The 72089-nt window shown below is 36.4% G+C and overlaps 2 protein-coding genes across 4 annotated transcripts; one reads left to right on the top strand and one right to left on the bottom strand.

Moving 5' to 3' along the window:
• Positions 1 to 34300: 34300 nt before the first annotated feature.
• LOC107785976 (rRNA-processing protein fcf2) lies at positions 34301 to 47449 on the top strand. 2 transcript variants are annotated; one of them, XM_075225737.1, is made up of 6 exons: positions 34301 to 34438; positions 34531 to 34752; positions 34852 to 34912; positions 45769 to 45846; positions 45956 to 46071; positions 47029 to 47449. In XM_075225737.1, the coding sequence occupies exons 2-6, from the start codon at positions 34532 to 34534 to the stop codon at positions 47135 to 47137; spliced, it is 585 nt and encodes a 194-aa protein (XP_075081838.1). In that variant the 5' UTR covers positions 34301 to 34438; position 34531; the 3' UTR covers positions 47138 to 47449. The 2 variants fall into 2 exon arrangements, with proteins under 2 accessions (XP_075081838.1, XP_075081837.1); XM_075225736.1 differs by having other exon boundaries at positions 34305 to 34438; positions 34523 to 34752.
• Positions 47450 to 49852: 2403 nt separating this feature from the next.
• Positions 49853 to 56387, bottom strand: LOC107785975 (pto-interacting protein 1). Of its 2 annotated transcripts, none has more exons than XM_016607412.2 (8): positions 56110 to 56387; positions 54118 to 54241; positions 53340 to 53590; positions 53124 to 53250; positions 50841 to 51114; positions 50561 to 50693; positions 50375 to 50461; positions 49853 to 50187 (listed from the first exon to the last, which is right to left on the bottom strand). In XM_016607412.2, the coding sequence occupies exons 2-8, from the start codon at positions 54197 to 54199 to the stop codon at positions 50059 to 50061; spliced, it is 1083 nt and encodes a 360-aa protein (XP_016462898.1). In that variant the 5' UTR covers positions 54200 to 54241; positions 56110 to 56387; the 3' UTR covers positions 49853 to 50058. The 2 variants fall into 2 exon arrangements, with proteins under 2 accessions (XP_016462898.1, XP_016462897.1); XM_016607411.2 differs by having other exon boundaries at positions 54118 to 54231; positions 56110 to 56379.
• Between the last annotated feature and the right edge of the window lie 15702 nt (positions 56388 to 72089).

The raw sequence follows: 72089 nt of genomic DNA on the forward strand, positions 1-72089 counted from the left end.
TTTTTTAACATAAGATGACTGTAAGAAAAGTACTTCTCTTTATTCTTGTGCTAAACAGTTATACATGCGTACATGTCTTATGCTAGGGGTCGAGAAATCTACGTAGGCACGGTTCATTTGATCGTTTGTCCCTTATAACAAGTCCTACCTATCGAGACCCTTCCATTACGAAGTAATTTCTTACTAAAGTAATTCGATATCTGAGGGTAATGCCCCCCAGTATTCAAGGTTGATTTTAGAGAAACCTCGGATACTGCAAACACAATCTTTGACAGCGATTCGTAATCGTCCTTTGATTCTAAGTTAGCACAATCCATTGTTGCCTCGTTAAAAACCTTGCCCATTTGGGACAAAACCGGTCTAAGGAAAAAAGAGTGCAATACGTGCTTTCAGACCTAAAACTTTGTGCTGCTCTTGTTGATCACCTGCAAGTGTTAGTAAAAAAAAGAAATGAACAGGGTCGTACCTTAGCAATAATATCATTTTAGGTGAGTTACACTCCAATTGCTCGGTAGTCGTTCCCCGTTCATCGTCCCGAGTTTATAGGATCCTTTCCCGATGACCTCGAGAGTCTGGTACGGTCCTTCCCATTTGGACCCAACTTCCCATAGTTCGGATTTCGGGTGTTCAGCGTGACTTTCCTTAGTACTAAGTCCCTGACATTAAAGTATTGAAGCTTGGCCCTTCGATTATAATACTTTTTGATCCGCTGCTTTTGGACGGCCATTCGGACGAGGGCGGCTTCCTGACTTTCATCCAATAGTTCCAGGCTCGTATTTATGGCCTCATCATTTGATTCCTTTGTTGCATATCAAAACCTAATACTCGGCTCCCCGACTTCAACCGGTATTAGATTTCGAGGTTGTGCGGTATGCCCAAAAAACTTCGGGCAGAATTTCCTTCCATTTTCCCTTAGCGTCTGTCAACCTTTTCTTCAGGTTTTGGATTATGGTATTGTTGGTCGATTCAGGTTGTCCGTTTCCACTGGGGTGGTAAGGTGTGGACAAGATCCTTTTGATCTTATGATCCTCGAGAAAGTTGGTCACTTTTCTACCGATAAATTGTTTCCCATTGTCGCATACGATTGCGGATGGCATCCCGAACCGACATATGATGTGGTCCCAAATGAAGTCGATGACTTCATTCTCCCTGACTTTCTCGTATGTTTGGGCTTCAACCCACTTAGAAAAATAGTCAGTCATAAATAAGCGAAATTGAGCTTTACCCGGTGCCCATGGAAGAGGGCCAACGATGTTCATTCCCCACTTTATAAATGACCATGGCGACAAGACCGAATGTAGTAGTTCTCCGGGTTGATGAATCATCGGAGCATGTCTTTGGCATTTATCACATTTTTGTACGAACTCCTTCATATCTTTTTCCATATCGAGGCTCTGATTACCTTTCGAACCAATGATTCGGCGCCTGAGTGGTTCCCGCAGGTGCCTTCGTGGACTTTCCTCAGAACGTACTCGGTATCTCCCAATCCTAGACATATAGCTAGTGGACCATCGAACATTCTTCTAAATAAGGTTCCGTCCATGGACAAACTGAATCAAGCTGCCTTCGTGCGCAGGACCCTCGACTCTTTAGGATCTGCGGGTACTTTGTCAATCCTCAAATATTTTATGTATTTATTCCTCCAATCCCAAGTTAGGCTTCTATTATTTATTTCGGCATGACCTTCCTCTACTACCGATCTCATGAGTTGTGTTATATACCATTTTAACCTGTTCAAATTAGAGTATAACATATTGATGATTATTAATTATTAACTAAAGAGTCGCCACCTAACTATATTAAAGGGCGAGTTAGGGAACCTAAATTATCAACTATTAACTCTGTAAGGTCTACTGAACATTAGAGATTCTAAGGTAAGGGTTCAATTAATCTTAAAGAGAAGGTGAAAGGCACTCTTTAAAATCCATATTAAAATGGTTTACCAACCGGACTTAAGTTAATTAAAATAAAAAATGTGTTAAAGTGCAAGTAAAATTTAAGTTCTAGAAGTTGGAATGGTGATAGTTGAAATAAAAATATTTGATGCTTCAAATTATATTTAACCGTAAACAATCTTAATCTAACAGTTCCAAAATCCATCTTAACGGGTTCTTACACAAAAAGGAAAAGGAATTCGTGTCTTCTAAAGGTAGATATCATATTAAAGGATAAAAGTATGCCCATTACTAACTAAAGTGGAAGTCTTCAAATAATAAGACTAAGTCATTAATCCTATGTAAGTCATTTTGTTAACTAGAAACCAAGCAGTTAATCAAAAAACAACAATCAGTAAAGGAAACGAGTAGCTAAAATAGAATAATTAATAATAATAATAATAATAATAATAATAATAATAATAATAATAATAATAATAATAATAATAATAATCTATTTGATAATCCAATATCCAACTATGTTCTCCACTGCTCTTGTACAGTGCAAGAGAAATAACGGACTCAAAGGGAATATGCAATGGCTCCATGGTTGACAGGGTCTTGCATTAAGACCACATTTTGCTCCAAAGTATTCATGCAAAACAAAGAGAGAATAGAAACGAAGACATTAGCAATAATAATATAATCTTTAGAAGAAAACGCACAAGAAAAATAAAAAAATACGACTGCACCATCAAAGACTACAAACTGATTCTTGTCTATTTGCCAAGTCTAAATAAATCTATTTAAGTACTCACATTTCATCACAACGGCTTAAATTAATTAGAACTAGTACTATAATTCTTACCATTCTTTAAAAAAAAAAAAAAAAAAAAAAAAAAAACTAGTAATCCCTATGGAAGAATATTAAAGCCTGTTTTCTACAAAGATAATATGGAAGTGAAATAAACCCATATTCACATATCATTACACCATGTAGAAGACATAGCGCAACAGACAATCTGACATAAATTCATGAAATCAATTTCACTAGGTAATACGGAGATCCCGAATTTGTAATTTTACTAGATATGGTATCCAACAAGGCGATATCGAAAGTCAAATATATACTCATGTAATCGAGGAAGGCAAGAACACATGTCATTTTAATCTAACTACAATATATTCTTTCTACTTTATAGGCATGATTTCCTAAATCAAAAGTAGAATAAGCTTGTATTATACTAACATATGAGAGTTTCATATTGTATTTTTACTAAATTATAGCAATAAGCTTTATCCCTAAGGCATGGTACCTAAGCCCTGAAAGCTCTTAGGTCATACACTCTACATTGTCCTTAGAATATGAAGAGAGAATAATACAACTACACAAAATATATTAGCATCTCAAAGTTTCAACATACGAAGTATTTTTGCTAAGCCATGATTTCTATGGAAAAAGAACACCTAGCTATAAATCTTATTTTTACTATCAATAATAATACTTTGAACATATATAATATTATATATTAAAATAAGTGATTAACTCAATAATAGTCATATTAATGGTAACATTAATAATCATGCTAATACTAATAATAATGATAATAGTAATAGTAATAGTAATAATAATAATAATAATAATAATAACAATAACAACAACAACATTGACTATTGTAGCAGTAATCACTTCAATAATTATAACTATTATAATAGTAGTGATAAAGGTAATAAATGATTAGATTATTAATGACTAAAGAGCACTAGAAAATTATTCAGAAGAAAAGTAGGAGAAAATTGGGTATCAACAAGCTTTACGACAGCCCCCGATTTGAGCTCATCGTCCTCAACCGAAGAGCCTAAGTTTGCAAGTACATCGGCCTCACTATTTTGATCTCGAGGTACGTGTTGCAAGGTCCTCTCTTTGAATCGATGTAATGTTACTTGTAGCTTATCCAGGTACCTTTGCATCCATTCTTCTCTAACTTCGAATGTTCCGTTAACTTGATTTACCACAAGGCAGGAGTCGCACTTAGCTTCGATCACCTTCGCCCTTAAGCTCTTCGCCAGTTCGAGACCTGCAATCATGGCCTCATATTCGGCCTTGTTGTTAGTCAATTTCACAGTTCTAGTGGATTGCCTGACTATATTGCATGTGGGTGGCTTCAGTATGATTCCAAGTCTGGACCCCTTTACGTTCGATGCACCGTCCGTAAAGAGGGTCCAGACTCCCGAAGATGTCCCCGAGTTTACCAGTAACTCTTTTTTGACCTCGGATATTAGGGCCGGCATAAAGTCGCCATGAAATCTGCCAGAATTTGAGACGTAATGGTCGTTCGAGGTCGATATCCAATATCGTACCGCTGATTTCTATGGCCCATTTAGCCAGTCGCCCCGAGAGTTTGGGCTTATGCATTATATTTCGCAATGGGTAAGTTGTCACAACATATATAGGATGGCACTAAAAGTATGGTTTTAGTTTTCTAAAGGCGCTTAGCAAAGCGAGCGCCAATTTTTCCAAGTGAGGATACCTAGTTTCGGCCTCACCTAAGGTTCGGCTAATATAATAAATCGGAAATTGCGTACCTTATTCTTCCCGAACTAGAACTCCACTTATCGCTATCTCTGATACTGCCAAATACAAGTATAGTTGTTCGTCCACCTTCGGTGTGTGAAGCAGTGGCGGGCTCGATAGGTATCGCTTGAGTTCTTCCAAGGCCCGTTGGCATTCCGGGGTCCATGTGAAGTTGTTTTTCTTTTTCAACAACGAGAAAATCGATGAGTCTTGTCGGAAGACCTCAAGATGAAATGCCCAGGGCAATTATGCGCCTGGTTAGCCTTTGTACGACCTTCACGTTTTCCACTACCGTGATATCCTCGATGGCTTTGATCTTGTCGAGGTTGATCTCGATTCCCTAGTTGGATACCATGTACCCAAGAAATTTACCCGATCCGACTCCGAACGCGCATTTTTTCGGATTCAACTTCATGTTGTACTTTTTTAGTATACTGAAGGTTTTCTGTAAATGCTTAAATAGTCCTTTGCTCGTAGGGTCTTAACTAACATATCATCAATGTAAACTTCCATGGATTTCCCTATTTGTTCTTCGAACATTCGATTTACTAGGCGTTGGTAAGTGGCACCAGCATTTTTTAACCCAAATGGCATTACGTTATAACAACACTTTTCGTACTTAGTGATGAAAAAGGTCTTTTCTTGATCATCTAGGTTCATTCGCATTTGGTTGTACCCGAAATAGGCATCGAAAAAATTGAGGATCCCGTGGTTGGCCATGGCATCGATCGTGCGATCGATGTTAGGCAAGGGGAAAGAGTCTTTGGGGCATGCCTTGTTTAAATCCTTGTAATCCACACATATTCTCAGTTTGTTCCCTTTTTTTAGAGACTACTACTACGTTTTCTAGACATTCCGGGTATTTGACCTCCCGGATGGATCCTATTTTAAGAAGTTTAGTTATCTCGTCCTTGATGAAAGCATGCTTGATTTCGGACTGTGGTCTCCTTTTTTTCTTGACCGGAGGGAATTTTGGGTCTAGGCTCATTTTTTGAGTGGTGATCTCCGATGGGATCCTTGTCATATAGAGATGGGACCAAACAAAACAATCCATGTTAGCAATAAGAAATTGAATAAGTTTTTTCCTAAGCTCGGGAGTTAATCCCGTGCCCAGGCATACCTGTCGATCGGGTAGATGTTCGATTAGTATGACTTGTTCAAGCTCTTAGACGGTTGATTTGGTAGTATCGGAGTCATCAGGGACTATGAAGGATCGAGGAACCCCGTAATCATCATCTTTGTCGGCCCCCTGTTTGTCCTGTTGGGTCGAGGCCGACATCGGTGATTGCTATTTGGCTTCATGCTTTATTTTCAAAGCTGGATCCTTTATTGATAAGAGTGTTGATACAGGAATTACTTCATCAACGGCGAACATTTCCTTTGCGGCGGGCTGCTCCCCATAGATTGTTTTAATTCCCTCTGGTGTCAGGAATTTTAAAACCTGGTGAAGGGTCGAGGGCACAGCTCTCGTGTTGTGGATCCACGGTCTCCCAAACAGAGCGTTATACCTCCCCTCGATGACATAAAACTTGATCTCATGGATAGTTCCATCTGTGTTTACTGGCAATGTTATTTCTCCCTTAGTGGATTCACAAGCCATGTTGAACCCGTTTAGCACTCGGGCTGCAGGTACGATTTGGTCCTGTAGGTCGAGTTGTTCTACGACCCTCAGTTGAATGATGTTGGTCGAGCTACCTGGATCAATTAACAGACTTTTAACTCGAGTTTTATTCATAAGTACAAATATTACTAGTGCATCATTACGGGGCTACGTGATTCCTTCTGCATCCTCGTCGTTGAAAAATAAACTTCCTTCTGGCATGTAATCGTGAGTCCGTTTTTCCCTCATGATTGATACTTTGGTGAGCTTAAACATCGGGCCTTGAGGAACATCGACCCCTCTGATGATCATATAAATAATGTGTTGAGGTTCCTCTTGCTCGTTTTGTTTATTGGAATCCCTGTTTCTAAAATGATTCTTGGCTCTTTTGCTTAGAAACTCCCGAAGATGTCCGTTATTGAATAACCGGGCTACTTCTTCTCTCAGTTGCCAACAATTTTCCGTTATATGGCCATGGGTGCCATGATATTCGCACATTTGGTTGGGATCTCTTCAGGCTGGATTAGTTTGTAGAGGTCGAGGCTATCTAATATCTTTGATGCATCCGATAGCTGATACGATGGCGGCTGCATCAACATTAAAGTTGTACTCTGATAACTGAGGTGCTTCTTTGGGTCCGATGGGCTTGTCAAAGCCATTCTTGCTCATGAGCCCTCGACAGCTCTGACCTCGATCACTCCTCCTTTCATTACTTACAGGATTCTAACTAGGTTCGCTGCTCCTGCGATCTCCACTATATGGCTGGTATCGATCTTTGTTCGACCTCGATTCTCGTTCGATATCCCTCTTAATTTTATCGACAGGTCTGATAGGATAAACAGACCCGGAAGGAGCCCCAAGTTGGTCGTCTTCGACCCTATCTTTAATTTGTACCGATTATGTATATCGGCCCAAGTGACAGCCATATATTCTATCAAATTCTGCTCCAACTGTTGCAAAGCCATTGAGTTTCGAACATTGAGTCCTTAGGTTAAAACTTGGACTGCCCAATCATCAGCGATTGGTGGCAGGTCCATCTGTTTTATTTAGAATCAAGACACGAACTCTCTGAGCATTTCATTGTCCTTCCGCCTTACCTTGTGATAATAGGCTATACTTACGTATTTTAGTCACTTATTACACTCTAATTTACTGTACTTTAATTGATTTTGAGCTTTAACGGCTAGCGTTTTGCACTAAATATGTGTTTTATGCCACGTAGGAGTGATTTCGATCTATGTAGGCATTATGGAATGAATTCAAGTGATTTAGAGCTTTGAAGTCTAAGTAAAAGCCCAAGGAATTAAGTCGGTATCGTGTTCGGGGATCAACGGATGATAGTTAAGAACGAAACGAAAAATCGAGCGGGCATACGACGTATTGTCTAGTAAAATGCACATAACTTTACGCTCAAAACTCCGTTTGGGCTTTACAATATATCATTGGAAAGATATTTGAAAGGGCTACAATTTTCATGTTTTGTATTTTTGCAAGTTCTCAATACCGGAGCGCATGGAGCGGCGTAGTGTGCGCCGCGTCTTTGGAATTTTCCAACAGTCTGTCAGAATCAGCTCTCTGAACTTCCCTACTAACGCGCCGTAGGGTGCGGTGCACGGTACGGCATAACTGTACAAATTTTACAGAGCCAGAGTCCTATTTCGTGCAGAAAAGGGTGTTTCGTCTGGGCCCGACCCTACTTGGTATAAATACATATAAAAATGCTATTTTTGAGACTTTTGACACATCTTGGACCTAGGGAGAGCACAGAGCTGCCGTGGAGGCCGAGTTTCATCTTTTCTTCTACCAAACTTAGTATTTTTCTTATGTTTCTTTGTATGATTTGTTGTTTCTTTGTACGTTTCTAGTGTTATAGTTCTTTCATGATTATTGTTATTCGGATATTGATTTTGCTTTCTTGATTTATCATATTAGATTATTTATTCAATCATGTGTTTAATTGTTTAATTGCTTGATCACCAATTGAATACTATCTACGAATCTAGAGTTGAACTCGAAAGTGAGAATTCTAGATTGCATATAGGATTGAGTAGAGCTAGTTCTTGAATCTGGGCATCGGGGAACGGATTCGCGACTAGGATAGACATATACCTAATTGCGTTGCTTGGTTGATTTATAGGAATTATAAATGTGTTCTTGTTGATTCTAACTCCATAGACATATAGGCATTAGGTTAGTATGAATAGACGAGTAATAACTCGACAGATTCTTATGAGCAATATTAACCCTGTCAATCAATAAGCTAGATAAATTAGTAAGTCAATTCAATTGAAGAATACAATAGGATTGTTAGACATCCCATAACCCTAGATCGTTTTCATTACATTGATAACACAAAAATTTGTTTCTCCTCTGTTCAAAGTTCATTATTTATATTTCTTTATTTAATTAATTTAGAATTAAATACTTCTAGATTTAATTCTTGTTTAGATAATTAGGATAGTCTAATTTAGTTAATAGTTAATCACAAGTCCTCGTGGGATCGACATCTAACTTTTAGTCACTTTATTACTTGACGACCGCGTATACTTGCGTGTGCGTTTGGCCACAACAAGTTTTTGGCGCCGTTGCCGGGGACTTAGAAAATAGCTATTTTTCTAGATTAGACATTTAATTTTTTATCTATTCAATTTTTCAGTTTAGTTAGTATTTTTTTTATTTATTTTAACATGGCATCTTCTAATGAAAGTTATTTGAATGATGGTTATTCTTATTTTGATGATCCTTGTCCATATTGTGGAGGATCCCACTGGTGGAAAAATTGTCAGAACGTTCCCGTGAACGAGTTGTGTGCACAATCTCAATCCTTTGAGTGAAATATTTGTAATATGTGTGGTGGACAAGATGGCCATTGGGATGGTTGTCCTAATTCTTTTCATCCTTCTTTGAGCCCTTATTATGATCTTTCTAACAGTGTTTGTGAGTTTGATAGGGGCAATAAAGTGCAGGATATGGAACCTGGTGCATATATTAGGGATATTCTGAGGCAAGTAGCAGAACAACAAGATGAACTCAAAAAAGATATGAAAAGAATGAGGGCAGCAATCACAAGAATGAAGGCCAATATGGAAGAATTGAATGAAGAAAGCGAGTACCAGCAAGAGGAAAATTTTGAAAAAAAAGGAGATGATGAATCAAACTTGGCTGGTAGAACAAGCTGAAAAGTTAGCAATATATGAGGCTCAACGTGAGAAAATTACATATGGCATATGGGATTAAAGACTTAATAGAAGGACGAGCTGAGCTGGGACAAGAGATAGAAAATTTTGGCACTGCTATTCACGACTTGGGAGCCCAATTGATTGCAAAGGTTGATGCGTCTAACGCCCAACAAAATAGTTCTGAGTTGTGTGAAACTGAAAAGGAGCTTGTACGCCAAATTGAGGAGCCAAAAGTGGGAAGTCAATCATTCGACCATACTTTTATTGATGATGTCCATGTTGAGGAAAGCACACTAGAGTTATGTGAGGAAGTAGATAATGTTATATTTGAAGACTTTAGTGTGTGTACATGTAAGCACGTGATTTTTGCCCTATATGAGAATTACTCCCAAAAAATTCAAAAATAAAATGATTTTTCTTTGGTGTGCAATTTTGTGATATTTTTGTGATATTTTAAATAATTATTTGTATTTGTCTATGCATGTTTATTTGCTAAATTAATAAAAAATACAAAAATATGTCGCATTTTGCATGTAGGATTTAATTCTACAATTGTTAGTAATTAAATTTGTTTATAAAAAATGAAAATTACAAAAATAGGCATTGTTTGCATTTTTAGCATTTAATGTCCAAATATACAATTTTATGCTTAATTATTACTTAATTGTGCGTTAATTGTTATTGGGAGTTAATTTGCGCTTTTATAACTTAATTTAATTCTTAATAATAGTTTAAGTATTTTTATAATTTAGTTTTAGAAAAAATAAAAGAAGAAAAGAGAGCAAAAATATAAAGAAAGTCGGAATTGGGCCTCTTCTTCGATATCAAGCCACAGGCCCAAAAAATGGCCCAATCTTCCCTACGACCCAGTCCATTTCGAACTGGGTCGACCCAGTCCATAACCCAAAAGACCCAAAACCCTTTGTCTTACATTTTACAAAAAACAAAACAAAACAAAATGAAGAAAACCCTAAAAATTTGCTAAACCATCCCCCCCCTCCTATCTTCTTCTTCTTCCTCAAGCTTCCTCAAGCACCCATCAATGGCTGCCCCTCCATACTCCTCACCCTCACTGCACACACACAGTGCACGTAGCAGCCGTTCATGGCTGCTACGACCCCGTTGCCTCCGTCTCCTTCAAACCAAGCGATGACCCCTTCGCCGAACACCTTCGTTATTTCGTCTTCTTCGTCCAGCATCCATGGACGCCTCCTCCACCTCCCCAGCTGCTCAAGCTTTAACTTCTCCATGGCAGCATCATCACCAACGAGCTTCTGCCTCAGTCAAAAGCTCTGACGTCCAGCAGTAGCTGATGCTACTGCTTCACTGATGCAAGGTTGAGCATCCCCCTCCGTTCTCGTTGCTATTGCCCACGCAGTTGTTGCTGCTTTCTTCTCCAACAACTTCGCGGCGTCTACTGTACGATCGCTGCTGCTGCCCGCCATGGACGTTGCTTTCCGCTGCTGCGTCCGGCTACTATTATCACCGAACAAAACCCCTTTATTCAAGCTTTGTTCAAGTTGTCCGTGTTCGTTCGAGCTTTGGTCGAGGCTCGGACAGATTTACAATCAAAGTTCGTCGTTGATTCATCTCCGGTTAGTTGTTTTTGAGTTTTATTTTTGTCCATATTTTGTTTGATATTTTCCGGATCCAAAATCGTTAAATGATTTAATCCTTGTTCTGTTCGTTGTTCATCTTTGAAATAATTTTCTAGTGTGTTCATGTTGTTTGTTAAATTAATTTTCAGATTTCAAAATAGAAGTTTAATTAGTTGTTTTCATGTTTATTTCATGTTTGTATTATTGTTTAAGTAAGTATTTGTTAGTTTGATGTTTGTTAGATTCAAATTGAAATTTAATTAACTATTTCTTCAATTTGTTTCATGTGTTTATGTATTGTTAGAAGTTGTTAATATTGTTAAGTTTAAGCTTAAGTTCATTATTGTTTATTCATCGATCTTGTTATTTGTCTAAAAGAATTTAGTTGTGTTTAGAGAAATATGTTGGTTTAATCGTTTAAATCCATCATGTTTGTTGTTTAAAATAGATTTAATTCATGTTCATACTTTGTTTGATTGTTCTTGAATCCGAAATTTGTATAGCTTGATTTCTTGTTTACCATTTGTGATTATTTCTTGAATTTGTCTTGTTTAAGTTTAATATAGGAATTGTTTGTTGTAATGTTGTTAGAATTGATTTTAAGTTCAATATGATTGAAGTTAGAAATCTAAATATACTTGTTTGTTGTAGTTGTTGAATCCGAAAATAGGATTGTTTGTTGCTAAAATATTGTTCAATCAAATTTTAGTTGTTCTTTGTTGTTCAATTTGTGTTCATGTGATTTGTTGTTGAAATGTTGTTAAAATCGTGTTCATGTGATATTGTTGTTATGATGTTCATCCGTGTTCATATTGTTGTTTGAACATTGTTAGAAATTGATCATATTGTCTATATTTTGGTTAAGTTTGATTAATTGATGTGTTATAGCTGATGGGTAGTTTGGTAAATTTGTAGTACGTTCAGGGGTAGTTTGGTAATTTCAGTAAGGTCGGAGGGGGTAGTTTAGGAATTGTACATTTTGAAATTGTTTATTTGAAGCATGGGGGACAAAATGAAATGGGGTGGGTTGTGATATAGTTGTTTAATATAAAGGGGGGACAAGATTTAATTTAAAGGGGGAATCTTGTATTATTTTAAATGAAGCATGGGGGACAAAATATAATGGGGTGGTGTGATATGTTTATTTAATGTAATGGGGATGAGTGGAAAGATAATGGGTTGGGTAGAGAAAAAGTATGGATTTTAATTAATTGAAAGGTTTATGGGATGGGTTATAAGAAGAAGTCTTGAACACAAGACAAGATAGACAATACAGAGAGAAAAAAAAGAGAGATAAACGAGAAAAAAATACACACACAGATAGAGAGAAAAAACGGACAGAGAATAGAAGAGAGAAAAATTCCGAAAAACATTTAAGCTTTCAAAATAAAAATAAAAACTAAAAAAATCTACTGCTTTCTTTCTTTGTTTGAAATTAGTATTGATGGTTGTTGTTTCATTTAAAGCTTAAGGCTTTTGTTTTTGGGATTACTACTCCACCGGTCTGTTACTGGGTTGTTACTGTTGCTGGGCAGTTGTTGCTTTTGTACTGTTATTACTGCTGCTGATTCTCATCTTCATTTTCTTTTGCTTCCAATATCAGGTACATATCTGTAAATTCATGTCACGAAAAGCTTCAACATGACAAATTAATGAAGTTCGGGAATTATAATTTTGTTTTCCATTCGTTCAAGTTCATTAGTTAAAAAATTTGGTTTTTGTTTCAGTTGATTAATATAATAGTACGTTTGGCGTAATGAATATAAGATAATTGTTACCTCTTAAAATTCGTTTAAGTGTTGTAATAATATCATCTAGTTCGGAATTTTCATTAAATGAAGTCATAATTGAAATATCAAGGTAGGGAACATGGCATAAAATAGGCCATTAATTACATCCCGTAATATTGTTAGCTAAATGTAAAGTAGAATGGAAGTATCAAGAAATTACATTATTAGTATATCTTGTAAAAAATCTGATTTTGGTTTAGATTGATATAAGTTGTATGTTCATATATGGCATGATGATGAGTATATATATAATCATATGTGGAAGGTGAGTTGATACAATATTAGGAATGGTTTAAACGTACAACTATATTGCATGTGATGAAATTTTATTGAATCAATTTGTATAATAGTTCTCTTTCTTATCAACTTGACTCTTGTCTTCCATTGCAAACATTAACCAAACCATTGCAACTTTGGACTAAAACAAATACATGAGAAGGACATAGGATTTATAAACGAATCGTGGCATTTTATGTAAAAGATATATAGAAGAAGAGTTCGCCTTAAATGAAACAATGAAGATTCTGCGGAAACTATTAATTTGTTTACCATTTTAAGTTCTTTCCCAATTTTACACACGATTCGATTTATGGACATCCAAATGTTGTATCCACGAAAAAATGTTAGTTTTAGATACGTATTGTCTGTTTTCTTTTTCACGTCATTAATTCTTTAAAATTTGAGGTATATGATTCATATGTGTAAAACAAGACTCGCGGTCAACACATAATAACAATTTGTAGAGAACCTTATCAAGAATATTTTTGTGATTAGGGATACGTTCGCGTAACCTGATTATATTTCTAAAAGCAATTCGGATTATGCGTTCGCGCAACTTCGATCGAATATTTAATAAAAGGGATTCCTCGCAGAATATCATTATTAATTTCATAAAAACCCGAGATGTGAGGTTCACTACTTAATTATACAAAAGGGGCGAATGTTCTTGATTTTATTAAAGCATAATTTCGAAAATAATTATAATAATTATTATATTATCAATATCATTGTGTATACGTACGCGTAACACGATTTTTCACGTTAAAATATAATTTATAACACGAATATACGTACGCGTGATTCGATTCAAAGAAGGGTCTTTAAATCTAAATAGAAGCGGTAACAATAAAATCATGTAATAAAAATGTATTTAACAAATCAAAATAATCAAGCCGAATATAACAGTTGAGCGACCGTGCTAGAACCACGGAACTCAGGAATGCCTAACACCTTCTCCCGGGTTAACAGAATTCCTTATCCGGATTTCTGGTGCGCAGACTGTTAAATAGACAGAGTCATATTCTCCTCGATTCAGGGATAAAAATTGGTGACTTGGGACGCCTTAAAATTCCCAAGTGGCGACTCTGAAACAAACAAACAAATCCCGTTTCGACTGTCCTTTAATTGGAGAAAACTCCCCTGTACCCTCGCGGGCGCAGAAAAAGAAGGTGTGACAGCTCTGGCGACTCTGCTGGGGAGTCAAAACCCAGAACCACTGGTTCAGGGTTCAAGAATTCGAGCTTAAAATAATTGTTATAGTTGGCTTTATTTATTATCTGATTTTTTTACATGATATATGCCCAATGTGCTAAATGACACTTTTACCGCTTTAATATTATTTGAATTATGAATATATACAACTGCTACGAAACCCCCTTCTTTCTGAGTATTCTAAATTTATGGTGCACACGTGCGCGTGGCCCACCTTTCTGTTAAAGTCATACCAAATAAGACGAAGTTGGGACAAGTAACTAGGCCGGGTAGACTTTCGTGCTCTCGGTACGTTGCCCCCGCTTCGGCTCAAACTGTCCGTTTGGGTAAGCCAGGGCTAGATCAATATGCCTCAGGTTTTTTCACTTAGAATAACTCAGCTTCATGCCGGATCCCTAGTAGGAGCGATTGTTTGCATCACGTGCATTTGACTTTGGAGACTCAACACAGGGGTTGGGTCTGTCTAGGACAAGTGTACCAAAAAAAATGACCATCCTGATGCATCTTACTTGCTGCTACTTGCGCATTTATTTGATCCGGATTTGTGTGTTGACTGACTTTTGAATATCATGAATAATATTTTAAAATTGAAAAAAAAGAAATAGTGGATAGGGAATTGACTGTTTATTTTTGAGAAAAAAAAAATCAATGCCCAAATACTGTCAAAACTCTGCCGAAATTTTGAGAAAATGAAAAAAATATATTTTATTAGTTTGTTTTATTAAAACCAAAGAAAAAATAGAAAGAAAAAAAATCGTTGTTCTGTCTTATTTTTCAAAAAAATAAAAAATAAATATATATATATATATATATATATATATAAAGGAAAATAGTTTGTCTTCCCCTGAAAATGACAATGAAAAAGAGTCTTACTTTTAAAATAGTTTTTTTTATTCGTTTCTGAAAAATTCAAAATAATAAAATAAAAAGAGTCGGGCGTTGAAAGTGGTTTTATTATTTGTTGCATATATATATATATATAAAAATCTAAAAAGTTTTTCTTTATTTTCAAAAAATGTATATATATCTTTATTTGTTGCAAAAATATTTGTCCTGCCAAAAAAGTCTAGAAAAGTTTTGTTTAGACTCCCAATTTTCAAAACAAAAAATCCAAAAATATTTTCCATTATTGACTTCTTTAGAAAGTCTTTTTAATTATTAAAAAAAATATATATATATAATAAAATAAAAAAAATCCGAAAATATTTTCCTTCTTCTTTAAAAATTGAAAAGAAAATTCAAAAAATAAAATTTAGAAAGCATTTCTTTTATTAGAGGTAAAATTCCAAAAAATATTTTCTTTCTTCTTTAGAATAAGAAAAAACAAAAAAAAAATATATCTTCCTTTTACTTTTGAAATTCTCAAAGTTCAAATCAAAAGAAAAGGAATTCTTAGAAGTCTTTCTTTCAAAAAGAAAATCAATTAAAAATCCAAAAAAAAATATAAAAATACTTCCTTTCTTCTTTTAAAGCAGTTCTTTTACAAAAAAAAATAAAAAAAATAATCATAATTTAAAATCAGTTTATTTACTTTATTCATGACCTGCCCGAACTACGCGGGTTTGATTCTCACCGGATGTGAGATACGTAGGCAACCCTCATCGGGTCCAACCCCCATTTTGCTAAAATAGCCAAAAACCAATAAATAAATAAAAAACGTGTCAAAATTTTAATTTTGTCATAAATAAGTCGGGCAGTGTCCAGCCTCTCCTTTTGCTAAAAAAAATAGCCAAAAAAAATATGTGTAATTTTAATTTTGTCATAAAGAAATCGGATGACGCTGTTTTATCAAGACATAGCCGAATGTTCCCGAAAGGGACGCCGGAAGGCTGACTTTGCATAAACAGCCTCCTTTGGGCCATTTTTTAAAATTTGGTCCAGTTGACCCACACAGCCTTAAAAAAATCTTCGTCCCCGAGGCGCTGAAGGGCCGTGTTGCAACACCTGGTTTTTATTATAAAAAAAAAACAAAGTGTCAGCGGTTAGGTGAATACCATTTGAATTTTTTTTTTGGTCAAAATAAGCCGAGCCAGCTTCGGCCGCATCTTAAATCGTTCTTGCCAAAATAGACTTAGAGTATCTTTCAGTTATCGAAAGGCTATTTTCGTAAAAGACGGACAAGTGTGTAAAGTGTCATAAAATAATCCTCTCCGGCCTCAAAATTTGGAAGGGGCCACATTTGCAAAAATAACCGTTTGGTTGCATTTGTCAAAACGGGGAAAGGAAGCTGACCTTTTTGTTTTGAGGTTATAAATCTTTTGATTAGAATATGTGGGTCGTTTGATTTTCAAGTTTGTAGGTCATCTTTAAACCTTTGAAATCCAGTTGTTTTATTATGAAAATTGATAATTCCAAAGAAAAAATGTGTTTCATTATTCTTACCCAGTCTATTGGTCCGAACTACGCAAGGTCTGATTCATGCAGGGTCATGATACGTAGGCAATCTCCATAAGATTCGACCACAACAAAAAATGAGAAAAAAAATCGAAAAAAAAGAAAAGAGAAAATGAAGAAAAAAAATGAAAAAAAAGATGTTGTTAATAATGAGGACCGACTGAGTCCATTCTAACTTGTTTTGAATCGCAAAGAAAGAAGGTGGTTGGTTTGTGGTAAGCCGGAAATACAAGACCCAGAAGCACACTTTGCGGGGATCAGGCCTGATAGCAGAAGCACTCGAATCCTATTGGGACTTGTTGACTAAGGTTGACGATATCGAAGTTGGAAATGGTCTAGACAATGCTGATGCAAAGCTCAGTGGCTAAAGATGCCAATTTTGATAAAGTGGGAGGACGTTCCGTTCCTTGGTTAGCAAAAGAGAAGCGGGTGGTGTCTTATTTTGTTGTCATTTCTGTTGTCCGGATTATTCTTAGGGTTGTAATCCGAATATTGTCTTGTGTCAAACCTTCTTATCTTTCCAGTTTGTCATATCAATTTGTTTAAGTTTTGTCAAGGTTGTGTTAAGATTTTATTCTGGTTGTTTTGTTTGTTTTATTATTCAAACCATTTCACCGGTAGTCTAATACAAAAGCCGGTCATTTATTGTTTCTAGTCATCTTTTGTTTAGTCCTTTTATCATTTTGTTCAGCGCTGATTCCAGTGATATGACATGCGCACACAGTTTGGGCCTAGTCTATAAAGTTAATCATAAAACCCTGGGAAGGTGATCAAAGCATTTAAAGGAAATAAGAACGGTTTGAGATTATTTGAAGCCCGAGTCATGTGGAACTGGGGCAAGTAAAACATAAAGAAAACCGTTAAATGCAAGAATCGCCAAATTGGCATGAGGGTCGTGCATGAGAGTGAGAGTGTCGCCCAGCAGTGCTTTAGAAATGACAAATGAAAAAGCAAGTGTTTAACATAATTGTCAAGTCCAGCACCATCGGAAGAGACTATAAATCTATGTTCAATTGTGTTGTTTGCACTTGGCATGTTTTGAAGACTGGAATGACGAAGGCATTTTATTCTGCTACCTAAACACTTTATCCTTCGTTACCCCTTTTGAGCCTTATTTATTTTCTTTCATACCCCTCGTTCGGAATCAATAGCAACGACTAGGAAATACGAGCCTGGAAGGTAAAGAAAAAATCAAAAAAAATCAAAAAAAAAACGAAAAAGAAAAAGAAAAATGAAAAAAACAAAAGAAAGTCAAAAGAAAAAAGAGGAATTGGGAACTACGTTTGACCTGATTCCTCAAAGAGGATACGTAGGCGCTTCACGGCTCGGTCATAGGGTGCATAGTGTGCATAATGTGCATGGTATGCATGGTGTAATAAATAAATAAATAAATAATTAAATAAATAATCCCCAAGCAAGAAACTGGGGCAAGAGTTGTACTCGTTGTAAGCAAAATTGTTTCCGAAGGTTGTAATTTTAAAACCCCAAATTTATTTTGTTTTTGAGCCTTTTAATACCCTTTCTTTCTAGCCTATCCAAAACCCGCATTACGGTCCAAAGAAAGACCTTCTGATCAGTCTTCAAAAGATGTCAAGTCAGACGAATGAGAGTCTTACCGGCGAACATAACATTCTGTTCCACAGCAGAAAGGACTCTAATCTCCAGCAGATAGGTTCATACCGGCAACACTCCAAATCCCCAGCTAGAAAGTGATACAAATGAGAGAGTCTTATCGGTGAAAATCTTCACGGACACCATAAGGCGATGAAAGCTGAGAGAAAAACCAAAATGAGAGAGGCTTGATAGTGAAAACCCTTCGGGCACTACAAGTCGAATAAGATTGGGAATCAGATGGGGAATCGCCAATTGAAGGTCTTGAAAGACGATTGACGGCAGAGGATGGGCCACATGTGCATGTCATGACCATTAGAGTCGGTATTTGCGTTTGATAGGTTTTTATTTATAGTTTCTTTTGTTAAAGAGTCATCTTTTTCCGTTGTCTTTTATTTTGTTCCCTTTTATCTTTTCCTTTCATAGAAATTTCCCCAGTAGAGTCTGTTTGGTCGGAACCAGTAGGAAATGACTTCAAAATAGGCCATCAGCTTTCCAAGATAAGATCTGACTAATACATCCAAGTGATATAGTCAGGAAGGAACAAGCGCGAGGCCAATGTCAAGAAAGATATCCCCAGCAAAAGGGAATTGACAAAAGGATCGACGAGTGTCAAGAGGGATATCCTTGCCGAAATCAGAGGTTATTAAAACCTCAAGGCCAAGGCCCGTGGACAAAACAAGGAGAGCAATAAGCATGACTTGGAAAATTCATGCGAGACTAAAAGGTCGGGAAAATGCAAGTCTCCGAGCCATGCCACGAAAGAAGAGGGATATCCCCAGCAGAAAAGGATTATCCCTAGCAAATAATATCATCCCTTGTGGAATGCAGAGCAAGGAAGGAAAAAGGGAAAAGTCGTCCCAGTGGAGTATCACAACCAACTACCACGCTTTAAGCTAACAAATTTTATTTTGAAACAGGTAAAAGAAATGGCATTGATGACAGAAATGCATGCCATAAGGGAGACTGTAAAACTGGGGCAGAAAATTTTCCTTTCATTTGGAAAATTTTCTGGAAGTCAGGTACCCATTTGAGGAAGAATAAAAAATAACACCAGTCTCAAGGGAAGTGGTCTTTGAACCAGTGTTGCCCCATTATAATAAGTTTCCAATGGAGGAAATTGATCCCCAGCAGACAGAACAAAGGGATGACATTTGTGCTCAGAAAAACAAAAGCCATTATCATCCCTAGGAGCTTCCAGAAGAATGAAGCATCGATTTGAAGGGATAAAATTCCCCAGCAACGTTATCCTCAACGACGTTATCCCAAGAAGATAACACTTTTATCCCCAGCAGTGTTGAGAGAAAATAAAATCTGAAAAAAAAAGAGAAAAAAAAATTGAATTTGAAGGAGGGGAAGAAAGAAAACTACCGCAGTGGTATTATCCCCAGCAAGCAATAACAAAGCAGCGCGAAGGAAAGAGAAAAGAAAAGAAGAAATTACGAAGGTAAGTTTCTCAAATCATTGATCTTTACTACATTTTTCTCCTAGGATAAAAAGTCCTAGTCTGATGAATTTACCTCCCAATACAATCTTGGTCCGATGAAATTTTTCTCCCCAAGATAAGATATCAAATCTTAGTCGGATGAATCTTTCTCCTAAGATCACAACAAAATGGACCTAGTCTGACGATTTATCTCCTAGAGTCAAAATCTTGGTCTGATGAAATTTTTCTCCCAAGATGAAATCTTAGTCGGATGAATCTTTCTCCTAAGATCACAACAAAATGGACCTAGTCTGACGATTTATCTCCTAGAGTCAAAATCTTGGTCTGATGAAATTTTTCTCCCAAGATAAAATCTTAGTCGGATGAATCTTTCTCCTAAGATCACAACAAAATGGACCTAGTCTGACGATTTATCTCCTAGAGTCAAAATCTTGGTCTGAAGAAATTGTTCTCCCAAGATAAAATCTTAGTCGGATGAATCTTTCTCCTAAGATCACAACAAATGGACCTAGTCTGACGATTTATCTCCTAGAGTCAAAATCTTGGTCTGATGAAATTGTTCTCCCAAGATAAAATCTTAGTCGGATGAATCTTTCTCCTAAGATCACAACAAATGGACCTAGTCTGACGATTTATCTCCTAGAGTCAAAATCTTGGTCTGATGAAATTTTTCTCCCAAGATAAAATCTTAGTCGAATGAATCTTTCTCCTAAGATCACAACAAATGGACCTAGTCTGACGATTTATCTCCTAGAGTCAAAATCTTGGTCTGATGAAATTGTTCTCCCAAGATAAAATCTTAGTCGGATGAATCTTTCTCCTAAGATCACAACAAAATGGACCTAGTCTGACGATTTATCTCCTAGAGTCAAAATCTTGGTCTGATGAAATTTTTCTCCCAAGATAAAATCTTAGTCGGATGAATCTTTCTCCTAAGATCACAACAAATGGACCTAGTCTGACGATTTATCTCCTAGAGTCAAAATCTTGGTCTGATGAAATTGTTCTCCCAAGATAAAATCTTAGTCGGATGAATCTTTCTCCTAAGATCACAACAAAATGGACCTAGTCTGACGATTTATCTCCTAGAGTCAAAATCTTGGTCTGATGAAATTGTTCTCCCAAGATAAAATCTTAGTCGGATGAATCTTTCTCCTAAGATCACAACAAATGGACCTAGTCTGACGATTTATCTCCTAGAGTCAAAATCTTGGTCTGATGAAATTGTTCTCCCAAGATAAAATCTTAGTCGGATGAATCTTTCTCCTAAGATCACAACAAATGGACCTAGTCTGACGATTTATCTCCTAGAGTCAAAATCTTGGTCTGATGAAATTGTTCTCCCAAGATAAAATCTTAGTCGGATGAATCTTTCTCCTAAGATCACAACAAATGGACCTAGTCTGACGATTTATCTCCTAGAGTCAAAATCTTGGTCTGATGAAATTTTTCTCCCAAGATAAAATCTTAGTCGGATGAATCTTTCTCCTAAGATCACAACAAATGGACCTAGTCTGACGATTTATCTCCTAGAGTCAAAATCTTGGTCTGATGAAATTGTTCTCCCAAGATAAAATCTTAGTCGGATGAATCTTTCTCCTAAGATCACAACAAAATGGACCTAGTCTGACGATTTATCTCCTAGAGTCAAAATCTTGGTCTGATGAAATTTTTCTCCCAAGATAAAATCTTAGTCGGATGAATCTTTCTCCTAAGATCACAACAAATGGACCTAGTCTGACGATTTATCTCCTAGAGTCAAAATCTTTGTCTGATGAAATTGTTCTCCCAAGATAAAATCTTAGTCGGATAAATCTTTCTCCTAAGATCACAACAAAATGGACCTAGTCTGACGATTTATCTCCTAGAGTCAAAATCTTGGTCTGATGAAATTGTTCTCCCAAGATAAAATCTTAGTCGGATGAATCTTTCTCCTAAGATCACAACAAATGGACCTAGTCTGACGATTTATCTCCTAGAGTCAAAATCTTGGTCTGATGAAATTGTTCTCCCAAGATAAAATCTTAGTCAGATGAATCTTTCTCCTAAGATCACAACAAATGGACCTAGTCTGACGATTTATCTCCTAGAGTCAAAATATTGGTCTGATGAAATTTTTCTCCCAAGATAAAATCTTAGTCGGATGAATCTTTCTCCTAAGATCACAACAAATGGACCTAGTCTGACGATTTATCTCCTAGAGTCAAAATCTTGGTCTGATGAAATTGTTCTCCCAAGATAAAATCTTAGTCGGATGAATCTTTCTCCTAAGATCACAACAAAATGGACCTAGTCTGACGATTTATCTCCTAGAGTCAAAATCTTGGTCTGATGAAATTTTTCTCCCAAGATGAAATCTTAGTCGGATGAATCTTTCTCCTAAGATCACAACAAAATGGACCTAGTCTGACGATTTATCTCCTAGAGTCAAAATCTTGGTCTGATGAAATTTTTCTCCCAAGATAAAATCTTAGTCGGATGAATCTTTCTCCTAAGATCACAACAAATGGACCTAGTCTGACGATTTATCTCCTAGAGTCAAAATCTTGGTCTGATGAAATTGTTCTCCCAAGATAAAATCTTAGTCAGATGAATCTTTCTCCTAAGATCACAACAAATGGACCTAGTCTGACGATTTATCTCCTAGAGTCAAAATCTTGGTCTGATGAAATTTTTCTCCCAAGATAAAATCTTAGTCGGATGAATCTTTCTCCTAAGATCACAACAAATGGACCTAGTCTGACGATTTATCTCCTAGAGTCAAAATCTTGGTCTGATGAAATTGTTCTCCCAAGATAAAATCTTAGTCGGATGAATCTTTCTCCTAAGATCACAACAAAATGGACCTAGTCTGACGATTTATCTCCTAGAGTCACAATCTTGGTCCGATGAAATTTTTCTCCCAAGATAAGATATCAAATCTTAGTCCGATGAATATTTCTCCTAAGATAAGATATCAAATCCTAGTCTGATGAATTTTCCCCTAGGATAATTTGAAAAAAAAGAAGAAGTTTAAATTGGAAAAAAATGGTTGAAGTCAGGAGCCCCCCTGAAGAATAGAATGGCGATCTATCGGTTGAAGTCAGGAGCCCGCCTGAAGAGAGGAATGGCGATTTATTTTCAAAGTTGTTGTTGAAGTCAGGAGCCCGCCTGAAGAGAGGAAAGGTGTTTTTAAAAAGTTGTTGAAATCTTGCCAGCCTAAAGAAAGGAAATGACGATGTATTGGTTGAAGTCAGGAGCCCGCCTGAAGAGAGGAAAGGCGTTTTTAAAAGTTGTTGTTGAAGTCAGGAGCCCGCCTGAAGAGAGGAATGGCGAATATTTTCAAAGTTGTTGTTGAAGTCAGGAGCCCGCCTGAAGAGAGGAATGGCGCTTAGTCTTTACATTTCAGTTGTTGAAGTTGGGAGCCCGCCCAGACAACAGAGGCATACATTTCAGTCTTTATATTTCAAGCATTGAAGTTGGGAGCCCGCCCAAATAACAGAGGCATACATTTCAAGTCTTTAATTTTCAAGTATTGAAGTTGGGAGCCCGCCCAGATAACAGAGGCATACATTTCAAGATCAAGTCAGAGGACAATAAAACAGAGGGTTACAATAGGAATCCCCAGCAGGAAACAATAAAATTCCCCGGTACCGGGAAACAGAAGGTTGCAACAAGAGGTCACAGTACAAACTCAAGTACATGTGTCAAAAGAAGAAAAGCACCGGAAGAAATGCAAGCAGACAAGGAAGCAAGGCAACAAAAACAAATTGTACTCTAGCCTAGCTTCTTGTTTTCTTTTAAGCATGGTGTAACAAGGAGATCGGTAAGCAGTGGTAATAGCATGCAACAACAGTAACAATGCAGTCCCACGGTAGTCCCAGCTACCAAAAATTCCCGAACTACATTGACCTGATTCCTGTTTAGCCCAGGATATGTAGGAAACCTTTGAAGCAAAGGTTCGGTCAAATCTTTTTCAAAAAATGCTTCAACGGAGTACTCGGATGGGCAAAAATCGCTCGCTTTATCTTTGTACGAAAACCCTTCGTGTCTTCGGGCAAAGAGGGGCAGCTGTAAGCACGTGATTTTTGCCCTATATGAGAATTACTCCCAAATAATTCAAAAATAAAATGATTTTTCTTTGGTGTGCAATTTTGTGATATTTTTGTGATATTTTGAATAATTATTTGTATTTGTCTGTGCATGTTTATTTGCTAAATTAATAAAAAATACAAAAATACATCGCATTTTGCATGTAGGATTTAATTCTACAATTGTTAGTAATTAAATTTGTTTATAAAAAATGAAAATTACAAAAATAGGCATTGTTTGCATTTTTAGCATTTAATGTCCAAATATACAATTTTATGCTTAATTATTACTTAATTGTGCGTTAATTGTTATTGGGAGTTAATTTGCGCTTTTATAACTTAATTTAATTCTTAATAATAGTTTAAGTACTTTTATAATTTAGTTTTAGAAAAAATAAAAGAAGAAAAGAGAGCAAAAATATAAAGAAAGTCGGAATTGGGCCTCTTCTTCGATTTCAAGCCACAGGCCCAAAAAATGGCCCAATCTTCCCTACGACCTAGTCCATTTCGAACTGGGTCGACCCAGTCCATAACCCAAAAGACCCAAAACCCTTTGTCTTACATTTTACAAAAAACAAAACAAAACAAAATGAAGAAAACCCTAAAAATTTGCTAAACCATCCGCCCCCCCCTCCTATCTTCTTCTTCTTCCTCAAGCTTCCTCAAGCACCCATCAATGGCTGCCCCTCCATACTCCTCACCCTCACTGCACACACACAGTGCACGTAGCAGCCGTTCATGGCTGCTACGACCCCGTTGCCTCCGTCTCCTTCAAACCAAGCGATGACCCCTTCGCCGAACACCTTCGTTATTTCGTCTTCTTCGTCCAGCATCCATGGACGCCTCCTCCACCTCCCCAGGCTGCTCAAGCTTTAACTTCTCCATGGCAGCATCATCACCAACGAGCTTCTGCCTCAGTCAAAAGCTCCGACGTCCAGCAGTAGCTGATGCTACTGCTTCACTGATGCAAGGTTGAGCATCCCCCTCCGTTCTCGTTGCTATTGCCCACGCAGCTGTTGCTGCTTTCTTCTCCAACAACTTCGCGGCGTCTACTGTACGATCGCTGCTGCTGCCCACCATGGACGTTGCTTTCCGCTGCTGCGTCCGGCTACTACTATCACCGAACAAACCCCGTTTATTCAAGCTTTGTTCAAGTTGTCAGTGTTCGTTCGAGCTTTGGTCGAGGCTCGGACAGATTTACAATCAAAGTTCGTCGTTGATTCATCTCCGGTTAGTTGTTTTTGAGTTTTATTTTTGTCCATATTTTGTTTGATATTTTCCGGATCCAAAATCGTTAAATGATTTAATCCTTATTTTGTTCGTTGTTCATCTTTGAAATAATTTTCTAGTGTGTTCATGTTGTTTGTTAAATTAATTTTCAGATTTCAAAATAGAAGTTTAATTAGTTATTTTCATGTTTATTTCATGTTTGTATTATTGTTTAAGTAAGTATTTGTTAGTTTGATGTTTGTTAGATTCAAATTGAAATTTAATTAACTATTTCTTCAATTTGTTTCATGTGTTTATGTATTGTTAGAAGTTGTTAATATTGTTCAGTTTAAGCTTAAGTTCATAATTGTTTATTCATCGATCTTGTTATTTGTCTAAAAGAATTAGTTGTGTTTAAAGAAATATGTTGGTTTAATCGTTTAAATCCATCATGTTTGTTGTTTAAAATAGATTTAATTCATGTTCATACTTTGTTTGATTGTTCTTGAATCCGAAATTTGTATAGCTTGATTTCTTGTTTACCATTTGTGATTATTTCTTGAATTTGTCTCATAAAGTTTAATATAGGAATTGTTGTTGTAATGTTGTTAGAATTGATTTTAAGTTCAATATGATTGAAGTTAGAAATCTAAATATACTTGTTTGTTGTAGTTGTTGAATCCGAAAAAAGGATTGTTTGTTGCTAAAATATTGTTCAATCAAATTTTAGTTGTTCTTTGTTGTTCAATTTGTGTTCATGTGATTTGTTGTTGAAATGTTGTTAAAATCGTGTTCATGTGATATTGTTGTTATGATGTTCATCCGTGTTCATATTGTTGTTTGAACATTGTTAGAAATTGATCATATTGTCTATATTTTGGTTAAGTTTGATTAATTGATGTGTTATAGCTGATGGGTAGTTTGGTAAATTTGTAGTACGTTCAGGGGTAGTTTGGTAATTTCAGTAAGGTCGGAGGGGGTAGTTTAGGAATTGTACATTTTGAAATTATTTATTTGAAGCATGGGGGACAAAATGAAATGGGGTGAGTTGTGATATAGTTGTTTAATATAAAGGGGGGACAAGATTTAATTTAAAGGGGGAATCTTGTATTATTTTAAATGAAGCATGGGGGACAAAATATAATGGGGTGGTGTGATATGTTTATTTAATGTAATGGGGATGAGTGGAAAGATAATGGGTTGGGTAGAGAAAAAGTATGGATTTTAATTAATTGAAAGGTTTATGGGATGGGTTATAAGAAGAAGTCTTGAACACAAGACAAGATAGACAATACAGAGAGAAAAAAAAGAGAGATAAACGAGAAAAAAATACACACACAGATAGAGAGAAAAAACGGACAGAGAATAGAAGAGAGAAAAATTCCGAAAAACATTTAAGCTTTCAAAATAAAAATAAAAACTAAAAAAATCTACTGCTTTCTTTCTTTGTTTGAAATTAGTATTGATGGTTGTTGTTTCATTTAAAGCTTAAGGCTTTTGTTTTTGGGATTACTACTCCACCGGTCTGTTACTGGGTTGTTACTGTTGCTGGGCAGTTGTTGCTTTTGTACTGTTATTACTGCTGCTGATTCTCATCTTCATTTTCTTTTGCTTCCAATATCAGGTACATATCTGTAAATTCATGTCACGAAAAGCTTCAACATGACAAATTAATGAAGTTCGGGAATTATAATTTTGTTTTCCATTCGTTCAAGTTCATTAGTTAAAAAATTTGGTTTTTGTTTCAGTTGATTAATATAATAGTACGTTTGGCGTAATGAATATAAGATAATTGTTACCTCTTAAAATTCGTTTAAGTGTTGTAATAATATCATCTAGTTCGGAATTTTCATTAAATGAAGTCATAATTGAAATATCAAGGTAGGGAACATGGCATAAAATAGGCCATTAATTACATCCCGTAATATTGTTAGCTAAATGTAAAGTAGAATGGAAGTATCAAGAAATTACATTATTAGTATATCTTGTAAAAAATCTGATTTTGGTTTAGATTGATATAAGTTGTATGTTCATATATGGCATGATGATGAGTATATATATAATCATATGTGGAAGGTGAGTTGATACAATATTAGGAATGGTTTAAACGTACAACTATATTGCATGTGATGAAATTTTATTGAATCAATTTGTATAATAGTTCTCTTTCTTATCAACTTGACTCTTGTCTTCCATTGCAAACATTAACCAAACCATTGCAACTTTGGACTAAAACAAATACATGAGAAGGACATAGGATTTATAAACGAATCGTGGCATTTTATGTAAAAGATATATAGAAGAAGAGTTCGCCTTAAATGAAACAATGAAGATTCTGCGGAAACTATTAATTTGTTTACCATTTTAAGTTCTTTCCCAATTTTACACACGATTCGATTTATGGACATCCAAATGTTGTATCCACGAAAAAATGTTAGTTTTAGATACGTATTGTCTGTTTTCTTTTTCACGCCATTAATTCTTTAAAATTTGAGGTATATGATTCATATGTGTAAAACAAGACTCGCGGTCAACACATAATAACAATTTGTAGAGAACCTTATCAAGAATATTTTTGTGATTAGGGATACGTTCGCGTAACCTGATTATATTTCTAAAAGCAATTCGGATTATGCGTTCGCGCAACTTCGATCGAATATTTAATAAAAGGGATTCCTCGGAGAATATCATTATTAATTTCATAAAAACCCGAGATGTGAGGTTCACTACTTAATTATACAAAAGGGGCGAATGTTCTTGATTTTATTAAAGCATAATTTCGAAAATAATTATAATAATTATTATATTATCAATATCATTGTGTATACGTACGCGTAACACGATTTTTCACGTTAAAATATAATTTATAACACGAATATACGTACGCGTGATTCGATTCAAAGAAGGGTCTTTAAATCTAAATAGAAGCGGTAACAATAAAATCATGTAATAAAAATGTATTTAACAAATCAAAATAATCAAGCCGAATATAACAGTTGAGCGACCGTGCTAGAACCACGGAACTCAGGAATGCCTAACACCTTCTCCCGGGTTAACAGAATTCCTTATCCGGATTTCTGGTGCGCAGACTGTTAAATAGACAGAGTCATATTCTCTTCGATTCAGGGATAAAAATTGGTGACTTGGGACGCCTTAAAATTCCCAAGTGGCGACTCTGAAACAAACAAACAAATCTCGTTTCGACTGTCCTTTAATTGGAGAAAACTCTCATGTACCCTCGCGGGCGCGGAAAAAGGAGGTGTGACAGTACATATGAGGATGTAACTAGTAATGCAGTTCTAGAGTTGGAACGCATTGGTCCTTATTCCATGCATTTTTCAACATTGTGTTTGGATGATGACATAGAAATCGAGTCATCTGAGCCTTTGGAGGAGCCAACGGATGAGGAACAAGGTGCTTGCATTTTGGAATTTATTGTGTTAGAGAGAAAGAATTACATGCCTCATCGGAAGGCCAAGAAGTATAGAATGAGAAATTGGTTGTTTGGCCCGATTACATTTATCCCACCACCCCAAGAGCATAGCAAAAAGCTTGAAGTCAAATTGGGGACGCAATTCATAAGTTCGAGATGGAGATAGAAAGTGGTTCAAGTCGTGTCGCGACGTTAAATCAGGCACTTGTTGGGAGGCAACCCATCTTTACTGTTTTGTTATTTTTATTTTTTTTATTATTGTTGTAGTGTTGTTTTTGTTTTGTAGGATTATAAACATATGAGGCAAAGTCATTGGAAGAATGCAAAAGTGAGTTAGATGGTGAGAACTAAGTATGGGGTGCCACACAAAGGACCATGTATGGGAAAAGTTTGAGTACCGCGTGAGCCGCTATTACTTCGGCCTTTGGCCTTTCAGGGAGTTTCTTGTCCACCCTTGTTATTGTTTTACTTTATTTTTGCATTGGGGACATTGCACTCTTTTAAGTGTGGAGTGGGAGAATTCTCTAGATAATTAGTAGTAGGATATCGAAAAATGTTAACTTCTTATTTTTGTTTTAGTAGTTGTGTAGTATTTTAGTAGCTATGAAAATCGGAAAAAAAAAGAGAAAAATTGGACTCTTCCCGATGATGGATCTCCTAGATAGTTTTCTTGAGGGATTTAAGTATAAAGAAAAAGGACAAAAAGATTTTCTTTGTAGGTAGTGTAGCAATTTTTCCTTGGTTTTTCTTTGTGTCGCGGTTCTTTTCCAAGGGTTTTATTTGAACTGGGTATAGTTAGTTTTTATTTTTTAGAACTAGGAAAACTTGTGCTATGTTTTGAATTGAAGCAATATCTTTTAACTTTGTTATTCCTTGAGAATAGTGAGTTCTTTAGTTGTGACGCTTAGGCTCAATTTTTGACTCTCGTATAAGTACCTTAAATTATATGATCTTAACTTTGTTTAACTGCTTTGACTAGAGTGTCTTGATGAGTCCAATCCTGAGTGAGTTATGTGTCATGTATGTGTAAGGTTTTGTGTTATTCTGTGCATTGCATTTGATGTCTAGAACTTGCCTCGTGTGTTTGCAAAAAGAAATAGTAGTTTTGTTTAGTCTTGGAAGTGATATAGGCGTTTCTTTGTTGAGCCATAGATATATTTTACCCGCCTAATTGTTATGTATCATAGTTAACCCTTTGAGCCTGTAATCCTGTTTCTTTGGCAACCACATTACAAGCCTTATCCATTTGTTTGAATTAACCATCTATTTGAATCTTTTCACCTCTCATGAGCACTTGAATTATTATGAACTTTGTAAAAGTTAAAGTATGTGGTAGTTGGTTTGGTTTTTGAGTGAAACTAAAGAAATAAGGAGAAAGGTGCACTGTTTTGAAAAAGCAAGAGCCACTTGAAAAGAGAAAAGAAAAAAAAAAGTTGTATTACTGTGAAAAATATTCTTTGATAGTAGTGACTCTTGATGTAATTGTGCTTAAATAATTTGGAAGTTGATGTATATTGATGTGAAGGTGGAGTTAGGGCTTGACATAAGTGTGGGTTTAAAATGTTAAAGTGTATGTATTAAAGTGCTTAGGGAGGCGTAGTCACTCTTATATCTAAATGTATCATACCCGACCCGCAACCTACATTACAACCAAAAAAAGTCTTACTTGATCCTAAACTGAATGAGCTCGAGTAGTAGAGTAGTACACTACGGGCAAGCCTATGGTGAATCTTTTATGGCATATGAATGTTATTTCTGAGAGTGAGTGAATTCTTTCTATCTTGAGTTCCAATTTGTTCTTAAATTGTATTATGTGCGAAACTACTCTCTTTTCTTAAGTGAGGGCACTTGATTCATGAAGGAAAGGTAATTTCAGTTACCTCTATGTTAGAGTAAGTGAGTGAGTTGTGAATAATGCGTGGTACTTGTGAGTCAAATCTTGAGGTGAGGATGTTACACTTTTGTGCTTAATTTATTTTAAATATTCTTGGTGCGATGAGTTAGGAGAATTGTTTAAAAAGGTCGTATCTATATAAAGTGTAGTTGATTGCTCGAGGACAAACAATGGTTTAAGTGTGGGGCAGTGATGATAGGCTATAACTGCGTAATTTAGTCGCTTATTACACTCTAATTTATTGCACTTTAATTGAGTTTGAGCTTTAATCGCTAGCGTTTTGCACTAAATATGTGTTTTATGCCCTGTAGGAGTGATTTCGATCTATGTAGGCATTATGGAATGAATTTAAGTGATTTGGAGCTTTGAAGTATGAGTAAAATCCCAAGGAATTAAGCCGGGATCGTGTTCGGGGATCAACGGATGATAGTTAAGAACGAAACGAAGAATCGAGCGGGCATAAGACGCATTATCTAGTAAAATGCACATAACTTTTCGCTCAGAACTCCGTTTGGGCTTCACAATGTATCATTAGAAAGCTATTTGAAAGGACTACAACTTTCATGTTTTGCATTTTTGCAAGTTCTCACTACCGCAGCAAATGAAGCGGCATAGCGTGCGCCGTGCCTTTGGAATTTTCTTGCAGTCTGTCAGCATCAGCTCTCTGAACTTCCCTACTAGCACGCCGCAGGGTGCGGCGCACCGGTACAAATTTTACAGAGTCAGAGTCCTATTTCGTGTAGGAAAGGGTATTTCATCTGGACCCGACCCTACTTATAAATACATATAAAAATGCTATTTTTGAAACTTTTGACACATCTTAGACCTTGGGAGAGCACAGAGCCGCCGTGGAGGCCGGGTTTCATCTTTTCTTCTACCAAACTTAGTATTTTTCTTATGTTTCTTTGTATGATTTGTTGTTTGGCTACCATGTCTATGTGGAGCTAAACTTCACGTTCTAGGGTTATGTTCTTTCATGATTATTGTTATTCGGATATTGATTTTGCTTTCTTGATTTATCATATTAGATTATTTATTTAATCATGCGCTTAATTATTTAATTGCTTGATCACCAATTGAATATTATCTACGAATTTAGAGTTGAACCCGAAAGTGGAAATTCTAGATTGCATATAGGATTAAGTAGAGCAAGTTCTTGAACCTGGGCATCGGGGAACGAATTTGCGGTTAGGATAGACATATATCTAATTGCCTTGCTTGGTTGATTTACAGGAATTATAAATGTGTTCTTGTTGATTCTAACTCCATACACATATAGGCATTAGGTTAGCATGAATAGACGAGTAAGAACTCGACAGATTCTTATGAGCAATATTAACCATGTCAACCAATAAGCTAGATAAATTAGTCAGTCAATTCAATTGAAGAATACAATAGGGTTGTTAGATATCCCATAACCCTAGATCGTTTTCATTACATTGATAACATAAAAAATTGTTCCTCCTCTGTTCAAAGTTCATTATTTATATTTCTTTATTTAATTAGTTTAGAATCAAATACTTCTAGGTTTAATTCTTGTTTAGATAATTAGGATAGTCTAATTTAGTTAATAGTTAATCACAAGTCCTTGTGGGATCGACATCCGACTTTTAGTCACTTTATTACTTGACGACCGCGTATACTTGCATGTGCGTTTGGCCGCAACACCTTGAAAAGGTCTGATTTCCTAGTTTTGACCTTGATGGCTCTGGCATGTGCCTTAACGAAAGAATCTCCAAGCATAGCAAACGAGTTAATAGAATTAGGTGGTAAATTGTGGTACCATTTCATAGCCCCCTTCGACAGGGTGTCTTTGAACTTCTTTAGCAAGACAGATTTGATTTCATCATCCTCTAGATCGTTCCCTTTGATAGCACACGTGTAAGTGATGACATGCTCATTCGGATAGGTTGTTCCGTTGTATTTAGGAATCTCAGGCATTCAGAACTTCTTGGGGATCGGCTTGGGAGCAGTGCTCGGGGGAAAGGCTTTTGTACGAACTTTTTGGAGTCTAGACCCTGCAAAATTGAATGTTCCCCCGGGATTTGATTAACCCTGGAGTTGTAAGTTTCCACCTTCTTATCGTCTGCCTCGATCTTCTTTTCCCCCAGCGCGATTCGTTTTGTCAGTTTTTCGAGCATCTTCATGATTGTAGGATCGGTACCCGATTCTTGCTCGTTCGATCTCTTCGAAAACGATTCGATCCTGTGGACAACTTCTTGTGACAGTTCGGGCTCGATCCTACTCGGTGGGTGATTCTAATTTTGTAGCTGGGCTATAGCTGCCCGTTGAGCCTGTAACATGTCGAAGATCACTCGTAGGTTGATCCCGCCATCTTCGCCACCACGTGCGCTTTGAGCTACTGATCGAACATACCCACAAACGCTGCCCTCGGGATCGACAGCCAAATTGGCGTTAAGGGCTACGTGTGAGCTGACGTCAGTTGGATCTACAACTGGAACTCCATCGAGATCAACCGGGGGTACATCGTTTCCTGGTGCTATATTATCATTCTCGCTGTGGTGGACGAAACCGTTGTCGACGTGAAGGGGTGCTGACTGAGAGTTCAACATTCTGATCCTGGAATCGAAGATACTTCAAAGAACAAGTGAAAAATAGTGTGTGTTATGAAAGTTTGCACCGAGTAACCACTATTATCCTTAGCCCCATAGTGGGCGCCAAACTGTTTACCCTAAAAATGAATAACAATTGAATTTATACGTGATTTTAAGGATACGTGATATAACTTGGCACAAATTAAGAAGACAAATTAATATTGAAATTTACAATAGAAGAATAAATGCAAACCACGCGAATCGAACTGCCTTGGCCCTCGAGTTTGACCAGCCTCCAACCAAAGATGTTTCAACTGAAGTATGAACAGTCTAATAGAATAACAACATAATAAAAGCTAGAAAGTGACAGTATATTGCTTTATGTTGCGTTAATATGATGTGTTTTACAAATGATCATACCCCCTTTATATAGTAGGAGAATCCTACACTTGATAAAATCTATATGTGGTAAGAAATCTCATGATTATCTAATTAACTGGCACATGCTTGATACGTGCCGAGATTCCCGCCGTGATCTGCACCTGATCACGGATATTTCGTCCTTTCGTAATTCGGCATGGCAAATTTCCCTCGATCTCGCATGATCTCGATATTGTCTGGCCCCGGGGTCGAACTGAACGATATAACTTCGCACTTTGGTTCGGTATAATCCGGGTCGAACCTTAACCTATCATATTTCAATCTCGATTAATCATAGGGGGCGGACCCGATTTTTACCGTATACAAAATTTTCTTCTTGACCAAAGAGAATATTTTCGAAGTGTGACCTTTCTCCAGAACGTCTTGTACCAATCATAAAGAGAAATAGTATAAAAGATACAATACCCTAAAAACGACAGCACGTAATCGTGAATAAGGTCGTTTATTATTCGATAAAAATCAATAATTCTATTTTATTTTTAATATTTCAAAGTTCAATAGTCGGGGTTAAATTTACAATAAATCGATTCAAACAAATATTCCCAATTAATTGAGCACAAAACATCCTTGTACAGACCGCTTACCCGAATGTTTTTCGGGAAAGGACCGCACTTCTAGGAGTATGATGTAAATAACCTACCCTAATATTGTTTCCATAACTCGATCGCATGACCTCTAAAGACATAACATAATCATGATTAAGGTTGTTTATTATTCAATAAAAATCAATAATTCTATTTTATTTTTAATATTTCAAAGTTCAATAGTCCGGTTTAAATTTACAAAACATCGGTTCAAACAAATATTTCGAATTAATTAAGCAGTTCGGAACACAAAGCATCCCTATACAGACAACTTACCCTAATGTTTAAAAGACCGCACTCATAGGAATGTGATGTAGACAACCTACCCTAATGTTGTTTCTACGGCTCCTGGTCACGGCTCCGAGCCGTGAAAATAGCCTCTTGCAGAAATGCAGGTAAAGTTGTATACAATAAACTCTTGTGGTCCGACCCTTCCCGAACCTCTCGCATAGTAGTAATTTAATGCACCGAACTGCCCTTTAAACTCATAACCTATAGGTGACACGTATATAATTTTAGTGTTGCTCACCACTTAATATTCCAAATTATCTATTACATAATTTTAAAATACTTAAGTAATATTACTTGTCTAATACAGATACAAGACATTCAATAATAGGTTTTCTCACTTTCGGGCCTTTCACTCATAAGTCCATAGCCGCCGCCTCTCCATTTCATCTCCGGCGCCGGCAGGTAAGAGTCTCTTCTTCTATTCGTCTTTTAGGGTTAAATTTGCTTATTTATTAAAGCAATTACTCATTAGTTTGAAACTTGTAGCAATTCAGAATGCCTGAAAACAAGCCTGTAATTGGACTTTCATGGGAACCAAAATTACCTCAATTATCATTTGGTACCAAAAAGAGCAGCTCCAATAAGGAGGCTGAGACCAGTGCAGTATATAAACCTAGTTCTGAACTTATTGACGGCTTATTTGTTCCTCCTAATGATCCTAAAAAGGTGAACAAATTCCTTCGAAAACAAGTCAAGGATACTGCTGGCAAAAATTGGTATATCTCGAATTTTAGTTCCTCAAATTTCTATAGTTACTATCATGAATTTGTTCCTTTTTACAAAAATTATTGATTGGTTGTGAAATTTTTAATTAGGTTTGATATGCCTGCACAAACAATTACTCCCGAGCTGAAAAGGGATCTCCAGCTGTTAAAGGTGATTCTTTGAATTGTAAAGTTTTTCTTTTTTAACTTGTATGTTTTATTGCTCGACGATAGGCTGATGTTTTATGTTATCTATGAACTTTATAGATATGTATGAAAGGAGAATTTACATTCGCTTAGAAGCTAACTGTCATTGTGTCACTTTTGTTGTGCTTTTGAAGCACCTTCTTAGTATTTGTTTAATAATATTACCTTGCTTTATCTAAAGAAACGTTTGTTTTAGTAGCTAAATGGAGTGACTGACACTTTGTGTTAGAGATTATGATGTGGCTAACCTTTTCTTTACATCTTTGTTAAAGAATAGTAAGGGAACGAGTTTTTTCACTGTTCCTTGAGCCGAGGATCTATCGGAAACAACCTTTCTACCTTCTCAAGGTAGGGGCAAGGTTTGTTTGACGCGACCCATTTTCTGAACAAGCCGGGACCGGCACTCGATCACTAAACATGACCGAGCGAACCATCTCTGCTTATCAAATCTATTATAACTTCAAACTTTATATGCAACAAGGCAATACTCTAACCACATACTTTTAATTAATTTAAACATTTAAATAAATCAACTTCAAAACTTTATTCATAGTAACCAATGAAATACTGCTAAATTATTATCAAATACATCTGAATCTTAACCCAACGATTATGTCTATGAAGCCTCTACTGATAAACTGACGCACTGCTCAGGACATGAGATTTCCTGGCCAGTTCTCTAAGTAACAAAGAAATAACTAAATAAAGATGACTCTAAGGAATACTCCACGAACAAAAGCGGAGCTCACCAATAGCACTGGAAGATAAAGAGGTCCTAACTCGTAGTCTGCTCGCCTGCAAATCCGGTTCCTACGCTGTACCGCAGACCAATGTAGGTTCCCAAAAGAGAACGTCAGTACCATCCATTGTACTCAGTGAGTCTCAACAACAGGGGCGAAACTTTAATAACATATACATTATGAGCAAAGGTTCTAAATGCATGTAAAACATAAAGCTTATAAGAATAATTCTAAATAATTGCATAATAGCAGTTTTTGAATATTCTAAAAGAAATTCTTTTCCTTTTCTTTCTTAACAAAAAATATACTTTACTTTATACTTTGGGAGTTCCAACTATCCTGACTTAATTTTGTCTCAGTCACCGTGTGATCGGCACGGGTTCGATCCCAACCTGATCGAATAGGCCCAATCCACGAGGTGCCACTCGGCTTCATGGTTCTCAGCGCTCATGTCTCATAGCTTAGCATGGCTAAGTAAATTCTCAGCAACGAGACCCTCGGCTCGTGTGTTCCCCACTTTGGCACAAGTAGTTTCAGAAAGTCAACGCTTTGGTCAGGACCCTAGGTCTGGACGATGACCCCTTCTCAGAATAAAGGATACTCCCAAAAATCTTTTCTTTCTAAAACTTCTTCTTGTGACTTTTCAAGTCTAAATCTTTTATACATACTCATACCGGTATCCTTAAATGTAAGGCATGTCATAAGAATGAAATAAACATTCAAAAGTATTTACAAAGGTTCTTAATCCTTCATGAATTTTCAACATGAAGGTGGCGTATCAGAATAACATAAAAATCTGAAATTTATGCACATATATCCAAATAATCATCTAAACTTTAGTTAGAAAATAATTCTAAGCTAATAGGCACTTACTACTCCAATTAAGTATATATTAACTCTTTTATGCAATTCATCAAACAACTTGTGTGCGTGCTTTTGTGAGTTAAACCACTTTAGTAAAGGGTTATATCAACTCACCTCAATATTCCTCGAGCCAATACGTAGACCCCAGTCCAATTTATACTCGTCAAACAATTGATTCTACAACAACCAGTGCATTTTAATTAATTTCAAAGTTTCACACCTAAACATGGGATTTACTATTGATACAGAGAAAGAATTGAATTAACTATTCAATTCTTACCTATTACTACTGTAGGGTAATTGAGAATAGGGAATTTTATATACCTGAGTTCAAGAGTAAGTGAGTTATGAAGAACCCTAGAGTTTTCCGTTGCCTGTGTGAGTATCTCGCTGAAACGGCTTCTGTTTCTTGAACAGAAAGTGGACTCCTATCTTTCAATGGCTTTCACGCCTTTGTCTGCCAAGAGTCCTTTATGGGCTTAAGGCTCACGTGCCCTTTTCCTTTTAGTTTTTTTTTTTTTTTTGACTTAACTAGTATTTAATTATACCTACTTTTAATAATTAATAATACTAAAGTTATTAATATTTCCCTAATTGTATATCCAATTATTTATAAATAGAGAAGTAGCTCAAAATTAATCACACGGGTTTAAATCCGTAATAGAAGTATAATTTAAGTTTTTTTTTAAAGAAAAATTAAGTTCTATATTTAGCGTGTCTTGAAACTTTTATAAATTTGAGGAGTGTTACAATCTTCCCTCCTTAAAAGCATTCGTCCTCGAATGTTGCTAGGGCCTTATTCTTAAGCTAACAATCATTCCTTAGGTCCTTGAACCTCTTAAGTTTTCTTAGCACTACTCACTCTTCCAAGGGACTCAAAATTTTGGTTAACTCCCTAAATTTTCAAAAATTTCGGCAGAGTTTCCCTTGTAAATTGGACTATCCAAAAAATATATCCCTGTCACAAATACCACAACTACATCGCCAACAACCAAATATACCATAACAGGCCATTCATAGGCACCATACACAACTCATAAATTAATTACTCACACTCCGGCAAGGAGGTACCACAATAACTATCAAGAATCTAAAGCACAACACTTTCGCAAAAGTAAATCACTTTAATGAATTAAATATACTCTGGCATAAACTAAGTCACTGCAACAACTAAATATAATCTAGGAAGGACATAAACACTTGCTAACTTGTATTTAACAAATGAAATATAAATGTCAAGTCAAACCTAGGTTTACATACCTTGTTACTCAAATAAATAAGGATACTTCTTCCTCATATCTTCCTCGACCTCCCACGTAGCTTCTTTTGAATCATGATTACTCCACAAAACTTTTACCGATGCTATATCTTTTGTTCTCATCTTCCTTACTTGTCTATCGAGAATTTTTATATGTATCTCTTCATAAGTCCAACCTTCTTTAATTTCTATGGTATCGGCAGGTATTATATGTGACTCATCATGAATGTACTTCCTAAGCATAGACACATGAAAGACAACATGAACAGAGGACAACTCAACGGGTAGCGCTAGCTTATAAGCCACATTTCCTTTCCTTTCTAGAATTTCATAAGGTCCGATAAATCTAGGGCTAAGTTTCCCTTTATTACCAAATCTCATAACTCCTTTCATTGGTGAAACTTTCAAAAACACCTTATCACCAACCATGAACTCTAACTCACGATGCCTCTTGTCAGAATAAGACTTGACGACTCTGAGCCACTTTAAGTCTTTCTCTAATTAGTTGAACCTTCTCCAAGGCCTCACAAACAAACTCTGGACCAATCAACGGCACCTCTGCTGGTTCAAACCAACCCACTGGAGACCTACATCTTCGCCCATACAACGCTTTATAAGGAGCCATACCAATGTTGGCCTGATAGCTGTTATTGTAAGCAAATTTTATAAGTGGCAAGTGATAATCCCAATTACCTCCAAAATCTATAACACACGCACGCATCATATCTTCGAGAGTCTGAATGGTCCTTTCTGTCTGGCCATCGGTCTGTAGATGAAAAGCGGTGCTTAAATTGACCTTGGTACCTAATATTTTCTGAAATGCCTGCCAAAAATGCGCCGTGAACTGAGGGCCTCTATCAGATATGATTGAAACTGGAGTATCATGCAATCGGACTATTTCTTTGATGTACAACTGCGCATACTGCCCTGCGGAGTCTGTCGTCTTTACTGGTAGGAAATGCGCGGACTTTGTTAGTCGGTCTACAATAACCCAAATTGAATCATGTTTACGGTATGTGCGAGGTAGACCTACTACGAAATCAATATTAATCATCTCCCACTTCCACTGTGGTATCTCTATATCTTGAGCTAGGCCACCAGGCCTCTGATGCTCGGCTTTGACTTGCTGGCAATTTAAACATTTAGCCACATGATCTGCTACTTGTTTCTTCATGCCTTTCCACCAATACAACTCTTTCAAATCTAGATACATTTTGGTAGCACCTGGGTGGATAGAGTACCTCGAACTGTGAGCTTCCTCCATTATGGCCTTCCTAAGACCATCTACATCAGGCACACATAACCGATCATTCAACTTCAAAACTTCGTCATTTCCTAGAGTGAAAGCAGTGATTTCTTTGCTTCCGACTCCTTTTAATTTCACTAAGTATGGATCTTCGTCTTGCTTAGCCTTAACATGCGCAACAAGGGAGGATTGTGCTAAGGCATAAGCAGTTATATCTCGTTCTTCGGTCTCATCCAATCTAATTCCATCATTGGCTAGTTTTTGAATTTCTCGACCCAAAGATCGCCTTTGTACACCAAGATGGGCCAAGACACCCATTGACTTCCTACTAAGTGCATCTGCTACCACATTAGCTTTGCTCGGGTGATAAAGGATATTGATGTCATAATCTTTCAATAGCTCGAGCCACCTTCTTTGTCTCAAATTTAGTTCTTTTTGCTTGAAAATGTACTGGAGGCTTTTGTGATCCGTAAACACTTCAGAATGCTCGCCATAAAGGTAGTGTCGCCATATTTTTAATGCAAACACCACTACTGCAAGCTCCAAGTCGTGTTGGGGTAGTTCTTTTCATGATTCTTTAACTGCCTGGAAGCATAAGCAATAACTTTTTCATTTTGCATAAGAACACAACCAAGGCCCACTCTGGAGGCATCACAATACCCTGTGAATCCACCCGAACCTGTCGGCAAGGTTAACAGGTGCAGTGGTCAACCTCTTCTTTAACTATTGAAAACTCTGCTCACAAGCGTCTGACCATTGGAACTTAACTGCTTTCTGAGTCAACTTAGTTAATGGAGCTGCAAGTGAGGAAAACCCCTCTACAAACCTTCTATAGTAGCCAGCTAACCCCAAGAAGCTCCTGATTTCGGTTGGCGTTGTCGGCCTAGGACAGTTCTTGACTGCTTCTGTCTTCTGAGGGTCTACTTTTATTCCTTCACTAGATACCACGTGGCCTAAGAATGCTACTGACTGCAACTAGAACTCACATTTTGAAAACTTGGCATAAAACTCATTCTCCTTCAAGGTCTGCAAGGCTATTCTAAGGTGTTCTGTATGTTCTTCCTTGCTCTTAGAGTATACCAAAATATCGTCTATAAACACGATAATAAAGGTATCTAGGAATGGCTTGAAAACTCTGTTCATGAGGTCCATAAATGCAGCTGGAGCATTTCAACCTGAAGGACATTACTAGAAATTCATAGTGCCCGTAGCGAGTCCTAAAGGCTGTTTTAGATATATCATTCTTCTCTGATTCTCAACCGATGGTACCCCGACCTCAAGTCTATTTTTGAAAAGTACTTTGCACCCTGAAGTTGATCAAATAAATCATCAATTCTTGGCAGTGGGTACTTGTTCTTAATGGTAACTTTATTCAACTGCCGATAGTCGACACACATTCTGAGAGACCTATCTTTCTTCTTGACAAACAGGACCGGGGCACCCCACGGTGAAACACTCGGCCTGATGAAGCCCTTGTCAAGAAGGTCTTTCAACTGTTCTCGCAACTCATTAAGTTCTGCTGGAGCCATCCTATAAGGAGGTATAGATATGGGTTGAGTGCCTGGCATGAGATCAATGCTGAAGTCTATGATTCTTTCGGGAGGAAGTCCGGGAAGGTCATCTGGGAAAACTTCTGGAAATTCTTTAACAACTGGCACAGACTGAAGAGTTGGTGGTTCTGATTCTGGATTAATAATGTGAGCCAAATAGGCGAGACACCCCTTACCGATCATTCGTTGTGCCTTAAGATAAGAAATAAACTTACCTACAAGCGATGCTGAACTACCCTTCCACTCTAAGACTTCTTCATTTGGAAATTGGAACCTGACTATCTTGGCATGACAATCTAACATGGCATAGCAGGAAGACAACCAGTCCATACCCATGATCACATCAAAATCCACCATTTCTAACTCTATGAGATCGGCTTTGGTGTTGCGACCTTGGACCGAAACTATACAACCTCTATAGACTCTGGTGACTTTCACCGACTCGCCAAATGGAGTAGATACGAGGAACGGCTCACTAAGTTGTTCATGTTCTAGTCCGAGGTTAATTGCAAAGTATGGCGTCACATATGAAAACGTTGAACCTGGATCCATTATGGCATAAGCATTATGTGAGCAGACTAAAAGTATACCTGTAATAACTTCTGCAGATGCTTCTGCACTCTGACGATCAAGTGTAGCAAACAAACGGGGTTGTCCCCCTCCCTGAGTAACTCGGTCTGCACCTCTGCCTGCTCCATGCTCGGTCTGATTATGAGAACCACGAGCCTGAGAGGGTGCAACTGCAGTAGCTGAGGAACTAGAAGGACGAGTTGATCCACCACTAAAATTGTGTCGCAACTTTGGGCAGTTGGCCTTTATATGACCAATGTCTCCACAATGGTAGCAACCATGAAACCCGAACTTGCACTGACCTGAATGTTGCCGCTTACATGTTCCACAAAGACTTTGTTGGTGTGAATGTTCCTCAGCATGACTCTGGCTATGTGAGGATGATGTCCTAAAATTCTGATTCTGGCGAGACTGATTTCCATAACTCTGAGTACGTCTGAAGGAAGGCCCACCACCTGACTGATGACTGGACTGAGCTGGTGCTAATGACTCCCTATTAGAGGAATCCCTTCCGCCTCCGCTGGATGTACCATTAAACTTGCCTGTTGTCCGGGCTTTCTTGTTATGCTCTTTTTCTTCTCTCCTTAGTTGTCTGTCTTTCTCTAAGTGCTTGGCAAATCCCACAACAGAGGAGAAGGCTTCCATCCCTACTGCTGCAGCTGATGTCGTATCCTTAATGTGGTAAGCTAAACCGCCAACAAACCTGCGAATCTTTGCTTTTTCAGTCTTCACCATGTGAGGAGCATGCTTAGCTAACCTTATGAATTCCATGTAGTACTCTTGCACACTTTTATTCCCTCGCTTGAGCTGTTCGAACTCTGTAGCCTTAGCTTCTCTATCCTCTTCTGGGATAAAGTTAGTCATGAAGGCCTCTTCAAATTCTTCCCAAGTAGGCGGACCATCATCTTCATCTCTTTCCTTTTCCCACATCTCAAACCAAGCGCCGACCACATCTCTAAGCTGGTAAGCAGCTAGCTCCACAACTTCATCATCAAATGCTTTCATCACTCGGAGGGGTTTCTTAACACCCTCCATCCATAACATTGGATCTTCATCAACTATAGAACCATGGAACACTGGAGGACTCAACTTCAAAAATTCATTCACTCCTGATGACTCAGAATTGTTCTGTCTATTTGATTGAGGTGGAATCTCATCTCTTCTCTCGTTTTGGTTGGCCATAAAGGTTTTAAACATCTCCCTAGCACTGTTGACTGCATTAAACATCTGACCCTCCTCTGGGGATATAGTTGTTTGAGTCGGAGCTGTTGTTGGGGGTGGCGTTGGATCCTGAGGTACTTGCTCATCATGCTCCACCCCTTCTACATGTTCAACCTGGGGTACTTGAACACCCTTTGTGGATTTACCTCTCCTTTTCTGAGTTGAAGCCTTTTTAGTTCTGCCTTGAGCCACAATAGTAGCAATAGTTTCTTGAGCAGCATCCTGAGTGTCGGTGTCAGAGTTGCGAGTACGAGCCATTTCTGCGAGTTGTATTAGATAATTTCATAGAGGTAGGATCTACTGCACGATCTAAAGTATGACAAAAATGAGATTTTTCCTAAATGCTTGTAGCCTCATGTTTATAAGTATGGCGCGCTTCATACCCATAAACAAGACTCTACTAACACGGCTTCATAGACCCCTAGGAATCCATAAACCTGAGGCTCTGATACCAAGTTTGACACGACCCATTTTCTGAACAAGCCGGGACCGGCACTTGATCGCTAAACATGACCGAGCGAACCATCTCTGCTTATCAAATCTATTATAACTTCAAACTTTATATGCAACAAGGCAATACTCTAACCACATACTTTTAATTAATTTAAACATTTAAATAAATCAACTTCAAAACTTTATTCATAGTAACCAATGAAATACTGCTAAGTTATTATCAAAAACATCTGAATCTTAACCCAACAACTATGTCTATGAAGCCTCTACTGATAAACTGACGCACTGCTCAGGACATGAGATTTCCTGGCCAGTTCTCTAAGTAACAAAGAAATAACTAAATAAAGATGACTCTAAGTAATACTCCACGAACAAAAGCGGAGCTCACCAATAGCACTGGAAGAGAAGGAAGTCCTAACTCGTAGCCTGCTCGCCTGCAAATCCGATTCCTACGTTGTACCGCAGACCAACGTAGGTTCCCAAAAGAGAACGTCAGTACCATCAATTGTACTCAGTGAGTCTCAACAACAGGGGCGAAACTTTAATAACATATACATTATGAGCAAAGGTTCTAAATGCATGTAAAACATAAAGCTTATAAGAATAATTCTAAATAATTGCATAATAGCAGTTTTTGAATATTCTAAAAGAAATTCTTTTCTTTTTCTTTCTTAACAAAAAATATACTTCACTTTATACTTTGGGAGTTCCAACTATCCTGACTTAATTCTGTCTCAGTCACCGTGTGATCGGCACGGGTTCGATCCCAACCTGATCGAATAGGCCCAATCCACGAGGTGCCACTCGCTTCATGGTTCTCAGCGCTCATGTCTCATACCTTAGCATGGCTAAGTAAATTCTCAGCAACGAGACCCTCGGCTCGTGTGCTCCCCACTTTGGCACAAGTAGTTTCAGAAAGTCAACTCCTTGGTCAGGACCCTAGGCCTGGACGATGACCCCTTCTCAGAATAAAGGATACTCCCAAAAATTTTTTCTTTCTAAAACTTCTTCTTGTGACTTTTCAAGTCTAAATCTTTTATACATACTCATACTGGTATCCTTAAATGTAAGGCATGTCATAAGAATGAAATAAACATTCAAAAGTATTTACAAAGGTTCTTGATCCTTCATGAATTTTCAACATGAAGGTGGCGTATCAGAATAACATAAAAATCTAAAATTTATGCACATATATCCAAATAATCATCTAAACTTTAGCTAGATAATAATTATAAGCTAATAGGCACTTACTACTCCAATTAAGTATATATTAACTCTTTTATGCAATTCATCAAACACCTTCTGTGCGTGCTTTTGTGAGTTAAACCACTTTAGTAAAGGGTTATATCAACTCACCTCAATACTCCTCGAGCCAATACGTAGACCCCAGTCCAATTTATACTCGTCAAACAATTGATTCTACAACAACCAGTGCATTTTAATTAATTTCAAAGTTTCACACCTAAACATGGTATTTACTATTGATACAGAGAAAGAATTGAATTAACTATTCAATTCTTACCTATTACTATTGTAGGGTAATTGAGAATAGAGAATTTTATATACCTGAGTTCAAGAGTAAGTGAGTTATGAAGAACCCTAGAATTTTCCGTTGCCTGCGTGAGTATCTCGCTGAAACGGCTTTTGTTTCTTGAACAAAAAGTGGACTCCTATCTTTCAATGGCTTTCACGCCTTTGTCTGCCAAGAGTCCTTTATGGGCTTAAGGCTCACGTGCCCTTTTCCTTTTAGTTCTCTTTTTGTTTTCTTTTTTGTTTTGTTTTTCTTCTTTTTTTTTTGTTTTGACTTGACTAGTATTTAATTATACCTAGTTTTAATAATTAATAATACTAAAGTTATTAATATTTCCCTAATTGTATATCCAATTATTTATAAATAGAGAAGTAACTCAAAATTAATCACACGGGTTTAAATCCGTAATAGAAGTATAATTTCAGTTTTTTAAAAAAAAAATTAAGTTCTATATTTAGCGTGTCTTGAAACTTTTATAAATTTGAGGAGTGTTACAGTTTGCGTACACATTACCCTCCCCAGACGGTCAGACCCCACTTGTGGGATTACACTGAGTGTGTTGTTGTATTGCCGTTGTTAAAAGAAAAAGAAGAAGATCCCTTGTCTAGGACTTGATCTTGAATTCGTGATACTAATTCATAACAATTAATGTCGATTTTGCTAAACATTTTAAGATGGGTGTATCTCTGTGGGAATTCTTGGCTCATCTATCTTAGGAACCCTAGTTGTTTTGTGAGATGTTGAACATCAATAGACCTTTTCCTTGAGTAAAGATGGGAGTGAGAAAAATAGAGATGTACACTTTACTCTGTTGCTGATTAATGCTCTACTTCCGCTGAACACTTTGTCCATGATCAGTAATCTTGGTAGAATTGGAATGTGTAATAGTCTCCTACTCGTATTTCAGAAAAAATACATGTATGCAACTTAGTGATGCTCCACTCTCTAGCTTTGTGTTCCTTATTAACTGATTTTTGTGGTCTTAAAAGTGTAAAAAGGTTGTCTTCATGGTTCCCTGTTACATATTCGCAGCAGATTAGACTAAAGAGGCATATTAATTGACATCTCTGATTCATTTGTTATATCCCGTCACACTTCATAAATAAACCAAAAATGTTATATTCCATCTGGTGTATATAATTGTTACGCTCTTCAACACAGTACGATAATCCAAGTTCTACCTGTAATTTTTCTTGGATTCCGTTGACAAGCAGTGAATTTATTGACAGTCCCGAGTACATGTGCCAAACATGGACTTATTCCAATCATGCGTAATAGCCACTTTTTCCTGTGATGTATTGCCAAGTTTTTTCATTTTTATGCCTCGTTTAGTTGCAGTAATTTCTTGTATAATTAAGTTCTTAATTCTGAAAATCGGATTGCTTCAGTTAAGGGGTGCCATGGATCCAAAAAGGCATTACAAGAAGAGTGATTTGAAGTCAAAAGCACTACCTAAATATTTCCAGGCAAGTCTATTATGTCATAAACTATTTATATATCACACATTCACTTTTATCAGCATCTTAGTTTCCTGTTGGCAAGAGGCAAGACTCTGATGGTTTGAAATTTGAGCAGGTCGGCACAGTAATAGAGCCAGCATCTGAATACTACTCAAGCAGACTGACTAAGAAGGAGAGAAAGACAACAATTACTGATGAGCTACTTTCCGACCGCAAACTTGGGTTGTATAGGTAAGTCATGAAAATAAATAAAAGTAAAGGATCTATGCAACTACTTTAGCAGGTCTGCTCAATTGAACTCTAGCAGTATTGTTTTGAGCTGGAGATTTATATGTCTAATCAGGTTAGAATGAATGAATTTGCCTGCTTTTCTGAAATTAGCAGTGTTGGCAGCTAGTGATAAAGGATCCCTCTCTCAGTAGTTTAACCACTCAAGCTTCTCTAGCTTTTGCTTAACTGTCAAGTTCAGCTCAATGAATTTCATTGCACAGAAGTAAAAAATGAACTTGCTAAAGGATGTTCATGGATACTAAAACATTCTCAGTGCGTTTGTCGGGCAGGTATGCTTGCTTTAGATGGGTAATAGGGTTGTATTGATCGGGGTTATGGTGAAAGGGGACCGGACTGAATTTGAAGTTAACCTTCAGACAGTGAGGGAGCTGATATCTTAATATAATACTCAGAGAATGAGGGAATCCTTAGATCTTCTTTTACTATTGATTTATGTTTGTATCATTTCAGCTTCAAAGCTCGTTGATTCTTTACCACCATACTAAGATATGTGGAGCATGATGATTATAGAGATTCTGAGCTTTGTCCTCAGGCTCTCAAGCCTCCTTTTTTGTGATTTCATTTGAGTTATAGGAAATATTCAAACTAATCTTAGATCTAAGCTTGAGAACAAAGAACTATAGTCGTAAATGTTAGATTGGAGTTAATTTTATGCATTTTATCTTTTTGCCTGCTTGCATTGGATATGCTCATTCTTTCATGGATCATTGACTTGTTATTAACAAGAAATCGGAAAAACATAGTTTGCCTATCTACAGTCCAGAGTTCTATTAATAATACATGCATGAGCAAAAGCTGTATACCTCACTTACATTTTCTTATTATGAAGAAAGTATTGTCTGATATCATGCTTTGTTCTGCTTACTATGTTCTTTCTGACCCACATATGCTTCACAGAAAACGCAAGGTTCGCGAGATTGAAGAACATAACCGGCCAGGTGGAGTGGACAAGTGGAAGATTAGAGGTTCACAGTCATGGAAGCGTGCAAAGCAAAGGAGGCATTGAAGTTTACATAGTGTTTAAAAAGCTGTGCTTCCCATTTTTCCCTGTCCGGCCAATTGGTGAGCTTAGAAATCTGTTATGAGGTGTACGTGACGTTCAAGAAAAATTTTCCAGATGACAAATAAAATCGCGGACGCTATGCAGCGGCATACTTGTAATACAAGTTTTTAGCCCTCTAATCGAGATTGTTGTCATCAAATTTGAACTGTCTTGCTGATAATGTTCATAGGCAGAATACCTTTAAGAAAACCGAAACTTGGCACAGATTATTGGTTGTACGCCCTAAATTATTCGTAGTGTAATTATTCCGCTGAACTTGGCTATTTCATAGTTATTCCGCTAAACCTATACATCATTTGCATTTTGCACCATGAAGAATTTATTATGAGTTGCATTTGGATTTTTGAACAAATTGGTTTTCTGTAACTGTTTCAGGATGTTTTGTTTTATTGTTGTTGGAAGACATTTTCAAATGCTCTTTATTAATTAAATTCAGAACTAACTACGCACTTAGATACCTTTCATATACTCCTCGATGGAGAAGCACACAAATGTCTAACGAGTTGATACAAGCTTTGCAATTTCCTACGTCGTTAAACCAATTTTCACCACACTAGTGTTGTACTGCCATAATGCCCTCTTGTTATTTTTTTTTTCCGGTTGACGATGATATTTGGGTTAGCTTACGCATACCTCAACTATTTTATTAAGTACCTGCTATCTTTCATTAGTGTTTTTTACCTTCACCGAACCTGAGACCTTAAGGTTCTTCTCATACTCCACTAGATCCATAGGTACAGGATACATACATGACGTGTAATATGTGTTTTCTGAAGTTTTAAAGATGAGAACTAATTAAACAGTAGTAGTTGAAAGACTCTTGCTTTGGCCTATGTATTCAACTAGTCAACTGAAACAAACTCCATGCAGCTGAACTGATTGAAGATTAAAAAAGGGTAGCCCGGTGCACTAAGCTCCCGTTATGTGCAGAGTCCAGGGAAGGACCGCACCATAAGGGTCTATTGTACGCAGTTTTACCCTGCATTTCTGCAAGAGGTTGTTACCACGGCTCAAACATGTGACCTCCTGATCACATGACATCAACTTTACCGATTACACCAAGACTAAAGATTAGCATTCAATTTTGAGAGGGTAGTGGGTGGGCTTTCACTATTGCCAAGACTTTGCTTGTCTATCTACTTGCTTGGGAATGAAACAGCCATCTCGATGTATTCTCCTTGCATTGATTAATAGCTAGCTAATCTTCACATATTTAGCCATTTAGGTCTATATAATAGTAGTCCATTTATTGCCTCCCAAATTTCAACATTACAGGAAAGACAATAAAGACCTCTTGGGACTACTGGTTTGCTTCTTGGACCCGATACCTATAACAACAATAATTATGTCTCAATCGCATATAAGTTGAATACAGTACCAGTTGGCGCACAAGTCTCTTACATTAAACTCCCGTTTGGCAATAGATTTTGGCTGGGTTTTTTCAAAAAAAAAAAATAATTCAAAATATTATTTGTTCATGGAATATGATCAATTTTTGAAAGAAAAAAAAATTAAAAAAAATTCAAATTCCCAAAAACTAGTTTAGGACACTTTTTAGATAAAAAAAAATTTCGCACAAAACTTTAATTTTTTTCAAATAGAAAACACATTTCCACTTCCAAACAACTATTTTTCAACCCAACTTTAAGAACACTTCTTTTTCAGGGTGAAATTCAAAAATAGCCAAATTTACAACTGGTCGTTCAAAATTAGCCCAGTTTCAAAGTAATCAAAATTTAGCCACTTTTCATGTAAAGATAAATTTGAGCGAAAACACTGTTCAAAACCCGGAAAATATGCCAGTATATTATGCTAGAGTTCCACATAAGTATACTTGAACTCCAGCATATTATACTGGAGTTCCAAGATAAGTATGTTGCTCCAGCATAATATAATGGAGTTCCAGCATAAGTACACTAGAACTCCAGCATAATATACTGGAGTTTGGAGCACCGGTGCTCCAGTCTCCAGTATATTATACTGGAGCCAGCAAAGTATACCGATCCAGCATAATATGCTGGAGTTCATACAGAGGTGCACTGAACTCCAGTATATTATGTTGGATCGGTCTCTGCTACAGCAAAATAGTGGCTATTTTTTATTGACTTGGTAAACGCTGGCTATTTTTGAATGATCAGTCCGAAAACTGGCTATACCGTGCTATTTTAACCTTTTTTCAAGTTTCAACTAAATCTATGTCCAAACGCTAGCTAAATACTACTAAGTCTTTCCCATTCGAACCCGTAACATGCACTTACCCTCTCTAACGTGTTGTGTCCTTACCATTGAACCAAAGGCCCGGGGCCTATCGCCTATTGGAGTCGGCACCTTATATTACTATTTCAATGCTTCAACTTAAATCATTATAAAAGTAGTTGTCAGTAGCCACCCCACTAATACTATATGGAGTATAAGTCCAATCCCCACACATCATATTCTTCCTCATGCTAAACACAACTGTGACATAATCAGTACAAAGAATCTTGGCAATGGTGGAAAAGCCGAAGTTTCAAACTACGTAGTTTCAGCTTTCGTTCATCCGCTTTGCTGATAGTAGGATACTCAAGACATTAATAACAAAAAAATCAGTCCGGTGCTCTAAGCTCCCACTATGCGTAAGGGTCGGGCCACAAGGGTCAAGACATCAATAACAATCCATGAAAAGAATAGGCAAAGCTACTTCCATTAGTGCATTTATAAATTTATACACATTCAATCGACCAGGGAAAAAGCAAGGGAATCACAGTATGTCCGCTGATTTCCCAAATAACTACTACTCGTAGTATAATATCATCTTCAACTCAACAAAACAAATCTTAATTGTTATCATTTCATGCAGTAGCGGCTGCGGGAAAGGAGAGAATTCACATATTTGATGTTTCAGTAGGTGCAGATCGAGCATGCAACAGAGGTTGAAGAGCTTTTACCACAATGCTCATATTTGGCCGAAAATCAGCTTCATATTGCACACACAGAGCAGCAACTGCAGCCATCTGTTTCAGCCATGCAGATTTTAGTAGGGAATTAGGAAAATCAAGAAGACATGAAAGAATAGAACAAAATGTTCTTCCATCTTCTCCTGAATTAGATGCTGAGTTACATTTTTAATCAACATAACTTAGGAGAAGAGGCATAATTATAGTTGCAGTAGTCAAGCACTTTCTGCTTCTAGTGACATACCTTTGCAACTGCTTTAGGAGGGTATTCTGTACCCAGTCTCGCGTCAACACATTGCTTCACTTTATCTTCACTAAGTCTTGGTGTGGCCTGATTACAAATGGTATGAGACGTTAATTGCAAATCAAAAGAATTCAGCTAACAAATGGTGCATCAGATATAGTAATGTCAGTATCTTTAAGGCTATACCCATGTCACAAGACTCTGTTGGCCACGTGGCAATGTATGATCAACAGGTTTACGGCCAGTAAGGAGTTCAAGGAGTACAACACCAAAGCTGTAAACATCACTCTTTGAACTCAGCTGACCAGTCATTGCATATCTGCAACACAAGGAGGTAATTCCAATCAGCATAAAAATGAATGACCCTTTGGCCTTTTACTTATGAAACATGAGCTAAAATTCCTTTATTTAGTCAATTAGCCAAGTTCATTGCATATTTGTATTACACATTAAGAACTGGACTCACTCAGGAGCATGATAACCAAAGGTTCCAAGAACACGTGTAGAGTGAAGACGTGCTGCCATATCAGGAGCTTGATTTGATAAATCAAAATCCGCGATTTTAGCAACATCATCATCAAAGAGTAAAACATTGCTAGACTTAATATCACGATGGATGATATGCGGCTGTGCTTTTTCATGCAAGTACTCTAGCCCTTTTGCAGCCCCAACAGCAATTTTAACTCGTTGTGCCCATGACAATACTGGCCCTGGTTGTGCACCTTTCACGCCTTTTCGTCCTGCAACCACAGAATGAAAACTTATTTGCATTTTTCGGCTAGATAAGCAAAATTAGGAAAGATGAAACTGTCAGTTTAGTCATATTAATAATTTATAGTCTAGGTAGTTTAAGGAGGCCGCTACAATAAATATCCTAAAAATAGGCAGTCAAAATGGTTTTCAGTATTAGCTATGAGACGCACTGACACATTAACTTCGGTGAGACAAGACCACCACAATCAAAAGTTGTTCCAAAAGGTCAAAATATGAGTATGATCAGCCATACATAAAGAAGAAGACACATAATCAAAAGCTCCCAAATGAAACAGGAATATATACAGAAATAGACATCAGTACTTCCAGAAAAAGCAACGGTAAAGTTATTTCCATATGAACCTATAGGTCACGGGTTCGAGCCGTGGAATCAGCCAGTGATGCTTGTCCCAGGGTAGGCTGACTACATTACACCCCCTTGGGGTGTGGCCCTTTGCGGGACTCTACATGAACGAGGGATGCTTCGTGCACAGGGCTGCCCTTTTAAAATGAAACAAAATAAAGGCATGTAAAGGTTTTGCTCTGTTCAACAGAGATACACGTTCCGTTAGCAAATGACAACAATTTCTGTTTAAAAAGCAACGGAAATGGATAGAAGTTTTATTGACAGCGGAAATGGGTGGGTAAATCACGACCCTAAAGCACCTTTAGACCGGATTTCATAAATTAAGTTTTACGTAGAGAGAGGGGAAAGGATTTAATGGACTTGGCAGGATAATGATCAATTTTCAAACTACTAGGAGTTTACCCTTTTCTAATACCTTAAGGAGCAGCGGCAATGACTGAAATTAAACCAAGGAGAAGGTGGGTTAGATTTGGATTTGGAAGAATAATAGACTCAGATCAAATTCCACTCATTGCATTGGGTCGTGAATATATTGTCCCTCCCTCCCTCCCTCCCTCAAAAGGGAACTCTATGAAGCTTCACCAACATGATATGGAAGCCACTTTAAGCTCCCTGCCTCTCCCTCTTTCCTTGATTGTCTCTCCTCCTGATCTCTGACCAATAAAGTGGGCCAAGTCCAATAACCTTTGTGGCAAACAATCTTTTCAAGTTTATATACTATCAAAAGAAAACTATTAGGGGAATGGAAGGACCATAGAGAAAAAAGAATCAATAACATTTTTTTTTGGATAAAGAAGAAGCAATGACATTCTAGCTTTAGGTATCCCTTGTACCCTCTCTCTCAACTCAATGCACACTTCCCATCCAATTTTTGATGTCCCAAAATGTTCTAAAACAACCTTGCAAAAAATTATATTGGACAGAATTTTACATGGAAGGCCAATTTACCAAAATCTGGGTTCAATTAAGGCAAGCATGAGTTCAACCCTTCTCTCATCGAGCCAAGATTGATAGCCATTCGACCTGAGGAACTTAAAACTTACTATGTAGACATTTTTCATTTTAACCCACTTATCATTTTCTGAAGTTCTATCACTAACAAATAGTATGTAAAATTAGCTTTTTCCCTATCTGCATAGTCAAACTATGTAAAAAATGGAACTTATAATGGAATATGTTTTAGAGAGAGGACAAAAGAACAAAAAGCATATACAAGTATACAATAGCAAAAAGCAAATAATAAAATCTGAAAGTAAGAAGGAAAACCTTAAGGGTTCTTTAGCACAGTATATGAGGAAGTCTTGGGGCAAGTTTACTCTTGATTAGAGAAACTTTACTTAACACTTTCACGACACATGTCAGGAAAAAAAAAAAGCCAAGTCAAGGTCCCTCAAGAAAGGAGGATAAAGCTGGGAGGATTTTTGATCGCTTTTTGAGGGTTGAAAAAGCAGTAATAAAGTGGTTAAAATGGGTGCTATGTACACATGACCTAATTGGATTTGGAATTTACAATCATTTCCAGACACAATCTAGCACGAATGGTCACGAGATTTAATTTGAATTTGACCCGTTTATACATGAACTTCGAAAAACATAGAATAGCTCGACAACAGCTTATAGTAAACTAACCATGAAGAATGTCATGAAGAGATCCATTTGGGGCATACTCATAGGCCAACACACGAAGACCACCATCCACACAATAACCGAGTAATTCAACCACATTTTCATGTTTTAATCTTGATACCATAGAAACCTGCAACGGGTTACATCATATCCAAGCAACTGTAAGAAATTTATGTATAATATAGGTTAGTCAAAGTAGGACAATCCAATTGACCTGACCTGCGCCAGAAATTCTCGATCAGGCTGCTTACTCGAGTCTAACTTTTTAATGGCTGCAGCCCGCCCACTTTTCAAGACACCATGGTATACCCTTCCATATGATCCCTCACCTATCAAGGCTTTTGTACCAAAGTTGTCTGTGATGTCCTTTAACTCATCAACAGCTATAGAAGGAACAGCAATGGGCTGGATGTTCACAGTCTGTGTCTCCTTCTGCGCACTTTCTGTTGCACGCTGCCCTGCATTATAGCCTAAAAGATTTTTCTCCGGTTAGTAAGGAGTGAAAACAAGAAATCCTATCGGAAAAAATAAAAATGAAAACTCCCAGTAAACTGAAGCAGGACACTATCTAAAGAAAGCATTTCCATAGAATAAGAGTAAAGCCAAAGCAATGAACCAAACACTACATGTTTTAACTGATTATTTATCAGTTTAATATGGTTAAATTGAAAGATTGAGGTGAGAAACATGTTTGCACAATATGCATCTGTTCCACACCGTGTCATCACAAAGACACTAAATACAAACATCACAATCTTTGAGCTTCCAAGATGCTGGAACTAGTTTATTTATAAACCTGCTGTCGAGATTAGATTATCTCTTCCTAACTCAATTGACAATAAATCATATCTCAGTGCTCAGTGGTCAACATTGAGCTTCAATCCCGGAGATACTTAGAGTAAAAACACTACCTGCCCGCCCTCCCTTGCGGCCAAACTTATCATTCCCCATAGTTTGTGATGTTACAAAAAGAAAACAGTACAAGGAGGAAATTGACCTGCTGAATTATTGGTCATGAAGGGTCCATGATCAGCAGCTTTGTGCATGTCATCATCATCACAACAACCGAAGCAGCCCATAGTTTTCCTTCTTCCTATACCCTCGAGATATACTGGAAAATACTAGTAACAAAGTTAAAGAAGTTATATAAGGCGTCTCAAGAACACATAAAAGGACTCTCAATCAGTGCTATAATACAAAATCCATTAATCCAAAGCTTTCTGAAACACAGTAATTCCTTTGCTCTCCCCATAAATCGAAAATGTTCACCCAATGTCATCAACAATATCAAGCAGGCCAGGTGAAAGATCAATAACAACATTAAAATGTTATCTTATGCTTCTACTGACATATAATGAATGTTTGTATGGCACTCATGGAAAAAGGCAGAAACTAAGCACATCAACATATCATAGAGGAAAAAAAAACCAACGTCATAGGCTAATCAAGACGGAAATGGATATTTTAATGTATAAACCTACATGATTTACACTTACATGACATGGTCTCCTTGTGATGACCGACGAATATGCATTTTAGTGGATATATGACAGCAAATATGGTAAAACGATTAGGACATACATCATATGAACCTAGAATATTAAAGAGTTGGCATCAAGAGAAGCATCAACTCTTTCCTTAACATCCCCATTTCTCAATCTCCCATAGTTATATTTCTTTATCTGCGTTCTAGAGAAAATGTCACTATAACATAGGATTTACAAATTATTTTCTGGAATTGTCATGCTCAATTTAGAGGCAGATTTAGGGTTTGAACTTTATGTGTTCTGGATTCTAGGACAGCAACCTCAAGTCTAGAACTGAGATCTGATTAAATGAATTTCTTAACATATATACAAGTTTTGAGCCAAAACTACTGGGTTCAAACCCATACCTTATAGCCTACATCCTTCCCCGATACTCATAATTGAAACTAATCAAAAGAGCAAGCTTTTGGTATCTTCGCTTTTATAAGATACAAAAAGGAAGTCACTTTATTAGCATAAATGCACCCAGAAAGACAACTGCTTTGAACCCTCATTTAGATATTCAAACAAAGGAACATAATAGAAAGGAAAACAACCATTATCAAATCCCTTTTCATTTCCATAAAGACTTTTGTTCCTTTCTTTAAGTCACTTCAAATACATTCCTCGCATCTTCCCTCACTTTTCACTAGTCCATTACAATCTCATAACCCTCAAACAAAAAAAAACAAATACATTAACACTAATCTAAGCTCGAAACAGCACGATTATTAAAAAGAGTTGAAGTTCTATGTACTGAAAATGTAAATAAATACTCAACAACCAGATCACTTAAAAAAGTAATTGCAGATAACTCTATTTAATATAATTAATTGATAACCTTGAATAAACATGAACCTGCTATAACATGTTAAATTACACTAATGCTGTAAAAATTCATTACAGTGTCAGTGCATATAAGTTAAATCCTATTACAAAAATTAATCCTAACAACCCTCAAACTATGACAGGTACTGAAATACATACGTATCCACCTACAACAACAACAACAACAATTCAGTATAATCCCACTTAGTAGGGTTTGAGGAGGGTAGTGTGTATGCAGACCTTACCCCTACCCTGGGGTAGAGAGGCTGTTTCCAAATAGACCCCGGCATCCTTCCCTCCAAGAACTTCCCACCTTGCTCTTGGGGAGACTCGAACTCACAACCTCTTGGTTGGAAGTGGAGTTGGTTGGAAGTGGAGGTTGCTTACCATCAGAGCAACCCTCTTGTCTTAATCACAGTAAATTGCATATAAATTAAATCCTATTAAAAAAAATTAATCTAACAACCCTCAAACTATGACAGGTAACTGAAATAAACTACAATGACAGTAAATTTATCACACGAATATAACAAATTAATACATAATTGTGCAAAAATAATAATAAATCAGTACGATCTCGTAATTTTGTCGAACAAAAATAGACTAAAAAAAGGGGGAAATTAACGAGGACTAACCTTAGAGGCAATCGGCTTCGAAAACAACGCGCGATGAGAAAATTGGTTGTGTGTGATCTGAAGACTGAGATAGAAATGGAAGAGAGACTAATAAAAGGAGTCAAATATAGAAATATCTGTATTGAATAGAATGAATCAGAGTGAGAAAAGTAATAGAAACGGAAACAGTGTAAAGGAAAGAGAGCAGCTTTGGCTAGTTGCTCTGTCTCTTTTGTTGGCCTTGACTTCTTCTCTTTCACACACACACACAGTTATGTATATGCCCTCTTTATCTTTTTCACAATAATTGTATTCTATTAAAAAGAATGCAAAAAATACTATTTTTCTTGTTTTTTTTCCCAATCATTCAATTCACAAGTTTCTTGTTAAATATATTCTTCTTTTTTGATGAGCAATTTTTTTTTAACTTTAAAGATGGTATATGAATTAATTTGTGCACATTTTAACTATTTTATCGAGTAGTTTGCGCTGGATAAGTAGGGTGTCAAGTCGAGCCAAGTCGATCTAATCAAAATTTGAACTTAGCATGACCAATCTTCCATTGTACAACCACTTGTGTAGTTGGTGTATGGGCTAGTTCAAGGTGCGGTCAGCTATCCTATGATATACTCAATTTCTTCTTTAGTAGGTTTATCTATAACGTTTGGTGGTGACCTCATGGGCACGTTCCTCTTTGGGGGCGGTCTGGTCTAATCGAAGTCAACTGACTCACATTTAATACGAGGTTTGTTTTCACCGAGCTGGTTACTTGAGTCTATAGGCTATCTTTCTATGGGTAGTGAGTGCGCAGCCTTACCCCCTACCTTATGTAGATAGAGAGATTGTTTTCAAACCTCGGCTCCAAGCAAGCTTGCAAAACTTTACTCTAAAGATGGTATATGAATTAATTTGCGCATATTTTAACTAATTTGGGTGTCAACTCGAGCCAAATCGATCTCTGTCCAAATGAACATAAATCGAATCGAACCAATCGAAATTTGAACTTAGCTTGGCCATATAGGTAACTCTATAAACCAAGGACAGATAGAGAAAAAATTACTTAGTGATTTTTGCCTCGACTGGGATTTGAATCTGAGACCCCATATTTCTCACTCATTCATTGATCACTAGACCACACCCTTGAGTGCTTAAAATCTTCCATTGTATTAAATTGAATCGAAGCACTATCGAGCTTTGCTACAATATAACCAAAGTTAAATAAATTTTCCGATGTCTATTTTCGTGTATATACCTACTATTTTAGAAAATTAAATTCAAAACAAAACATATAAAATTGGATAGCTTTACGAGTATTGCAGGTAGGTAAAACTATTCACCTAAATTAGAGCAAATGAGATCATACTTAAGTGTTGTAGCTAAGATTCAAATTAAGGAATTCTTCATTTGTAACTTTTATGCCTCAACCACACACTAATATTTGGGAGTTTCATTAATATTGAACAATTTATATTTCAACTTCTTTTAGAAAAAAGAAATTAAATTGAAGTTTAGTAGTATAACATTTTCGTATAAAAAAATAATAAGAAATGCCACCTAAATGATTGAAAATTAGACCGATTAGGTTGGAAAATGATTACAAATACATAATAATTGTAGACAGCTGAGGGTATAATCTTTTTGTAATTTTTTTATTTTTTTCTTTCCCAATTCATAATATTCGAAGTGAGGCATGAGACGTCACATGGGTGTTTGTTAGTCATTACTCATTAAATGATAAACAAATGGAATACCAATTCTTAAAGTAAGAATATAATAAGTTCGAGAATATAATAAAATTATTATCAGTTTGGTATCTTTATATTTGACCATTATTTATTATTATAATAATTCTTGTAAAGCAATCTATGGAGAGATATTCCTCTATCAAGTAATTTTGGCGTATAGTAAATTTTGGCATGAATAATCGGCAGTCGTCCTCTAATATTTTAATAATTCATGAATACTTATTCCTAATTATTTAGTTCTTCCACCGTCTTAAAATAAATGATTAGGTTCAGACTTCAGATAGAGGTAATTAAACCTTAATCTTTGGCATTATTTTAAGATATTAATTTTTATTTTTATGTTTATAAATTATATAAAGAGTATTATTAACTATTATATATCTAAAAGTATAGATTTTTAATTTTTTTTCTTGAAAAAGCAATTCGTCCCTTGAATAATGTTGTGAAAACTTCACTAGTATGGAACTTGTTCCAAGAATGGGATCAAATATTTATTTTTATTCAAGTTTTAAAAATTAATTGTTTTATTTTTGTATGTTTAGAAGTTCTATATAAAGTAACATAAAGTGATATATCTAAAAGTTAATTAAAAAGTATTTGGAAAAAGTCATACATGAAAATAGCTAGTCCCCTCATGTTAGATAGAAATTCACAAGTACGATACTTGATCTAAACGGGATCTTACACACAAATATTCAGCTAAATTTACTATTTACTTTTTCCAGCTGGTATATATAGATTATACAGTAGTTATTTGTGGTCATACAGATATTATACACAGATTAAACATATATATTATATATCTGTTGATTGTTTTTAGTTCAAACGGTTGGCTCGACCAATATTGAAGTTAGCTTCAAAGACCGTAAATTATTCTTAGGATATTATAGTTGTTGTTCTCTTATTTGGATTTGACACCAGTAAACATACATTTGAATCCATAATATTTTTCCAGATTCAAATACTATGACTTAGTCTCAAATACACCACTAATTATTTCTCCAAAATCATAGAGGTGCTAATTGTTCCTTCACATTTTTATCATCGAAGAGATGGAATTTTCATTAGACAACATAAGGGATGGCTCCGAGTAAATGACATTGTATAGCAGGTATCAAAATAATAGTCGAAAAAATATATATTTTGTATATATATACATTCTATATGTTATACACAAAAATTATACAAATTTTATATACTTTTCGGCTATCTAATGTAAATAGTTTTTAGCGCGGGTTAAAAGTGATAATACCCAAAATATATCAGTAGCCCAGTCCAAAAATCTGCAAAGAAAAGGTCCAGATTCCACTGCAGCCCACATTTTGACATGGTATGTCTAAGAAGCCTAGTCCCGAAATGTTGGAATACTTGATCAAGTCTGCAGTTTGAATTTTTGTTGATAGTGGTGTCCGGATCAATTTGGGCGTATTTCGATTATTTCATCAGATATCTTCTACTCCCACCAGCATAATACGACATGCTAACTCCTACCAGTATAACTACCTAGTTGCTCGTATCTCGACTATTTTACTGGATGCCGAGCTACCTCCTACCACTGTATGTACCATCGGATAACTGTGCTATTCTAGAACAAATCAGAATAAATCACTTAAATGTCGTTTGATTGGGTGTATAAAATAGTATTGAATATGGTGTATTAGTAATGCTGGAATTAGTAATACTGGGATTAGTTATACTGAAATTATTTCTTTTCGACTGTTTGATTCGATGCATTAAAAGGTTTTGAAAAAACAATTCTATCTTTATTCCAACATGCTATAATAATTCCATAAACACGTAGCGAAAATATGGCAAATAAATAAAGTAGCCCCATGTTCGAATCTGACAGCACCATACCATAATCAAAAGGTACAATGGCCCGAGCGAAATAGGTTCGCCCTTTCTAAAAGGCGAACAACCTGCTTTGCAAGCAAATATATAGGCCCCTCCCCTTTGAGTCATTGCGAGCCGAAAAGCGTACCGGCTGTTTGAGTCACGAAAGGAACATAGAACGGATTGATTAAGCGCTAACATGCTCAAGCAGCCACTCGCGTATGACGCCCCGTAAATTTTATTTTTATTTTAGAACTATGATATTCGGAAGTGAATTTGAGTCCTTAATAAGGACCATTAAGTTATTGCCTTAATTAGAGTTTCCTAAGTTGATAGCCTATGTATATAATATTTAAGTATGAGATGAATAAAATAATTAATTGGCTAGAGGTCAAATTTATAATTTACACAATTGGTTGGCTTTCAGTCGTGCAATCATTAAGGAAGAGACTGATAATTAAAGAAAAGTTACTGCTTTGGTTGCCTGGTTCGTCCAGTAGCTAAGCAAGAGGCATCGGTCGTTCTAATTGAAATTTCAGCAACAGCCTAGAGATTAAGACAGCTGGAAACCGTTTGATTGGTGTTTTGAACGTTGCAAGGTTAAGAGAGTTTTTGTTAGCGAGGTAAGTGAGATTTTAAGCTTTGATATTTGTTTTTTTCAAAACCCATTTTAAAAATATGTTCTATCTGTCTAGTCCATGTATTGGGATGAGCGTGCGCTTGGCAGAATTGACGGTCTTTGACCAACCACAAATATATATTATTTTATAAAAAGCTTAAATTGTTTAATAAGTAATTTGTGGTGTAGTGTGATGTGGCGTAGCCTCGTGCTATGGCGTTGGGGCGTTAGAAATTATTTCTTTGCTGCCGTAATATATTTGGGGCATTGTGTATGCTGCCGTTATTTATTTGGGGCATTGTGTATGCTGCTGTTATGGATTTGGGGCATTGTATATGACGCCGTTATAGATTTGGGGCACTGTTTATGCCGCAGTAGTAAATTTGGGGCATTGTGCATGCTGTTGTGGACTCGTTGGGGGTGTTTGGTTAATTTCCTGCACTGCCGTTAATGACAAGTCCTTAGTATGGGTTATGTTGATATATATATATAGTGTTGTATAGTGTTGTTGCTGAATAATTGTTTATACCTTATAGAGTAATTGTATGGTGAAATAATTTTTGTGCTCTTTGTGTGCTTGTATTTTCTAATACTTGTTCCAGAGGTATTCAGAGTGGCGGGTCGATGATCTTACTGGATTATATTTACGTATAACTCACTACTTACCTGCATGTCCATACATATACTGTTGCCGAGAACGAAGCTAGTGGCTAAGGAGTTCGCTAGAGTTGATTCAGTAATTGAGGTGGGCCGCCACATTGTTCGTGGAGGCTGCGAAAAGAGTCTTAATTATTTATTCATATGATGTCTTTTGTAATTCTCTTAGATGCTCCATGGTTTAGTGTGGGATTTGGCTAGTATTTCATTGTAATGCTTTAAGATATTAATTGTTCGTAATAGTTATCACATTATTTGGATACTTATTTAGTTAATCAAATGCCGCAAATTAATGGCTAAGGTATGAAGGTATGGTTCGCCTGGCGGATGGTGTTAGCTGGGTGTCAATCACATCTAGGGGGTATTTTGGGACGTGGCATCGTGGCCAATTCAATTCACTTTTCTTGAAGCTCTTGTGAAATTGTCTTTGTCCTTCGCTTTCCCTTCCATTCTTATGGTATCTTGTGTGCCTCCCCTTTTTAATGATCTTGTCACTTCTCTTAAACTATAGCTTCAAGGTACTATTGATGCTTATCTATGTATTAAAGACTATAATATTACTAATGTCATGGTTTGCTATGTATAAGAATAGAATAGTACTGAATAAGGTGTATAACTAATTAATACGAGTATTAGTTATATATAGGTTGAAAAATACTATCAAACAAGGAATTAATAATACAAAAAATAATACATATATTATTTTTCCTAATATATCCAACCAAACGACCGGTAAATATTTTTTAACTCTACTAAAATTTGAACCTACGACTTCATAAATCTCTTTCACACTTTATTGATCATTGGCCATATTATTGGGTGGAGGCTGCAACTTTAATCTTTTAACCATATGATCCATTAGCCATACAAAATATTCCAAGAAATTCCTTTTTAGAACTTAAAAAAATATATTATCGTAGTCATTAGTAAAATAATAATAATAATAACAGTAATTGTAATGTTATTTTTTTATATATAAAAAATAAAAAGTAAAACTTTTCTTCTCTCTCTTTCTCTCGGCGCACGTTAGAGTGCATGAACTAGCGTACGCCAAATAGCCATGGGAAGGGGAAGGCCGAAGAAACTCGTCGCTACGCATACTCTAATGGAAGCTTCAACATCGAAGACTCCAGTTCAAAAGTCTGGTAATGATTTGATAAGTGATCATAACAAAACTCCGATGGAACAGTGGCCGGCATTGATGAACATGAAGGATAGGGGACAAACTCCAGTGATGAGAACTGAACAAGCTAGTATAATTCATACGGAAGCAATGATAGTTCATGCAGTTACTAATTCAAGTGGAAAAGGGACAATTGAGCAGAACACTCGATCAATTACAAAGGAAACAGAGATGCAAGGCGATGTAGGGGAATTAGCGTCAAAATCTGGTGAAGAAGTTGGAAAAGGACAAAAACAATGGGCGAATCTATTTGTAGGTTCAACTTATGCAGCTAAAGGTATGGATCTGAGCTATATTCCACCTATTATAAAAAATGGTGAAATAACAGTTGAATTATGCAAAGAAGAGATAGATGAGGAAACTCAAAAATGAAAATTAGCTTTAATTTTGTATGTTGTGTGTGGGGGGGGGGGGTAGTCCAACAATTGGTGCAATGGAGAGGTATATAGCTTCAATGTGGAATTTTGTAGCGAAACCTAGAGTTTACTTCTATAACGATAGGTATTTTTTGGTGAAGTTCAATTCGATTGAAGATCGGGATGAGGTGTTGTACTCTGGGCCTCACATGATGAATAATAAACTAATTATAGTTAAAGTGTGGTCGGTTGAGTTTGATTTAAACAAAGAAGTACTACAAACCATACCAGTGTGGGTAAAATATCCAAATTTACCTTTGAATTGCTGGGGTAATAAATCACTGAGCAGGATTAGTAGTGGATAGGGAGTACTTTTATATGCAGATGCATGTACTACACAGGTTGATAGGATCTCATATGCAAGAGTGTTAGCGGAGATGGATGTGACAAAAGAGTTACCAAAATGAGTTAAAGTAACTAATCCTAATGTGAGAGAGTTTATGCAGGAAATTGATTATGATTGGGTGCCGGAATTCTGCACAAAATGTATGCAGGTGGGACATCAATGTAGAATGATGGACCAACCTAACATGAGGAACAAGAGTATGAAGCAGAAATAGGAATGGCGACCAAAAGGGATATCAAAAGTAAAAGAGGCAGAGAAGAAGATGCCAGTACAAGGGGAGGTGACAAGCAAATAAACAATAAATAATCAGCTTGAAAACAATAAAGGGAATGAGGAACAAAAATGGCAAACAGTTATAGGAAGATCAGTAGCAAGGAGTAGGGATAGACAACAGGCAGATGTAGTAAATGTATTAAATGACTTCAATTTGTTTGTAGAGTCCATGGTGCAAAGAAAGAGAAGGATCAAGTAGACAAAAAGAGGACACATGGCAAGAGGGGGTTACTTAGAGCCTATTTATCCCAATACATAAGAGGGTTGAATAAAGCGGCTAGGCAGAAGGAGGTAAAGTGGTTTCTTACAAGTAATAAAGTGTATATAATAGCAATATTGGAGCACAAAATCAAAAAACAGAATGCAAATCAAGTTACTAGGAGAATAGCTCCAGGATGGAAGTATATGGACAACTATGAGCAAAGTAGCAAAGGGAGAATTTGGATATTGTGGGATCCCAGTGAAATAGAATGCAAAGAGATGTGTAAAATTGATCAACTAATTCATATTAGTGTATATGTAAAGAGCCTATTTACGTAGTTTGACTTTACTGCAGTATATGGACTGCACAACATAGAACACATGAAATATTTGTGGTCTGAATTGGTAAGGATTCATTTAGTACAACAAGGGGCTTGGTTAGCTATGGGTGACTATAATGCTATAAGGGAGGGAGAAGATAGACCTGTGGGAAATCCTGTACAAAAAGTTGAGGTTAGAGATTTTAATGAGTTCATGACAAGCAATGGACTAGCTGAGCTAAAATCGAATGGAAGAAGGTATACATGGACCAATGGGAGTACATAGAGTAAGATAGACAGGGCAATTATTAATACAGACTGGTTACTCTCAATGCCACAGAATAAAGTGTGGGTTATGGATCCTCATTGTTCAGACCATTCTCCTTTGAGTATTGGTCTAGATGTAAATGAAGAAAAGAATGCCAAGCCTTTTAAATTCTTAAATCACTTAGCTGAGCACGACAACTTTCTGAAGATTGTTGATGAAGCATGGAGGCAATCTTATGGTAGGCAGCAAATGTGGAATGTATGGAAAAAAATGAAGAAAGTAAAACAAGCAATGAAGGAATTGAACAAGGCTGAATATAATGATGTAGGGGTTAAGGTTAAGGAATACAGGCAAAAATTAATAGAAGTGCAGGAACATATGAGGGATCCAGGGCAGAATAGACAACTAATAGAAGATGAGAAAGTAGCAAAACTTCAACTGGAAAAATTCACGAATAGAAGAAAGTATTATGAAGCAGAAGTCCAGAATAAAGTGGTTACAATTAGGGGATGCAAACACAACTTATTTTTTTGCAAGTATGAAGAGTAAGTGCAGTCAAAACAAAATCAGAAGGTTGATAAAAAGTGATGGCAGCTCATTTCACACAAAAAAGGATATAGAGGAAGAGATGATAGGTTTCTATAAACAACTATTGGGGATTTCAGCAAATGAACTACCAGCAATAAATCCAGTAGTAATTGTCACACCTCCTTTTTCCGCACCGCGAGGTGCGTAGGGAGTTTTTTCCAATTAAAGGACAGTCGAAACGGGATTGGTTTAATTATTTCAGAGTCGCCACTTGGGAGATTTAGGGTGTCCCAAGTCACCAATTTTAATCCCGAATCGAGGAAAAGAATGACTCTATATTACAGTCTGCGTACCAGAAATCCGGATAAGGAATTCTGTTAACCCGGGAGAAGGTGTTAGGCATTCCTGAGTTCCGTGGTTCTAGCACGGTCGCTCAACTGTTATATTCGGCTTATTTATCTGATTTTTAATACAATTATGAACCATGTGCAAATTTTATCTTTTACCGCTTTATTATTATAATTTTTTTTTTTTTTAGGAATGTGAACATCGCTTAAAACATATCTTTGGATTGTGTCACATGAAATGCACCCACAATACGAAACATATTTTATTTGATGTTTTAGGATTTAGATTTGGGTCGCATGAAATGCGCATCCGAGTTTAAGAAGGTAAAATTAATTAAATCGCGCCTAAAGAGTCTAACGCGTCATTATCTTTGGGGAAGGAAGTGAAATTCACTAAACAATCCATCCCAAATTCTAAGTAATTTTTTTAAATAATAAATGAATAAATGAGATTGGAGAATCCTGTAAATTTGTATTATTTACATCTATTTATTTTTAGCGAAATCCTTTTAAGAATATCCTTTAATGACTACATTTTTATTATTACTAAGTTTTTTATAAATATAAAATCAATATCTACATTCTTGAAAATGACATATTAAATAGAAGAGAAAAACAAATATTAACAGAAAGTAATAAAATTATAATCATAAATACAACATGGAATTATCGAAAAGTAAAACAAAAAAAATAAATTAATTATTCCATAGTTGGATTAAAATTCAAATTGTTAGTAAGACTTAAGCTTATTGAAACTAATTATTTACAAATACTGAAAATTGAAAGAAATAAAAATAAAAACTTGAGTACTAAATCATATTTCTAAAAATTTAAACAATTTAACATTAACTAACTTTGTTTTAATTCATCATGTCCTAATACTTGTTCGCAGACTAATTCATGTTATAACTGAAATTGACTACATGATTCAGATTAACTTATCGTTGACGAAAAACCTTATGAATAAGGAACTTAGTTAATTTTTGCCAAACTGATTCAATAACGCCATTTTTACGTTATTTCTTCTATTTTTTTTTAAACAGTTTTAATTAATAATCAGGCTTAAATATATTTCCTAATAATCTGGTAAAGGCGTTATTTAATATGTCGCTATAATATGCCTAATTATGCCGATGACAGTGATTTACAGAATAATAATACATGAATAACCTAAATACAATACAAAAATTAAATTAAACTAAATTAAAAATTTAACACTCCATTCTTCATTTCAGCTTACAAAATGCCAAAATTACAGTTGTGTACCTGATATTGTCAATATAAGAAGAAGAAAGTCAGCAACGTAATACGTAACACAGCAACAACAACAATAACCAGCAATAACCAGTCAACGAAAATCCCAGTGACAGCTTTGAAAAATTCAAAATAAAATCCAGGAATGCCGAAAATAACGGACAGAAACCAAGGGAAATTTTCAGATTTTTGAAAGGCTAGTTAATCTTCAACCCTTAATTTCTACACCTGTATACCAGAATATTTATCAGGTGTGTACTACTTTCTCTTCTAATTTTCAATTTTTTTTCTTTGTATGTTTTTCTTTTCTTGAAAGTTTTAATGTTTTTTTTTTCGGAATAAATGTTCAGCTTTTTTTTCAATCTCTTTTTTTTTTCTGTCTCTCCCTTTTCTTGTGTCCAGACTTCACATATATATATCCCATCCCTTTAATCAATTAAAATCAATTCCTTTCTCTACCAAACCCATTATCTTCCCACTCATCCCCATTACATTAAATAAATATATCACACCACCCCATTATATTTTGTCCCCCATGCTTTATTTAAAATAATGCAAGATTCCCCTTTAATTTAAATCTTGTCCCCCCTTTATATTAAATAATCATATCACAACCCACCCCATTTCATTTTGTCCCCCATGCTTCAAATAAACAATTACAAATGTACAATTCCTAAACTACCCCTTCCGACCTTACTGAAATTACCAAACTACCCCTGAACGTATTACAAATTTACCAAACTACCCATCAGCTATAACACATCAATTAATCAAACTTAACCAAAATATAGACAATATGATCAATTTCTAACAATGTTCAAACAACAATATGAACACGGATGAACATCATAACAACAATATCACATGAACATGATTTTAACAACATTTCAACAACAAATCACATGAACACAAATTGAACAACCAAGAACAACCAAAATTTGATTGAACAATATTTTTGGCAACAACAAACCTATTTTTCGGATTTAAACAACAACAACAATCAAACAAGTATATTTAGATTCTTAAATTCAATAATATTGAACTTAAAATCAACTCTAACAACATTATAACAAACAATTCTTATATTAAAATTTAAACAAGATTATGAGACTAATTCAAGAAATAATCACAAATGGTAAACAAGAAATCAAACTATACACATTTCGGATTCAAAATCAAACAAACATAATATGAACATGAATGAAAAGATTCAACCATAATAACAAACTTTATTCAAATTTCGAATTGAACTTAAACAAAACAAATAAACATATTCAAATCACTAATCTTCAAATAATCAATTAATCTTTCTTAATTAAATCCAACAAAAAAAAAATATAACAAAGATACATGATTATGAATGAAATCTATATTAAACAAACAACGGATTCAAGCGATTTAAACTAAATCTAACAATATTAAACCTAAACTAACAATTCCTTTTTTGCAAAAATTAAATTAACATAAAATAAACTGAAAATCAATTAATTAAATTTTCATTTGACTCTGAAAATTAAACCAACCAAACATATAAACAAACTAAAAAAAAATTATTTCAATGATGAACAAACAAAACAAGAATTGAATCATTTATCGATTTTGGATCCGAAAAATACCAAACAAAAATATGGATGATAAATGAGATCCAAAAAACCACTAACCGGAAATGAAACGACGAACAACGACCAACCAACGACGAACTCGGACAGTGATCGACGACATCGACCAAAACTACTTCATGTATGCGAACTCGACTGGACTGAATGATGAAGACGAAATGGAAGCAACTGATGATGAAGAAGCCATAGCCATCGAGGTTTGCGAGCTCGATATGGACTGAAGCAGTAGCATCCGCTACTGCTGGACATCGGAGCTTGAAATGTACGCAGCAGCAGCTCGGACGCGAGGAGGAACAGCGGCGACGGTGTGGAGGAGCAGCGGCGAACGTGTGGAGAAGCAGCGGCGACGGTGTGGAGGACAACGAAGCAATGGCTATGGCTATTTGAACTGAAGAAGACGACGTGAGGCAGCAGCTATTGCAGACGCTGAAGCAGAAGCATCGGGTAGTCCATGGTCGAGCTTGAGCTCGTCAATGGAGAAACAACGTTGGGACGATGGACTGTTGTGCCGTTTGTTTGTGTATGTGTGTGTGAGTGTGACGACGTGAGGGGGTGTTCGTGGTGGAGGGTGGTCGACGTTGGTGAGGGCAGCCATGGTTGTGCTTTGGAGTTTTGAGGAAGAAGAAGGAGAAATGGGGGAGGGGCGGATGCTTAGGCAATTTTTTAGGGTTTACTATTTTTTTTTTGTTTTTCTTTGTTTTATTTTTTGAAATGCAAGATAATAGGGTGTTGGGTTATGGACCGGGTTGAACCAGTTCGAAATGGACTGGGTCGTAGGGAAGATTGGGCCATTTTTTGGGCCTGTGGCTTGAAATTGAAGAAAAGGCCCAATTCCGACTTTATTTATATTTTCGCTCTCTTTTCTTCTTTTATTTTTCTAAAACTAAATTATAAAAATACTTAAACTATTATTAAGAACTAAATTAAGTTATAAAAGCGCAAATTAACTCTCAATAACAATTAACGCACAATTAAGTATTAATTAAGCATAAAATTGTATATTTGGACATTAAATGCTAAAAATGCAAACGATGCCTATTTTTGTAATTTTTATTTTTTTGTAAAACAAATTTAATTACTAACAATTGTAGAATTAAATCCTACATGCGAAAGGCGACATATTTTTGTATTTTTTATTAATTTAGCAAATAAACATGCACAAACAAATACAAATAATTATTCAAAATGTCACAAAATATCACAAAAATGGCACACCAAGAAAAATTATTTTATTTTTGAATTTTTTGGGAGTAATTCTCATATAGGGCAAAAATCACGTGCTTACAGCTGCCCCTCTTTGCCCGAAGACACGAAGGGTTTTCGTGCAAAGATAAAGCGAGCGATTTTTTTGCCCATCCGAGTACTCCGTTGAAGCATTTTTTGAAAAAGATTTGACCGAACCTTTGCTTCAAAGGTTTCCTACATATCCTGGGCTAAACAGGAATCAGGTCAATGTAGTTCGAGAAATTTTGGTAGCTGGGACTACCGTTGGACTGCAATGTTACTGTTGTTGCATGCTATTATTATTGCTTACCGATCTCCTTGTTACACCGTGCTTAAAAAAACAAGAAGCTAGGCTAGAGTACAATTTGTTTTTGTTGCCTTGCTTCCTTGTCTGCTTGCATTTCTTTCGGTGCTTTTCTTCCGATGCTTTTCTTCCTTTTGACACATGGACTTGAGTTTATGCTGGGACCTCTTGTTGCAACCTTCTGCTTCCCGGTGCTGGGGATTTTATTGTTTACTGCTGGGGATTCCTGTTGTAACCTTCCGCCTTCTGGTGGGGTTACTGATTCCAAACTCTGTAATACAAGACCAAAAAATTGCTTCAATGCAAAATTATGAAATGTATGCCCGCATTATACTGGTGGACAACCTAGAACTGAAATGTATTCCCGCATTTTACTGGTGGGCGACCTAGAACAGAAAGTATTCCCTCATTTTACTGGTGGGCGACCTAGAACTGAAATGTATTCCCGCATTATACTGGTGGGCGACCTAGAACTTAAAAGTATTCCCGCATTCTACTGGTGGGCGACCTAGAACTGAAATGTATTCCCGCATTTTACTGGTGGGCGACCTAGAACTGAAATGTATTCCCGCATTTTACTGGTGGGCGACCTAGAACTGAAATGTATTCCCGCATTTTACTGGTGGGCGACCTAGAATTGAAGTATTCCCGCATTTTACTGGTGGGCGACCTAGAACTGAAATGTATTCCCGCATTTTACTGGTGGGCGACCTAGAACATGAAATGTATTCCCGCATTATACTGGTGGGCGACCTAGAACTTAAAAGTATTCCCGCATTTTACTGGTGGGCGACCTAGAGCATGAAATGAAAACATAAATGCATACCCGCATTATACTGGTGGGCGACCTAGAGCATGAAATGAAAACATAAATGGATACCCGCATTATACTGGTGGGTGACCTAGAGCATGAAATGAAAACATAAATGCATACCCGCATTATACTGGTGGGTGACCTAGAGCATGAAATGAAAACATAAATGCATACCTGCATTATACTGGTGGGTGACCTAGAACATGAAATGAAAAGACAGAAATGTATTCCCGCATTATACTGGTGGGCGCCTAATTGGTAAAGAATAATTTGAATTTGTTTCCTCGATTCTCCGAGAAAATTTCCACTTGTGGCAGAAAATTTTATGCCCCAATTCTGGCGATCTTTCTTATGGCGTATCTTTAGGCCATCATCAACACTTTATTTTCCTGTTCAAATCAAAGAAAATTTAGTTAGTTTTTTTTTTTTTTTTGAAATATGGCGTGTGGTCATGTCACTCCTGATGGGGATGATTGTTCCCTTTCCCTTATTCTTGTTCGGCGTTCTCAAAACTTGTTGGGGATGATGTTATTTGCTGGGGATAACATTCTGCTGGGGATGGTTTTTCCATTTATCCCTTCACCATTTTGTATCTCAAAAATTTCTGGAGGTTATTTTGCCGAAGATGAATTTTCCTTTCTTCCCTTCCCCTTCTGTGTTGTCCGACCACCTCGTAGCTTGGTCGATATTCGGTCGGAGTACTCTGGGGATCGTCTTGGAACTTGGCTTACAATTTCCTCAACATGTTTTTTTTTCGGCTCTTCCCCGTACTTTCCTTGCCATTTTAGGACAGTATTATTCGGCCTAGCAACCAACGTCTTTTGCCTTATTGCCTTGTCTCTTGCCTGCCCTTTTCACTTTTTATGTTGTACCATTTTGGCAACTGGTAGTAAGCTCTGAAAGACCTTCCTTAAAACATAAATTTCTAGAAAAATTCTTTTAAACAAAGAAATGAAAAGATAGAAAAATGAGAAAATCTTTCTGAACAAAAAAAATGAACTTATCTAGGTGATACAACCGATTCCAATGATCATGTTGTGCATTCCGGATTAATCAACCCAGTCTATTTGTGTCGATCAAACTTTCTGATGTCTTCACTTGCTGGGGATAAATAGGTGCCCAATTCTTCGCAAAATACGGATCTTTTCCGTCAATCTATCTTGTCGCCTTATAGTGCCCTTCGCGGGGTTTTCACTAACAAGGCTCTCTCATTTCTCACAACTCCCGTCGCCTTATGGTGCCTGTGAAGGTTTTCACCGATAAGACTCTCTCATTTTGTATTTCTCAGCTTATGTCGCCTTATGGCGCCTGTGAAGGTTTTCGCCGATAAGACTCTCTCATCTTATTTTCTCAGCTTGGGATTGGAGTGTTGCCGATAAGATTTATCTCTGCCGGGAATTCTTTTGGCTATAAATTCTTTCGATTCATGATCCTCATTCAGTCAGGGACCAATGTTTTATTCTTGGTTTTCATTTGCCTATCTTAACACCTCTCGGATACTGATCGGGAGTTTTTTTTTTGGATATCAATATAGGTTTTAGAAGAAAAGGATATAAAATTCAAAATAACTTTGATGGGTAAAGTATTACAACTCTTGGAATCAAACTCTTTTTTTTCTTCTTTTTTTTTCAAAATTTAGAAACATAATTTCTGCCCCAGTTTTCTTACTTGGGGATTTTTCTTTTGATTTTTTTTTCTTTTTTTTTATTACCTTATGACCGAGCCGTGAGGCGCCTACGTATCCTCTTTGAGGAATCAGGTCGAACGTAGTTCACTGACTCCTTTGTTTTCTTGCGACCTTCAAAAAGTTTTTTTTTCATACATTTTTTCATTAATGATTCCAAGAGAGGGGTATAAAAAGATAAGTATGGCTCAAAGGGGTAAAGCAAAGGTTAAAAGTGTTTGGATAGAAGAAAGAATTGCCTCCGTCATTTCATTATCCGATAAGCACTAAGTACAAACAAACAAATAAACAACAAAAGAAATTACACATAATATCTTTTGACTGCATCAGAATTGATAGCCATGTCGACGCATCTTCCTTCAACAT

This window comes from Nicotiana tabacum, chromosome 11 (genome assembly GCF_000715075.1).
Source record: "Nicotiana tabacum cultivar K326 chromosome 11, ASM71507v2, whole genome shotgun sequence".
NCBI classification, from domain to species: domain Eukaryota; kingdom Viridiplantae; phylum Streptophyta; class Magnoliopsida; order Solanales; family Solanaceae; genus Nicotiana; species Nicotiana tabacum.

Bases quoted from the DNA above. Each gene is read 5' to 3' on its own strand.
- LOC107785976 (XM_075225737.1), top strand. From the start codon at position 34,532: ATGCCTGAAAACAAGCCTGTAATTGGACTTTCATGGGAACCAAAATTA. The intron at 34,753-34,851 runs GTATATCTCGAA...ATTTTTAATTAG, and splicing joins GATACTGCTGGCAAAAATTG to GTTTGATATGCCTGCACAAA. The intron at 34,913-45,768 runs GTGATTCTTTGA...GGATTGCTTCAG, and splicing joins GGGATCTCCAGCTGTTAAAG to TTAAGGGGTGCCATGGATCC.
- LOC107785975 (XM_016607412.2), bottom strand. From the start codon at position 54,199: ATGGGCTGCTTCGGTTGTTGTGATGATGATGACATGCACAAAGCTGCT. The intron at 53,591-54,117 runs GTCAATTTCCTC...AAAATCTTTTAG, and splicing joins CATGACCAATAATTCAGCAG to GCTATAATGCAGGGCAGCGT. The intron at 50,462-50,560 runs GTATAGCCTTAA...ATTTGTAATCAG, and splicing joins AACAGAGTCTTGTGACATGG to GCCACACCAAGACTTAGTGA.